Genomic DNA, 72,089 nt, shown 5'->3' with positions numbered 1-72,089 from the left:
GTGTAGATATTCTTGTTCTCAAAAATCTGCTTTAGTGAAACATATGAAGACTCATAATGGAGATGTCAGCCAGTTCTCAAAAATAAAAAAGAAAGCCACATTCTTGGGAAAAATTAGACATCAAAAAGAAAAACAAATGAAAAAGATTAAAAAAGAAATACAGGAAAAAATGAAAAAAAGAGAGAAGGAAAAACGGAAAATAGAGAAAATGGAAAAGGAAACAAAAAAAGAAAGAAAATAGAAAAAGGAGAAAACAAAATCGGAAACAGAAAAGAAGCAAAATGGAAAAAACAAAATATAGAAAAAACAAAAGAGGAGAAAAAAACACGAAGAAAATAAAAAATGCAAAGAAAAGGAAAAACAAACAAAAAACCTCAGCGAGACATAGACAAGGAATCATCTCTCCTAAAAATTTGGTTATTTACGAACATTTTGTTATAAAAATATCTGGATTATTATCGCTACTCAAGATCTCAATCTCATTTTTTTAACTGTTTAATTTTTAGAGGGGGGCTTATTTCGCTAGACAATTATAAGGAAAACTAGAGAATGCCGAGTATTCGTCAAAAGAAATTCATCACATGAAAAATGTCATTCAACTTGATCCTGTACGCAAATAGTTTTAGAACAGCATGGACACCCCAAACATTGTTGCCTTGAGCCAACTGGAGGTAGAATTAATGAATAATTTATTTCCAACTTACCAAGCGAAAGTTTTCACAATTTGATTCATAAACAGTAACTTACTAAATTCACTCAAACAAGACAGATGACGATCAGAGGTTCTGTCACGATTTCATTTATCGTTTTCTCACAACTTGCATCTCTATAGTATCAGACCTGACAGATTAATTAAGTGTAGGTATAGTCTACTTCTTTCAAAATACTTGTTTATTTGTTTGTAAAGCCTACTGAGTAATCTTCCGAAAATGACGTTTGTTGTCGGTACTGATGAAAAAAATGAAATAGAGTAGTGTGGAATTCATTATCCGTGAAGCACAGGTTGCCTAATCACTTCATACCCTCCAAAAACATTTCAACAAAAGCCTTACGGCCATCTGTGGTTCTCTACTGAATTAGTTTCTGCCATTTCGCACAGAAACCATTTTTTCCATTCCTTCCAACGTAATAAATTTACTTAGGCTAAAGCCATAAAAGTCTAATAAAGAGCACGTTAAGGTCAAAGTAGCCGATTCGGTTTTGGCAAATATAAAACAGTCTTGATGAGAACGGTGTGCTAAATCCCAACCATCATCAATGCGCCTGATATAATCTCAAACAAAGCCGAACTGTTTGCCAAGAACTTTGCAGCTAATTCTACTCTATGCAACCAAGGTCGTCAGCTTGCATATTTCCTCCTCTATCAAAAACACGCTATATGATAAAAAATATATTTGCATGATGTTGTTAACCTAATAATAACCTTGATTCCAGTAAAGCAACTGGCCCTGACGGCATTCCAATTATAGTGCTGATAAAGCTTTAACCAGAACTAGCTCCCATACAAAGCTGTTTAAGCATTATCTTAAGGAGAATTGCTTCCCAACATTCTAGAAAACTGCATAAGTATGCCCTGTATTAAAGAATTCATGTGATCGGCCATCTTCCTCTCAGTACAGACAATTGAGTCCCCTGTGCGTCATGAGTAAGTTGCTGAAATCTGTTAGAGAAGTCAACCACCTCAGAAAGAATAACCTCCTTAGTGATATGCAATATGGTTTCCATTCTGCTTGATCTACAGTTCATGTGCTGACAGTTATATCTCATAGGATTAGCGAAGCCTCAATAAAAGCTTTCTTTCTAGGGCAATTGCTCTTCACATATCAAAGACCTTTGATAGAGTATGGTATAAAGGTCTGCTTTACAAGATCTCCAGCTATGGTAAAGCTGGAAATGTCTTAATTATTAAATCATTTCTATCTGATAGGTTTGTAAGTGTATTGATTGATGGACAGAAATCAGAAGTTTACGAAATTAATGCTGCCGTCCCTCAGGAGTCCATCCTGGGTCCAACTCTTCCTGATTTACATCAGTGATCTTCTAAATCAAATCCAAAGATCATTTGTGGACATTTATGCTGACAACACGACCATCTATAACAACACTTAAAAGACCCTTAATGATTAGAACTTCTTGTCTTGGAATCCAATAAGACCAAAGAACCAAAACAAAAGACATAGTAAAACATATGTAATTTCTTTACTAACTCATATACAGGAAGTTTGCTACTTGATTTCTGAGATCTTTTGTACAAAAACTACATTCTACTTTAATAGAGCCATTTAATGCATATTTTAATCGTACTAAAATCAAATGTAAGCTTCAAGAGTGAAGATCTTGATTAAAAAACCTTGCCTTTTTATTGATGTAAAATGTAAAAGAAGCAATGTTTTTTCACACAGTGCAATACCTTACAGCATATCAACTCTTTCTGACAAATATGCTCACCAAACACTGTAAACTTCTGGATCTCACCTCACCTCACGTCACTGATGTTCCCCAGCCAAGATGAGTAAACTGCATCACGCACACTAAAACACTCATTCCTAGACGTTCAGACCCGTACTGACCTACTGATTATGATGATCACCTGAATAACATCGATACATTTTTCTACAGATGGACCAATTTCCTCGCAAACTACTTCTGACCGTAAGGTAGCGCTTACATGAATAACCTGTTCCGTTTTCTATCTCTCTTCTTTCTCTTTCCATTCGAGACATAAAGCTGAGAACACGTGTTTGCCTTCAATTCAAACCTCAAATGTGACTGGCATACAAATTACATCCATGCTTGATAGGGCGTTTATATTTTCTCAAGACAGGTATGAAATTCATATAAACAAACTTTTACATACACAATGAATTTTCAACGCATGCTTCGACGAACTCTTGCATTCAATCACGCATGCATACACACAACGAACGTTTATCTAGATGCATGCTAGTTATAAACACATAAACACTCTGTAACGTTCGTAAACTTTCTGGGTAAATAAATATTCCTTGTACATATGTAAATATACGATCCTGTTTCAGCGTGCTTAATTTCAATGTCTAAAATGAACTCCTATTGTTGATTGCTTTCTTTATTACACTGTCCTAGTAACGACGACCTCCAACTATTCAGCTTATCGAACACGCAGCCTATTCACGTAACCGGTTCCTACACACAACCTACAAAGAGGGGATCCACCTATACAATCGGTATATAAACTGCACATCGAATCCCCCACAGATCTTTACAGATAGCAATTATAAAGGAAATAACCCTCTATTATAAAAAATTTCCTCGAATATAAACATAGATGTTAGAGGAGATAGTCCCCTTATCTTTTTAAACAAACTGACATAAATAAAATGAAAAATTATTTTTTTTTAAATCTGGTGAACCCAATTTTAGCAATATTCAAACGATTTCAGTTGAAAAATTAAAATAATGTGTCAGTTGAAATGTATGGAATCTGATAGAATGTCAAGCATTTAATAATTAACAGCATTTATTAATTAAAAAGATCATTGTTGAGTGTTGCAGAAAAACATTTAATAATTAACAGGCATTTATTAATTAAAAAGATCATTGTTGAGTGTTGCAGAAAAACATTTAATAATTAACAGCATTTATTAATTAAAAAGATCATTGTTGAGTGTTGCAGAAAAAACATTTAATAATTAACATTTATTAATAAAAAAGATCATTGTTGAGTGTTGCAGAAAAACATTTAATAATTAACAGCATTTATTAATTAAAAAGATCATTGTTGAGTGTTGCAGAAAAACATTTAATAATAAACAGAATTTATTAATTAAAAAGATCATTATTGAGTGTTGCAGAAAAAAACATTTAATGATTAACAGGCATTTATTAATGAAAAAGATCATTGTTGAGTGTTGCAGAAAAACATTTAATAATTAACAGCATTTATTAATTAAAAAGATCATTGTTGAGTGTTGCAGAAAAACATTTAATAATTAACAGGCATTTATTAATTAAAAAGATCATTGTTGAGTGTTGCAGAAAGCATTTAATAATTAACAGCATTTATTAATTAAAAAGATCATTGTTGAGTGTTGCAGAAAAACATTTAATAATAAACAGCATTTATTAATTAAAAAATCATTATTGAGTGTTGCAGAAAAACATTTAATAATTAACAGCATTTATTAATTAAAAAGATCATTGTTGAGTGTTACAGAAAAACATTTAATAATTAACAGGCATTTATTAATTAAAAAGATCATTGTTGAGTGTTGCAGAAAAAACATTTAATAATTAACAGGCATTTATTAATTAAAAAGATCATTATTGAGTGTTGCAGAAAAAACATTTAATAATTAACAGGCATTTATTAATTAAAAAGATCATTGTTGAGTGTTGCAGAAAAACATTTAATAATAAACAGGCGTTTATTAATTAAAAAGATCATTGTTGAGTGTTGCAGAAAAACATTTAATAATTAACAGGCATTTATTAATTAAAAAGATCATTATTGAGTGTTGCGAAAAAAACATTTAATAATAAACAGGCATTTATTAATTAAAAAATCATTATTGAGTGTTGCAGAAAAACATTAATTAATTTACAGGCATGTATTAATGAAAAAGATCATTGTTGAATGTTGCAGAAAAACATTTAATAATTAACATTTATTAATTAAAAAGATCATTGTTGAGTGTTACAGAAAAAAATTTAATAATTAACAGGCATTTATTAATGAAAAAGATCATTGTTGAGTGTTGCAGAAAAACATTTAATAATTAACAGGCATTTATCAATAAAAAGATCATTGTTGAGTGTTGCAGAAAAACATTTAATAATTAACAGGCATTTATTAATTAAAAAGATCATTATTGAGTGTTGCAGAAAAACATTTAATAATAACCGCATTTATTAATTAAAAAGGTCATTATTGAGTGTTGCAGAAAAACATTTAATAATTAACAGGCATTTATTAATTAAAAAGATCATTATTGAGTGTTGCAGAAAAACATTTAATAATTAACAGGCATTTACTAATTAAAAAGATCATTGTTGAGTGTTGCAGAAAAACATTTAATAATTAACAGGCATTTATTAATAAAAAAGATCATTGTTGAGTGTTGCAGAAAAACATTTAATAATTAACAGGCATTTATTAATTAAAAAGATCATTGTTGAGTGTTGCAGAAAAACATTTAATAATTAACAGGCATTTATTAATTAAAAAGATCATTATTGAGTGTTGCAGAAAAACATTTAATAATTAACAGGCATTTATTAATAAAAAAGATCATTATTGAGTGTTGCAGAAAAACATTTAATAATTAACAGGCATTTATTAATTAAAAAGATCATTATTGAGTGTTGCAGAAAAAACAGAGACTCCTAAACATTGCTTTGATTGATTACAAAAACGCATGTCAGACGCTTGTGTTTTCTACGATAACTAAAATTGTATTAAATACAAGACAAAACATAACAGTTCATAATAAGATGTCATTAAGCAACACACAGGTGGTCTTGACGTCTGGACGCTTTGGATTTTTTCTCACCTGAATTTGCACTTTGCAAATTCTTTTACTTGTCCGTGCTCTCCTTTGACACGCAGATAATCTGTAACACTTCAACAAATTCACCTAGACCTTTGGTTCCGATGACTCATGACTGGCACACCATAGACGCAAGGTCACATTGAAGCTTATTATAGCTAAGTTTTTCTGGCCACTTATGACACTTGACATTTCTGCCTGCACACGTCCTGCATATCCTGCCAACAGTCAAAGGTACACAAGCGTATCCCTGCTCCTCTAGGAACATTGAGCACTCCAGACGCTCGGTTTAGCCATGTTCATATTTATCTGATTGGACCATGATCGCTCACTCAGGGATTTACTTATCTCATGACCTGCATAGACCGTTTCACATGGTGAGCTGAAACTATTCATGTTATATTTAGGAGTCTTATTAAGAGTGTTTGTTGCGTCAGCTCTAATAATGGATTAGAAGAGATGACGTGTTATATTATAAATTTATGTTGTTATTGTTCTTTGTTACAACTTATTAATAATGAGAGTCTTAGAGAGATGTTGTGAGAGATTGTTCGTTTTATTAAACGATTCATATATATATATTATAAGGTAAAATTAAAGCCAAGAACAATGCGAGATTTTTTTTATATAGAGTAAAATTATTTCAACTCTAAAAAATAAAAAAAATAAAAAATCTCGCATTGTTCTTGGTTTTAATTTTACCTTATAATTATTTTCAACAATGCTTCAAGCAAACGACAACCTACTTATATCCCTCAGTCTCGGCCAGACAGAGTTTGCACTCATGAAGAACACTCTTCCGCTGTCTTCTCTTGTAAAAGGACTAATAAGTCTGAAATATATTGAGATTTATAACAAAAAAATCTCGCATTGTTCTTGGCTTTAATTTTACCTTATAATTATCTTCAACAATGCTTCAAGCAAACGACAACCTACTTATATCCCTCAGTCTCGGCCAGACAGAGTTTGCACTCATGAAGAACACTCTTCCGCTGTCTTCTCTTGAAAAAGGACTAATAAGTCTGAAATATATTGAGATTTATAACACCATTGGATACAACAGAAAAAAATTACTGTTGTTTAGAGTTGAAATAATTTTACTCTATATATAAAAAAAAATCTCGCATTGTTCTTGGCTTTAATTTTACCTCATAATTATCTGAAACAATGCTTCAAGCAAACGACAACCTACTTATATATATATATATATATATATATATATATATATGTTCATACTTAGAAGTGTAATAGAAGCTCTTAGAGTGAGGAAACAGTGTTCAGACAGTCTTAGTATTCACATTGTAGATATGAGAATGTCAAGACATTTTAAACCACATGATATACAAGATATATAATAACAATTTTCACTTTACCTTTTGGTAGAATTACAACACAAAGACGATGTTTATAAAAACACATGATGGGTTTATTTCTTCTCCCGACCGGTTGTGGTTTTCATCATCAAGAATTCAAAGCTTCACATATTAAGTTTCAAAAGTGACCGTCTCGCTTCTAGACGTTCGAATCCCAACTTCAGACTATCGTCTGTCGTCCTCAAACTATCTCTGACTCTCACCCAGTCTCTCCTCGCTTCTCTCTAAAGTTTCTAAGTATATCCAGAACTTCCCATTTTCCATGACGTCATACACATGTTAAAACATGTGTATTCTTTCACGTGTTCTGGAAATGCGTGTCCAAAACTTTTTCTTTGTTTACAAAAGGAATTTTAACCTATATTTCCAGTAACCTATATTTCCAATATGTTAAAAACATGTTTATTAAATTATCTTGTAGTTGCATTCCTCAATTGAATTTTTCATAACAGAATTGACAACGCACATTCTTTTCTTGAAACTATTTTATCTCTAAGCTAAACAATGGTTTGTTTTACATTCCATTTTCTAATTCTCTCTCGTAATCTATTTCTAAACCTAATTTACGAGGTTCGAATTTCGTCTATTCTATTTCATTTTCATTTTAACTAAATCTCTCTATTTTTATATGAATTACATGAAAAGGGGACAGCCCTTATCGTGTAACATTCACCTGACAGACATTTTAACTGTTTCTGTAGCGCAATCCCTTTTAGCAGCCTGGATATAACGTTACAGAGCTCCCACAACTGGCTGTGGCGTACAGTTAGAATCTCATGACTTTAACGATAAAACACAATCGCACAACAAGCTTCTTCTGCTTTTAAAGAGATGACAGAATGTTTCCATTGCAAATTGAAAGACGTACTACATGCTTATCCTGATCAGCAGTGATGAAGTGAATATGTACCTGTTATCCTTATTTGCCATCGCGCAGCTAACAAAGGTTTATGAAGTCTCTTTATCACTGCCAAGGTGTTTAATTATTCTGTGCTTTTATGTTTATTAATCTCTGATTAGGCGTTTCGTGCTGACTCAAATAGAGTAAACAAGAACCAATTCAGCTCTGTATATTGACAGATTGTGAGCTTATTTTAATATGCTCCCACCGATTGACACTAGGGAACAAACAATAAAATCTTCGCTCCTAAAAGACATTTCTTCATGGCCTCACGTGAAATCTCCTCTAACTCCACTTTACACTGGTCCTTATCATTTTCTTTCACACACTAACAAACTTCCCCCTTTGACATAAGTTGTAAAAAAAGAGACAGTAACAATTAATAGGGTGAAAACAGCCTTTCCTGATACAAAAACACAAGAGCCACACATTTCCCCTACATACACACAGCCCCAACACTAACCTGATATGAACACTCCACCTGAAGACAATTACGTCATCACCATACATAGAGGTAGACGGATAGATTGTGTAAGACTCTGTACATGTCAAAAATAACTTTGGTACAATTCCTGCTTTTATCCCCCTCCCAAAATAAAAAAAATTCCCCTGGAAAATATTAACTGTTATGTTCACTATGGTATTTCAATGTTAATTAAACATAAATATACTATTAGTTTATGTAACATGTAGTTGTCAGTGAATCCACCCTCAGGCTGCGACTGCTTCAATGTACAGTTCCAATGGAGAAGCTGGGGAAATTTAAAGTTTCTGCCTCTGCGACAGAACATTCAAGAACATTCTGTTCCTTTTCACGGAAAATGCATTTCTTGTTCCCACCCAAAAGAAAAAAAAAGATTGTGCAAGAAAAAACTTTGGTAAAATTCCTGCCAATATCCTCCCCACCAAATAAACGTTTTCACTGAGAGGTAAGAATTTTTTTTATTAAAAATACAAAGCAAAAAAAAAAAATTCTTCTGAAAATAATAACTTTTTCCGCTGCAAATCAGAATATTTTCTTAAGAAAAAAAGAATATATTATGACCTTCACCTTCACCGAGGTGAACGATTTATATGGACTTCACTGAGGTGCGCGACTTGACACACAAAAATAAACGGCCTCTTAATCACCTGCTAACGCATGCGTCACTGTAACGTCCAATGACAACAACAACCCCAACCTTCTCACTCGACCTGCCTTTATACCACTATCTCAATCCCTTCTCTTTCGCATGCGCCTGTAGATTCCTGACAACCTCGAGTCTTCCGCTTATAAAAACAAAAAAATAAAAGTTTTGTTGTCGCGCATGCCTATACAAGGCACAAACACGAGGGCGTTTGTTGTGTTGGTAAGTGCTACACTCCCCCCTGATCTGATGATCACATAGAGTGCACTCCGGGGGTGGCCTCTTAGTTCGTTGGCTTCTGCGAAGGGTGGTATTTACACTCTCGGATTAAGGTTCTAGTTCTGTGTGAGGTTCTGGTTCTGATCCTGCCTGATCAGACGAACTAAAACTACCACTCTCTTGCTCGGTGACCTCACTCATCAGCAGCTCATCATCTGATGATTCGTCGCTCTCTGTAGTTGTGGGATGTACTTCACTAGCCGGGCGAAGATCGCGCACATGGCGTGGGGTTCCATCAACAAGGACCGACTGCTGGCTGACCACTCCAGATATTCGTCCTCGCTTGAACTTGGTGGTGCACCGGTTTCCAGGGGGTCTAACCCAAACTGGGTCCCCTACCTTGTATTTGTTATGACTCTCCTCGTCGATTGGTTGGACAGTGTCAATGCCCTTTATCCTTACACGGTATTTGTGTATGGCATTGGCCGGTGCTGTTGTTAGTGTCTTCCCATCCTTTGGTGTGACGTTATACCAATACGTGGCCTCCGTAATGGTGCATTGTTTTCTGGCAGCAATTCTCTTGATACTGCGATGGCTCCTCTCAGCAATGCCATTCCCTGATGGCACATGGGCACGTTGCAGTCTTAGTCGGACACCCCACTCATTCAACAACTGCCGAACTTGGTGGCTACAAAAAGCAGCATCGTTGTCCGTCAATATCTCTTCCGGCGCACCTCGCTCAGAAAAGATAGATGACAGTTGGCGGACAACATTCGCTGAGTCCTGCCTGGTCATTTGCTGCTACACCGCAAAACAAGTGGGTCCACAGCTGATAAGGGTTAGAAAGGGCTTACAAATGTAATGGGTAACATCCATCGCTAATCGTTGCCACACATGCTCAACTTCCAATCGCCCATTCTGCCATTGCTCAGGTGCAGGATCGCTAGACTGGCATGCCTCACAGTGCTTGATGATCTGCCTGACATCCGCCCTTGTCACTGCTGGGTCCACACGCCTCGCAAAATACAAAGTTCTTTTGATACCTGGATGTCCACTCTGCACATGAATTCTTTGTATTTGGCATGAGCTAATCGCGCCAACTGCGCAAGATCGAGCAGCGAACTCCACGCCTGTCTTAACAGCTTCATACCATTTGTGAGGCACACAGGTTAGTTAGTCTGCACGATTACAGTGTGATGCCACGAGCGTTACACTCAACGACAAGTCATACTCTGATACAAGACTCTTCAGGGTGTTTAGCCTCCGCCGGATTAACATCTCACTGGCTGCCTTAGTGCGGACTCTCGTTCGTCCCGAAAGAGTGTCGGACACCCAGTGGTAGATGCAGAGAGAATCCATGTACAAGTGTAACTTCTTTGACTGCCATTGCAGTGCCAGATTTAAACCCTTCACAACAGCATCCAGTTCTGCCAGGTTGATGTGTTGAGCATCATTCACGGGTCGCAGCCAGCATGCGTCTTCAATTACATTTCCATGTTGCTCCAATAACACTCCCAATGCCAAAGAACTAGTGTCAACCCACACATTCACAGTGTCCCCATCGACACACTATTCTCCACGGGCAGGGTCCTCCTTGTTAACTCTCTCTAGGGTTTCTGTCGTCATCAGAGTAAGAAGAGCATCATCAGATACATCATCCCAACCTGTAGTTACTAAACTTGCCCTGCGTTTGATGACGCCCATAGCTGCTTGGAGCCAGCCACATGCTGGTAAGTGACCAATAAGTTTCCCACACAAGGAAAAAATAGTCCGCCGCGTAATAACATCAGGGATGTTTGGAATCTCACTGCCACGCCTCCATCGTAAGGTACCGTCTTTCCCACTAACGTCCAATCCTAATACCCGTGCTCCATCCCTCAGACGTTCGGGATCCTTGCACTCCAACCCGAATTAAGCTAACTTTTCTCTGACGTGCGACGCAGATTGTACGTCTTCATTGATGTACACATCGTCAATATAGGCCGATGTTGCGTCCTCAGTGGTCTTTTCCTGGGACAACACTGCATTTACGATGGTCTTCATGATTTGCGGTGCCACATTCAGCCCAAAGCCAAGTCGAGTAAGGCAGTATCTCTGACCCCGGAACCCCACTGTCTGGAACGGCCACAATGTCTCATCCACTCGCACCTGCAAGTAAGCCTTCCGCAAGTCTACTATAGACACATTGGAGCCCCTCTGGCGCCATTCTCTCAGCTTGCTGGCGCACACGTCAGCATTGGCAGTGTACGTCTCAATGTATCTATTGAGTTCACGATAGTCCAGCACCGGACAAACTTTTGATTTATGCTGGACTACCGCTATTAAGGGAATCAGACCCTTGGGTGGTCCCAGCTTGTTGGGGTAGGGGATCAGCCATCCATCCTGGATCCATGCCTCAAGTTCCTTCTCATATTCATTATGAGCCTTGTCGGGTATCGAGTACTCTGCAATGCTATTCTTGAGTTCGGTTGGCGCCCTTCCTTCTGTCCACTTCCACGATGCAGTCCATGCTTTTTGGTGAGGGTCATAGTCCACCTTAAAATCAGGCCGATCAATGTGAACTGCAGCACACTCTGGGGTTTCCAAAAATCGCAGTCCCATCTCTTCCGATAACCACTCCCCCCAGTGCCTTAATAGCATCATATCCCAACAGTACATCGAATCCCAGAAAATCCCCTCGCATCACCAGCACATTAATGTCTGCAGCCACACCAGAGTCTGTGTGGACTTTGACAATTCCGGCTCCACAGCAAGCTTGCGTATTGCCACCTATTGTGGTTACTTTGATGTTCTGCTTTGTCCAGTTTCGACACAACTTGGCACTCATGATGGTGTGTGAGCACCTGGAGTCGAGAAGAGCTGAACAAGGCACTTGGTCCACGTACACAATTATTGTCGGTTGCACCTCAATTAAATCTTGTCCGGGGAACAGGGTGGCGCTGACGTCCTGCCCCCTGCACAATTTTGGGATAAATGTCTATAACTACCACATTGGAAACCGCGCAGGCGACCCCGCCCCTTGTTAATACAATTTCTTGCAAAATGACCTTGCTGGCCGCAGCAAAAACATCTCCCATTGGTCGTGGGTCTCAAACTGGGACTCTTTTCAGCATTAGTCTTGGCTGCCTGCGCCATCATTACAACCGGTTCCCTCAGGTCCTCCTCATCTCTGATAATGGCTCGAGCACGTTCTAACAAATGTTCCATGGGCGTTACAGATACGCTGGTGGAAGCCCTCAATAGTTGCTTAACATAGGTGGGAAGGCCGGCCACAAACGCATACGCCAGTGTTTGCTCTGACACTCCATTGCCAAATAGAACTGCAAGTTTCTTCAGCTCCGCGAAGAAGACGTCCACGGTTTCTCCTGGCATGAGCTTCCTAGAGGCAAATGTTTCGTAGGCCGTGCAGGGATCCATGGCAAATGCCTTGTATAAAGCATTTTTATAGAGGTAACATCAGCCTTCTCCACGGCACTAAGTTGCTGATATACACTTAGGGCGCCTCCAGCCAATCTTAGGGGAATCACGGTATGCACTTTAAATACCTTTTCTCGTCTGGTGTGTGCACGATTAAAGGGACCCTATGGATTATTTTTCATTTCATTTCCTCATTGTCTGATTTAATATTTAAAGCTGCCCTCGAAAAATAGAGGGATTTCCCCAATCCACAACCTGGGGACGCTCTGTATGGCTGGAGGATACAGCACCAGTGTGAGTTCTCATATGTATAACTAAATTTGATTTAACAGAACAAGAATATCAACATACATCACAAGAATGTGGCTTTCCCCTGGTGAGTTCTCATATGTATCACTAATTTTGACTTTTGAGAATAAGAACATCAACACATTTCACAAGAATGTGGCTGTTCCCTAGTGAGTTCTCATATGTTTCAGGAAATTGAATTTATCAGAACAAGAATATCCACATACATCACAAGAATGTGGCTTTTCCCCAGTGTGCGTTCTCATATGTATAACTAAGTTTGATTTTCGAGAAAATAAATGTCCACATACTTCACAAGAATGTGGTTTTTCCCCAGTGTGAGTTGTCATATGTATAAATTAGGTTGATTTTTGAGAACAAGAATATTGATTTTCGAGAACAAGACTGTGGATTTTCCCCAGTGTGAGTTCTTATATGTATCAAGAAACTTGATTTTCGAAAACGAGAATATCAACATACTTAAAAAGAATGTGGCTTTTCCCCAGTGTGCGTTCTCATATGTATACCTAAGTTTGACTTAAAAGAACAAGAATACCCACATATTTCACAAGAATGTGGCTTTTCCCCAGTGTGTGTTTTCATATGTCTCACTAATGTTGACTTTTGAGAACAAGAATATCCACATACTTCACAAGAATGTGGCTTGTCTCCAGTGTGAGTTCTCATATGTATAACTAAGTCCGATTTTCGAGAACAAGAATATCCACATACTACACAAGAATGTGGCTTTTCCCCAGAGTGAGTTCTTATATGTCTCACGAAATTTGATTTAACAGAAAAAGAATATCCACATACATCACAAGAATGTGGCTTTTCCCCAGTGTGAGTTCTCATATGTATCACTAATTTTGACTTTTGAGAACAAGAATATCCACATACATCACAAGAATGTGGCTTTTCTCAAGTGTGAGTTCTCATATGTATAACTAAGTCTGATTTTAGAGAACAAGAATATCCACATACATCACAAGAATGTGGCTTTTCCCCAGTGTGAGTTCTCATATGTATCACTAATTTTGACTTTTGAGAATAAGAATATCCACATACTTCACAAGAATGTGGCTTTTCTCCAGTGTGTGTTCTCATATGTATAACTAAGTTTGATTTTTTAGAACAAGAATATCCACAGACTTCACAAGAATGTGGCTTTTCCCCAGTGTGAGTTCTCATATGTATCACTAATGTTGACTTTTGAGAAAAAGAACATCCACATACTTCACAAGAATGTGGCTTTTCTCCAGTGTGTGTTCTCATATGTATAACGTAGTTTAATTTTTTAGAACAAGAATATCCACAGACTTCACAAGAATGTGGCTTTTCCCCAGTGTGAGTTCTCATATGTATCATTGTATTTGATTTAACAGAACAAGAATATCCACATACATCACAAGAATGTGGCTTTTCGCCAGTGTGTCATATGTCATTAAATGTTATTTATCAGAACAGCAATATCCACACATTTCACAGTAATGTGGCTTTTCACTTTTTGTTTTTAATTTTTTATTTTACTTCAGTCGAAGTTCTCTGAAATCAAGGAGGCCACGACCTGGGGCTTACACTTTAAGTCTGTATATAAGAATTTATCTAGTCTGGTGGAGTACCCAGCTTCGTGCTATTACTTCAGGTAATATCACTTGGAGAAGGTGCACCATTCCTCGTAAAAGCTAATGTGGGTTAGCCACAGTGAGGAGATCTTATTTGGGTAGCGAATACTATGTGATTTTGAATATTTGGACAGGGTTTACTTCTATGGAAAATGTATCCTCATGCCAGGTTGTTCTGACAAACCCCTGTACAGAGAGACCTTAGACAATCAAGGGCAGTGTCTAGTAGACATTAGTGTGAGTTCTCATGCCTCATTAAATTTGACTTCTGAGAATGAGAACATCCACATTCTTCACAAGAATATGGCTTTTCGCCAGTGTGTGTTCTCATATGTGTCACAAGAATATGGCTTTTCTCCATCTTGTATATTCATATTTAAATTCAATTAATCCTGCAACAAGATTATCGCTACCAAGTTATAAACAATGACATTTTATCCTGACTTTTTCAGTTTTAATCTTGAGTTGTTTATGCAAGTTCGATTTTATGCTAAAGAAATTTCAGTTTGTATCACTAACTTTATTTTATAAGAGATATTTCGTAGTGTAAAAGTTAAACTATTTTCTTTTTTAAATTAGCAGATTTTTCTGAAATGTTAAATTCGATATCTTATGATTTATAGAAACATTACACAAAAATTTCACAAATTTAAATATGTGTGATGTTCTAATAACTATTTGCTAAACCAAATAAAATAACTCTTCACACATATATGTCTAACAATATTGTGTGCAGCCGTTTTTGTTGTCTGCCAGGTAAGGAAATAATTGTATATCGAATACTGTTTAAGGTGCAGGATGGCCCCTTAATATTCATGAAAAACATTCAAGCAGGAACATCTGCAAATAAAAAAATTAAATTTTAACTTATATCATTGTTTATTTTAATCGTGCAAACAAAACAAGAAACTAACTTTATAAAACATTTAAAAATCACAGAAATAAACACTAAATTCACATTCATATTGTTTAAATGTTTAAGTTTATTCATAGTATTTTGTATTAGATAAAGAAATGATGCAATTAGTAAAGTAAATACACAATAATATAGTAATAATTTATAGGAACAATAAACATGCAACTACCATAGTTGCTACTGATAATAATAAAAATATATTGTTAACAATAGAAATATATTAAGTTCATAATACAGGAAAATATATGTTTGTATATGAAAAAAGCCATCGAATGTAGTGAATTTGGTACCTTACCTAACATTAGAGAATTGATATTGTTAGTAGTTATTTTAATTTTGATAAAAATATTTTTTTATGTTAAAAATTCAACAAATTGTTTCATCCAATTTTTTAGCGTATTTTTATTATTCACATATTATTTAGTTTCTTTATGAATTTTTATTCTAATTATTTTCACCTTCTAATAGTATAAATTATTAAAATGTATTAATGCTCAAAGCTTTGTATGAATTTTAAAATGGCCTGTAAAATCCAACTATTCAAGTCATGGTATACGAACTAAACTTCTTCTGCATATTAATGTTGTATCAATAACCAGTAGATATTTTATTGTCTTTAAAACCTAAGAAAAAAGTGAACATTTTCTTTTTTCATGAACTGATGAAAAGTCTGATGGTTTGATTAGTTTAGGCAATGAAACACGTGAAAGTATAAATCATTTTCATAGAGTTAAAAAAGCGTTGCAATTCTAAGATATGCTTAATGATTATATACATTATAAACTTATTTTGTTTTAAGGAAAATATGTATGTGTGTGTGCGTGCGTGAAAATCCAACTATTGATGCTTGGGATCTGAGAGAAAGAAATTAAAGATGGCAGCCATGGATTTATAAAGTGTAGTCTTGTGAAATCTCACAAGATCCCATCTTCCACTGCACATGTATGTAAATAGAATGGGGTCATTTTTCTGATAAATTTTCTGTTGGCAGAGACGGTTGGGAGAGCCGTGATGGAAGTTGAGAGAGAAAGTTAACAGTGAGAAATTCTAGCTGGACTTTTGTGGATTGTATTTGGTTTATTTTGTTTTTCTGTTTACCAACCCATTTAACATCACTTTAACTATTGGGTAAAACAAAATTGTTATTTAATAATTATTTAATACACAATTAACATAGTAAGGATATTACGAAACCTGCTTAAACCTTGCTAAAAAATTACATAAGCGTATCCTATACGTTCACAAAGCTAAAATTACCATATGCATTGTGTATTGTTGCCAAATATGGCTTTGTGCAACTAAGACCATATTTATCTTAGACTTCTAAAAAGTCTAGAGTATACGCTCTGCACCAACGTACTTACTCCCGACCAATCGGACAAACATCAAAATCCAACCATTCTCCTTTCTTGATGCTTGTAAGGCTTCTATTGTTTGAGGCCAAAAAAGTTTAAAATTGGGGTTGGAATGTTTTATCTTAAAAGATTTGTTCATTCTTAATTTATCTGAACGTTAAAATTATTTGTAATCATAGACATTTAACTTATAAGCGAGTTTAATGTTTTATATTTAAATATTAGTAAGACAAAATATTTAAATTATTATTAACATATAACATTTATTTTTTTATATCTAAATATTTAAATATTAGTAAGACAAAATATTTAAATTATTATTAACATATAACAAACATTTAACGTAATTATATTATTTTGATTTTTAACTCAACATTTTATAACAATACAACTACCACATATAGATTGATATTTTCTTTGCTTGGGACAATTACATTTTCTATTTCTTCTCGTGTATTTCTCAATTTTTCAATCCTATTCCAAACCAATGAAGAAAAATATCTGTTCATCTCTAATTCAGCTTAACATATTTTTTAAAACTTAATCACATGTAAGATCAACACATTTAATAATACATCTCTAAAAATGGTTTTATATTTAGAAAGTTAATTCTTTTTTCTTCTATTTTTAAGGAATATAGTTTTTATGAGATTTTATAGTGAATTGTTATAGGCAATAAAAACAGACGGAATAGAACTCCACAAGTCTACAGCTTTGAATAGAAAGGTACTGGAATATTATGATGTATTATAACGATGTACCTGAACAGAGAATTGATGAAGAGCAACATTAACAGTAAAACGAGTTAAAATTCTTTGTTTCTGTCTTCTTGTCGATAATTAATGTGCATCAGTTGTAAGCTGTAATTTGTATAGACAGATCGGCAGGAACTGCTGAGTGGTTTGAATTTGTCTTTACAATCATCTTTTTAACGACTTTAAAGGGTTGCCCCTTTTACCGTCGATGATTTTGAGGGTTCGTCCACCTAATGCTTTATCTGCTTTATTTATCAGTTTTGTATGTCGTTTATATTTTATGCATTTTACATGATAAACAACATGATTACAATTTGTTGTGGCAGAGAGAGGGGGACGGTATCGGTTTTAGTTTTCTTACATTTGTTGAGGGAGAATAAAAGCCAAGTGTCGTCAACTATTCTATAATTTCACGTAATAATTTAATAAACAAAAGATACTGAAAAAGTATTTTTACTGGCATTGAAAAACAACACACATTGCAACTGAAACATAATAAGATACTATGGATTATGGGCCATGTCAGCAGAGGCATTCCCTGTGATTTGTGATGTGATATGTCTGTTTACATCACATTTAAGTTTTGCATGTTTTTATAGTCAGGAAACAGGGAACCAGAAGAGACTTACAAATGTTTTCATGAACTTCTTTCATCGTAATGTCACAGTTAAAAGGGACAAACAAACAAAAACTCATATAAATTTACATTTATTTGAATGGAAAGGCACTGGAATATAATGATGTATTATAACGAACATAATGAATTGCTATAGGAAATAAATATAGTTTTTAGAGATTTTATAGTGAATTGTTATAGGCAATAAATATAGTTTTTAGAGATTTTATAGTGAATTGTTATAGGCAATAAAAACAGACGGAATAGAGCTCCACAAGCCTGCAGCTTTGAATAGAAGGTACTGGAATATGATGATGTATTATAACGATGTACCTGAACAGTGAATTAATGAAGAGTAACACTAGATCAACAAGTAAAACAAGTTAAGCTTTGTTTCTGTATCTTGCCGATATTTAATGTGCATTAATTGTCGGCCATGGTTTGTGTAGACAGAGCGGCAAGCACTGCTGACTGTAGTGAATTTGTCCTTACAACCAGCTTGTTAACGACTTTAAAGTGTTTATGCCTTTACTGTCGAATATTTTGAGGGTTGGTACACCTAATGTTTTCATATAATTATCATTATTATTGTGGTTGTTGTACTGAATTTAATATTATTACCGTCAAGTGTTTTGATGGTTGCTTTATCTGCTGCAAACAATTTTGAATGCTGTTTAAATAGTTTATATGTTTAGATGATATTAAGTAATAAAATTAGCAGAGGATAAGTAAGTGCCATATTGAAAGATATGCAAATTCAACCAACCCTGAGTTTCCATATTGTCAATAAATATCATCTTTACTGTTTGTATAGCAAACTTTACCCGAACATTTAATTGTATTATGTGTAAGGAGTGTGTAACAACTCACCTGCCAAATCGATTGGCACTTAAAATGTTTATGTGTTATATCAATATTAATTAATCTTTACATTTTTTTTACAAGGTGATCACCATTTATCAAGGCCCGGAAGCCACTCAGGGATAAGGGTTATTGCATGTTAAGTATGTTAGTGTGGGGATTTAATAAAAGTGTTTACTTTAGGGGGCGGTTCATTAGAATTTGTTTAAGTTGAACTTGAAGACATCCAGGTTGTAGTCAGGTGGGAAGCAGGAAGACGGAACAGAGTTCCACAGGCGTGCAGTTCTAAGAAAGAAGCTTTGTTCATGGAATCTACGTTTCGGTTTTGGCACAGATAAAGAGTGGGGAAATTTTTTTACAGTAGTTTCAGCTAGACAGGTGTTTTTCGTGAAAGATTGGCGAGCATCCATATTGCATTTAATTATCATCTTTACTGTCTGTATAGTAAATTTTACCCGGACATTAAATTGAGGTGATGCGAAAGAGACCTGCTTGTCTTTAAACTTAAATCACACATTTTTTACGCCTTTTTAAAAATTATGTTTTACAGAATAGTAAAAAAAATTGTGCAATTGCAAAGAAGTTATAAACTGATATATTGTTACATATTACGGACCATGCGTCGGTTGCAATAAACTTAACTAGTGTGCAGATTGGTGAGGCTTTGTTGTTATTTTTCAGCTACCACTATCCATTTTTCATGTGGTTTGTGGTGTTCAGGTCAGATGGTATGGCGTCATAAAATTGGTAATGATGCCACAGTTGTTTAGAAAATAGACCAATAATATCTTGGATAAATTGAATTATGTGTAAGGAGTGTGTAGCAACTCACCTGCCAAATCGATTGGCCTTAAAATGTTTAGGCGTTGTATCAATGATAATTCATCTTTATGGAATAATCAGACAGTATATATCGTGCAGTTGTATTTCCCTGTTATGCTGATAGGCAAATAAGTATGGTTGTACTTCCCAGTAAGATGAGCGTTGGGTTAGATAGGCATACTAAACATTTCTGAGCTGGCACTAGCTATTTTGTGTGTGGGTTATAAAATGCAGACTTAAGATGTATGAAGTTATTTAATAAGAACTAGAACACAAGTTGTTCATTGGAGAGATTTTAGAGAATTTTATGAGCTCCACAGAATACGTCCTTACAAAGTGCTGAAACATGTTGCATTTAAAATTGCAAGTTGCTATTTTTTTAAGTTGTTTTTACACAATAATTAATATATTTTTTAAAGTTTAAGAAAAGTTTTACATTATTTATTTTTTGGAGTCAGTGAAAATTTTACGTTTGAAATTTTATATGCTACGTTTTTTCAGCTAGACGAGTGTGTATTGTGAAAGTTTGGCGAGGGGGACTATAGACTGGAGCTAAGACGAGAACTTGAAAATAATGATAAAGCAGAGACAGGCTGTGAGAAAGAGGTTGCAAGGAAGAGAAAATGGCATCACCCACTAGGCTACGAAGTCTACTTTTAATTCTATCAAGGCAGGGAACATTAGCTGGAATAGATACATCAAGATCATTGCCAAGACTGCTACGAATAAGGTGGGCTCTCTCTACCCTGCTAGAAAGTCACTTACACTTGAAAATATCCTATACCTCTACAAAGCTACCATTCGTCCATGTATGGCGTATTGTTATGACATTTGGGCTGGTGCATCTGCTACTAGTCTCTCGCTTCTTGGCAGGGTTCAAAAGAGAGACGTCAACTTGCTAGATCCTGAACAGTCATCTAAGCTTCAGACACTGTCCCATCGACAAAGTATTGCATCCCTCCGCTTGTTCTACAAGTATTTTAATGGTGAATGCTCTGACACACTCCAAGCTCTTGTACCCCCTTAATGAAAATACCCCCAACAAACCAGACAAGCAGAAAAGTCCCATCTTTACACAGAAGAGATCCCTAGATGTCTGAAAGCCTTCTACTCTAATTGTTTCTTTCTTCCTCTTCTAGCGTCCTGCTTCCCCAACTGTACTGACATGCAGAAGTGTAATGTAAACAGACATTTTGCTGCTCAACTCCCTACATAGTATCCCTGGAACTTAGGTCCCTGATATTAGCCCCCTACATCAAGAGACAATGTGCCTTGTTTGGTATAATAAAAAAAAAACTGGTAAAACCAAACAAGAAAACCATGTAAAAAGGTAACTTTATTGGACTGAAGGAGTCAGAGTTGGATAAAAAATCCTGACTGATTGCGACTCCTACTCCTCTTAGAAATCCGACTCCAGCTAAAACCTCCAACATCTTCTGACTCTGACTTCACAACCCTGGATAATTGTGGACAGAAAACTACTTATGCTGGTTTCCATTGTAAATATTTACCAATTATTTTTTCTATATTAAGTTTCTGTTAATTCATGATGGCCAATAAATGTGTGCTCATTTTATGTAAATTTTTTTAAAGAAAATTATCCTTATTCTAAAACCTAAAATGTTGAATAAAATATCAAAATTCAAACAATTCTCGAGGGAAATATTAGGGAAATGTGGACAGAAAAATATTTGTAACAATTCGACAAACTTTGGATCAACTTATTTTGTTTATGGTAAACATTATTTTCTCAGAAATCACGAAAGTAAATAAACACATTTTTTATAAAAATCTAAATATTAGATTGAATAATCTATTATAAGGAAGGGGTGGGTGCTCATCTTATGTTTAATTTATAAAACAAAGTTTTAAATATTTAAATTTTGTGTTTTTCATTCTATTTTTCGCAATATTTTTAATGGCTTTTCAGATGTAATGGCAAACAAAAATATGTCAGCATCTATTATAAGGAAGGGGTGGGTGCTCATCTTATGTTTAATTTATAAAACAAAGTTTTAAATATTTAAATTTTGTGTTTTTCATTCTATTTTTCGCAATATTTTTAATGGCTTTTCAGATGTAATGGCAAACAAAAATATGTCAGCATCTATTATAAGGATGGGGTGGGTGCTCATCTTATGTTTAATTTATAAAACAAAGTTTTAAATATTTAAATTTTGTGTTTTTCATTCTATTTTTCGCAATATTTTTAATGGCTTTTCAGATGTAATTGCAAACAAAAATATGTCAGCATCTATTATAAAGAAGGGGTGGGTGCTCATCTTATGTTTAATTTATAAAACAAAGTTTTAAATATTTAAATTTTGTGTTTTTCATTCTATTTTTCGCAATATTTTTAATGGCTTTTCAGATGTAATGGCAAACAAAAATATGTCAGCATCTATTATAAGGATGGGGTGGGTGCTCATCTTATGTTTAATTTATAAAACAAAGTTTTAAATATTTAAATTTTGTGTTTTTCATTCTATTTTTCGCAATATTCAACTCCCCGTATTTCCTCCTATAACAGACAACACGCTATGCAACATACAAATATCTGTGCATGAGGTCGCCAAGCTAATCAAGACCCATGATACCAGTAAAGCAACTGACCCTGACGGCATTCCAGTTATAGTGCTCAAAAAGCTCCAACCAGAACTTGCCCCCATACTTACAAAACTGTGTAAGCGTTGCCTTAAGAAGAAGTGCTTTCCAACACCCTGGAAAACCTCATCAGTATGCCCTGCATTTAAGAATTCAGGTGAAAAGTAATCTTCCTCTCAGTACAGACCAATAAGTCTCCTGTGTGTCATGAGTAAGTTGCTGGAATCCACATTAAACAAAGAAGTAGTCAACCACCTCAACAGAAACAACCTTCTTAGTGACATGCAATATGGTTTCCACTCTGCAAGATCTACAGCAGATGTGCTAACGGTTATATCTCATAGGATTAGTGAATCTCTTGACAAAGGTTTCCTTCCAAGGGCAATTGCTCTTGACATATCAAAGGCCTTCGATAAGGTATGGCATAAGGGCCTACTTCACAAGATTTCGAGCTACGGTATAACTGGAAATGTTTTCTCAATCATTAAATAATTTCTCTCTGATAGGTTCATAAGAGTAGTGGCTGATGGGCAGAAATAATGCTGGAATCCCCCAGGGGTCCATCCTGGGCCCAACTCTCTTCCTGACCTACATCAATGATCTCCAAAAACACATACTTAAATCATTTGTTGACATCTATGCTGATGACATGATCATCTATGGCAACACATCAAAGGTCGTAAATGAAAAAGTTCTCTCTAATTATTTGATCTTGAACGCGTTGTAAATGGGGGAAGAGGTGGCTGGTCACTTTTAATGCATCAAAAAGCAAGCTACTATCTTTACATCATCAACGTTCTGATCCCCATCTGGCATCAATTAAAATAGATGGCTCTCTTCTTGAGGAGGCTCCATGTTTTGACAAGCTTCTGGGTTTGACCTTTACTCCTGATCTGTAATGGAACACGTACATCAAATATGTTGCCAAGAACGCTGGGAAAATGGTTGGATCCTTCTACCGCTCCAGAAGATATCTCACTACTGATGCAATTCCCTATCTGTATAAAAGCCAAGTACGTCCAAGGATGGAGTACTGCTGCCACATCTGGGCAGAAGCTGCCAAAAGCAGCCTATCCTCCCTTGACAGAGTACAAAATAGACTTCGTGGTTTAGTGGGGGGTGCCCTTTTCTCTTCCCTGCAACCTCCCTGCCACAGAAGAGACGTTGCGAGCCTGTCTTTGTTTTATCGTTATTTCCATGGCAAGTGCTCATCTGAGCTCCAATCTCTCGCCCACTCTCTCACCAATCTTTCATGAGAAACACCCGTCTGGCTGAAACTACTGTCAATAATTTTCCCCACTCTTTATCTGTGCCTAAATCCAAAGGTAGATTCCATGAGCAGAGCTTCTTTCTCAGAAGTGCACGATTGTGGAACTCTATTCTGTTTGCCTGTTTCCCACCTGACTACAACTTGGATGTCTTCAAGTCCAGCATAAACAAATTCCTGACAAACCGCCTTCTTAAGTAAGACACTCTATCAAATCTTCAATACTAATGATTACTACAATTCTATCTCATTGATTACTGTACATGCAATAACCCTTATCCCTGAGTGGCTTCAGGGGCTTGATAAGTGGTGATCCCCATGCCAAAAAAATACCTTTTTTTAGTATTAAAACTACGATGGATTCGATTGTAAATATTTACCAATTATTTTTCCTTTTCTGTTAAGTGCTCATTTGTTGGAAAAATATCATATAACTGAGAGTAGCTAACCTGAAGTTGCGAAAAAATACAATATTTTAACGACTTTCTTCTCAGGTCTTGTAACTACAGTAACATAAAAAAGGGAATGAAGTACTCTTCAGTAAGGAGGAAGTTTTTTTATAATAATTGTCTTACTCTATTAATATGAATAAACACAAGGCTATTGTTCTTCTTGGCTGTAGGAAGAGCATCCTCAACTCTGGCAGCTACACCCAGGTAAGTTATGTATTATTCACTACACATTTTATGTAAACGTAATAAAAGAATCATTTTATGTAAACGAAATAAAAGAATCATTTTATGTAAACGAAATACAAATCATCATTTTATGTAAACGAAATAAAAAGAATCATTTTATGTAAACGAAATAAACAATTATTTTATGTAAACAAAATAAAAGAATCATTTTATGTAAACGTAATAAAAGAATCATTTTATGTAAACGAAATAAACAATTATTTTATGTAAACGAAATAAAAGAATCATTTTATGTAAACGTAATAAAAGAATCATTTTATGTAAACGAAATAAACAATTATTTTATGTAAACGTAATAAAAAAATCATTTTATGTAAACGAAAAAAAAAATCATTTCGTGTAAACGTAATAAAATAATTATTTTATGTAAACGAAATAAAATAATTATTTTATGTAAACGTAATAAAAGGATGATTTTATGTAAACAGAATAAAAATCATTTTATGTAAATGTAATAAAAAATCATTTTATGTAAACGAAATAAAATAATAATTTTATGTAAACGTAATAAAAAATCATTTTATGTAAACGAAATAAAAGAATCATTTTATGTAAACGAAATAAAAGAATCATTTTATGTAAACGAAATAAAAGAATCGTTTTATGTAAACGAAATAAAACAATTATTTTATGTAAACGAAATAAAAGATTATTTTATGTAAACGTAATTAAAGAATCATTTTATGTAAACGAAATAAAAGAATCATTTTATGTAAACGAAATAAAAGAATCATTTTATGTAAACGAAATAAAAGAATCATTTTATGTAAACGAAATAAAACAATTATTTTATGTAAACGTAATAAAAGAATCATTTTATGTAAACGTAATAAAAGAATCATTTTATGTAAACGAAATAAAAGAATCATTTTATGTAAACGAAATAAAACAATTATTTTATGTAAACGTAATAAAAAATCATTTTATGTAAACGTAATAAAAGAATCATTTTATGTAAACGAAATAAAAGAATCATTTTATGTAAACGAAATAAAAGAATCATTTTATGTAAACGAAATAAAAGAATCATTTTATGTAAATGAAATAAAAGAATCATTTTATGTAAACGAAATAAAAGAATCATTTAATGTAAACGTAATAAAAAATCATTTTATGTAAACGAAATAAAAGAATCATTTTATGTAAACGTAATAAAAGAATCATTTTATGTAAACGAAATAAAAGAATCATTTTATGTAAACGTAATAAAAGAATCATTTTATGTAAACGAAATAAAAGAATCATTTTATGTAAACGAAATAAAAGAATCATTTTATGTAAACGAAATAAAAGAATCATTTTATGTAAACGAAATAAAAGAATCATTTTATGTAAATGAAATAAAAGAATCATTTTATGTAAACGAAATAAAAGAATCATTTAATGTAAACGTAATAAAAAATCATTTTATGTAAACGAAATAAAAGAATCATTTTATGTAAACGTAATAAAAAATCATTTTATGTAAACGAAATAAAAGAATCATTTTATGTAAACGTAATAAAAGAATCATTTTATGTAAACGTAATAAAAAGAATCATTTTATGTAAACGAAATAAAAGAATCATTTTATGTAAACGAAATAAAAGAATCATTTTATGTAAACGAAATAAAAGAATCATTTTATGTAAACGTAATAAAAGAATCATTTTATGTAAACGAAATAAAAGAATCATTTTATGTAAACGTAATAAAAATCATTTTATGTAAACGAAATAAAAAAATCATTTTATGTAAACGAAATAAAATAATAATTTTATGTAAACGTAATAAAAAATTATTTAAGGTAAACAAAATAAAAGAATCATTATTCCATTATTCCGAAACCTGAAACATTGAATAAAATACAAAAATTCCAATGGAATTCTCTAACGACATAACAGGAAAATTAGGACAGAAAACTATTTCTAAGCACACACACACCCATATATATATATATATATATATATATATATATATATATATATATATATATATATATATATATATATATATATTAAATAGTGTGGAAACTTTCTTCACTGAAAGTTAGAGGTTAACAAGGATTTTGCAACAATGGTTTGTTGCGACCTGTGACTAGGTAAAAATTGTAGAACCTTGTCGGTCTGGTAATAAGGGTAACGATTCAATTTCCTTCAACTCCAATCCCAAACTGAAATCACAACCAAAATTCAGTTCACTCCATCCTTCTTATAATCCAGTTAGCCAATCAAATAAGTTAAACGTAACAACTACCAATATAAAAAGAGTCATCACCCATACAAAAGGTTTCTGCTGCCACTCTTCCTGAGAGTCGCAGGTAAGTGCTTCACGTTTTCTCAATACACTCCCACACAACAGAAAACAAAATCAATTGTTATTTTGTAAAGCCTTTTTAATATATATATTCCTCATTCTTGATCACCAGAGCAGTGTTGACAAACCCAATCCTTTTCATGTGGTGGAGCTGCACTGATCATAACGCATCTAAAATGGAACCAGTTATCACATTGATTACAACAGATCATGGCCGATCCGTCTTCAGGCTTATTACATCTGGGACAAATCCAAACCTGCTCACTCTCCTGTACTAAAGTGGGTTCCTCAAAACTGGTTTCTGACCAAGGAATTCCTTATATGGACTCCCAGTCATCATAACAAGGTTCCGGACCATCCTCTTGCGGTTCATATTCTGCATGAAGTTCTAGCGGAAACAGATGCTTAAGAGAATATGTTTTCACACTCCCATCACCCCGACGTATCTGTGCCGATCGTACCATACCACCATCTCCTGGAAACAATTCTTCTACTCTCCCCAATGGCCAAAAGGGTCTAGACTTGTTCGGGGGTTTTACCGTCACAATATCTCCAGGCCGTACTTTATTAGATATAGTTGGATAACGATCTTGTTTACGTTCTCGAAGAGAGAGAGTAAGTAATCCTCGTGCCATATCCGTTTAAACTCCTTGAGCAGCTCATCACGATTCTTCAAAGATTCCAACAATATCTGTCTGGACGGCCAGTTCTCCTTCATTAATTGGTTGAATCTCCAATCTAAGAAGTCCAGGGTTTTGATCTGGATGAAGGAAGTGATTGGGCGTAATTACCTCCAGTTCTGAGTTGTTCGAACTCACAGAGGTTAGCGGTCTATTGTTCACTGCCCGTTGGATATCTGAAACGGCTGTCTACAGCTCAGATCGACTATAAATGGACCTTCCAACAGTTTTATAGAGGCATTCCTTTAATGTTTTAATCAGGCGTTCGCAAACTCCTCCATACCAAGCCGAATGAAGAGGGATCTTAACATACTTTATATTATACTGGCCAAATTTATCATCAAATTCGGAAGAAGTAAGGGCCTGATTTAGTAAACTAACTCCAGCAAGAAATGACTTTGCATTGTCACTATATATGTGAGAAGGCAAGCCCCACATGTTTGAAAACCTGATGAAGGCCAGTATAAATGTGTGCACTGTGATGTCCTTGACCAGTTCTAAATGTACCGCTTTGATTTCCAAGCACGTAAATATGAGAATGTAAAACTTAGATTGAAGATTTTGGTTTTGAACCCACAGGTGTCCCGTATAATCAATCCCTATAAGTAGAAATGGCCTTACCAGATTTACTCTATGTTTAGGCAGGTCTGACATCTTAGGATACGAAAAATGTATCGAGTTGATTTTCTGACAAATAAAGCAGTCCTTCAATATTCCCTTCACAGCCTGTCTGCCTTGAAGTATCCAAAATCCTGAAATCCTGATCCTACTAAGTGTAGCTGGCACACCTAAGTGTTTAGCCCTCTCATGCTGATCCTTCACAATTAGATTAGTCAAGGGATGATTCTTCCCGGTCAATACAGGGTTTAAAACCTCATATTGTAGAGTAAAAATATTTTGGATCCTGCCTATGGAGCGGACGACACCAAACTTGTCCAGATATAGGTTTAACTGACTCACAAGGTTCGGAATGGGTTTATCATGAGGTGCATGTAAGAATTTCAATTCAAGAGGAAACGCCTGTTGTTGAATTGTCTTGAACAAGTAGTTAGCAGCAGCCTATTTATAGTCCAGTTCCTTGCCTCTTGCTTTGGATATAAATTCGAAGACTCTGGAAATCACACGTAGAAGTTTGTTAAAATACGAAAATCTGTCAAAGGAGATGATAGGTTTAGACCAGTTCTCGTTACAGGTGTACAACAGGTTCGTACGAACTATTTGCTGGTTGGTTGCACTAAGACAATCCAAAGTACTATCAGGCCAACAGACAGTTTCACCAGACAACCAGTTTGGTCCAGCACTCCAAAAGGAGAAATTTTCCTTAAATTTAGCTATTGTTATTATTCTCTAGTCATTAGGTCCGCGGGGTTCTGATTAGAAGGCCCATATTTATACCTGATAGTAAGGTTGTAAGTTGCAAGTATCACTTCTTCCATCTGTGTCACATCCTTGAAGCGATTCTTCGTAAAAATGTTCTTATGACTCGTCTGCTTGGACATCAGCCAAGTGAGTACAATTTGGGCATCTACAGCGAAATACAAACTTCCAAATTTCGTTCCTTGGTAGGCTCTCAAAATATTACTTTGTTCGTTACAACTCTACTTTCAACTGAATCGTTGTTTGTTTCGTTCACCACACTCTTTTCTTCTACCTCTTCTTTTACACACGTCCGTTCGCTTTAGTGACTAAATATCGTCTCTTCCCGCTTTCCTTTCCTCGTTATTTATGGAATCAGGGTACGAGATTCTCCGAGATGCCCCGAGACTTTTTTCCACTTAAACGCATGCGGGCGCCATCTTGATTCTCAATTTGTGCTCTGCAGGCACAAATGTGCAGCCTCTTAAACGCTCCTGGAGAGACGCCATCCTTTGGCATGAGATTATACCAGTACACAGCTTCTGCAATGGTGCACTGCTTCCTGGCTGCAATTGTTTTGATGCTGCGATGGCTTCTCTCAGCTATATTATTGTCAGAAGGCACATAAGCGCATCTAAGCCGCAGTCCCACACCCCATTCTTGTAAGAACTGCCTCATCTGATGGCTGCTAAAGGCTGGGTCGTTGTCCGTCAGCACTTCATCGGGCGCACCTCTTTCACAGAACACGGATGACAGCTGGCGAATAATGTTGCAAGAGTCCTGGCGCCCGAGGAGTCATCAGACTGCGAAACGTGTAGGCCCACAATCGATGAGGATAAGGAAGTGGTTGCCACCGTAGTGTGTGATGTCCATGGCCACTCTCTGCCACTTACCACTCGCTCCCAACTCCCCTTTCTTCCATCGTGCTGGAGCTGGGTCGATGGATTGGCAGGTCTTGCAACTTTTCACCACTCTTCGGATATCTTCTTTTCCTACTCTTGGATCAATCATCTTGACAAAGTACAGTGTCTGCTTGATGCCAGAATGTCCACACTGTCGATAAATGTCCATGATGCGCGCTGCATCCACATTACACACAACTGCTGCACATGTGTTTTGCAGATTATCAGCATCTCTCCGAGCACCAGCCAGAAGCCATCGTTGAGGGACTCTTGTCAAAGCATCTGCTCTGTTGAGCGCAGACCTGATCAACACTACATCCACTTTCAGGTGATACTCTGTGATGGTGTCGACCAAGGTGGCAAGCCATCTTCAAATAAACATCTCACTCGATGCTCGTGTCGTCAGCGGTGCTCTTCCACTTAATGCATCGGTTATCCACTGATGAGTGCATGCCGAGTCACTCATGATATGTAGAACCTTGGCGTGCCATTGAAGCGCCAAGTTAACGCCCTTCAATGTGGCATCAAGTTCGGCCAGGTTTATGTGCCTCGACTCATTCTCTGGCCGAAGCCAACAGGCATCTTCAATAATGGCATCATTAACTGCAAGGGCAACTCCAAGGGCCAGTGAACAAGCATCCACCCAGACCGTGAACTCATTCCTGCTGACGCACCACTTTCCCTGAACGGGGTCATCACTGGTCACTCTGGACACAGTCTCTGTCAACATGCTCCTTAGGGTGACATCGTGTACTGCATCGTCCCATCCCAACGACACGGCTGTTGCTCGTCTCTTTATGGCTGCCACGGCCACCCTGAGCCAACCGCACACAGGGAAATGGCCTACCATCTTTCCACAAAGCGAAAACACTGTTCATCGAGTGATGTTTGATGGGACCTTGGGAACGTGACTTCCTCTTCTCCAGCAAAGTCCCTCCTTGCTATTGCGCACGTGCAGGCCGAGAACTTTTGCTCCGTCGCACAGACACTCTGGTTCCTTACATGTCAGTCCAAAGCTTTCAAAGTGCATTCTAACCAATTGCGCTGGCATGAGGTTCTCATTGACGAATATATCATCGATGCATGAGGATGTTGCCTGTTGCACTGCCTCATCTTGCTGCCGGATAGCATGCATGATTGCTGTCATAATGCCTGGGGCTACATTTAGACCGAACCCTAGCCTGGTTAGACAATATCGGGTTCCTCTAATTTCCACAGTCTGAAATGGCCACAATTTCTTTTCAATGCGTGTTTGCAGATAGGTTCTGCGTAGGTCCAGAGTTGCCCATTCGATCCCTGCTGTCGGCATTCCCTTAATTTGAGTGCACACACATCAGCCCTTGCCGTATATGGTTGGACATGCTCATTGAGCTCACGGTAGTCTAGGATGGGGCGGACCTTTTGTTTGGTCTCTTGTGCGACTGCCATCAAGGGAATCAGCCCTCGCAGGGGGCCAAGCTCATCCTCTGGGTATGGAAGAAGCCAGCCATTGTCGATCCACGTTTGCAGTTCCCTTAGCCACATGGGTGGGGGATATTCCGATAACCGGTTTCACAAGGATATTGGTGGCTGATCGTTTGACCACTTCCAAGATGCCGTCCATGCATTGGTGTTTCTATCATACTCTGCATGAAAGTCAGGCTCGTCGAGAGTTATGGCAGCACAAACATGTTCCTCACATCGGGAGAACTGTACCTTGCCGGTGCTGTCCACAGTAATTCCACCCAGTTGTGTAATCAAGTCCATACCCAGGAGTAGGTCGTACCCAAGAAGCTCTCCCTCCATCACCAGGGCTCGCACAGCTACTGCAGGCCCGTCGTTGATGCTTGTGCGGATAATGCTCACCCCACAAGAGGCTAGTGAACCTCCGCCTACAGTTAGTACCGGAATTCTCTCTGCTTTCCAAGTGGCACAGCATATCTTGCGTACGAGAGTCTGGGTGCATCCAGTGTCCACAAGCACGAGGTGCTCACTTCTATTAATGTGTATGCTTACAATGGGTAGCGCCCTGCTCAATGACGATCTGGGGAGAAGACTGGTGCTGTAGCTTCTTCCCCTTGCCCATTTCCCAGACAGGTGCGGGCCAGGTGTCCGCGTTTTTTGCACTTGTAGCACTGCGGCCCGTCAAGTTTCCGAGTTGGTTGACGTGACGAAAGACAATCACGGGCCAAATGGTTGGGTCCTCCACACTTATAGCAGGGTGTAGCTGCGCCCAGGTCCTGCAATCCAACCTGTGATGGTTGTACAGCTGCCACTTGGTCTATAGTGTTAGGGCTTTTCTTTAGTATTGCTCGTGCCTGCGCCAATACTTCCGATATGTCCATCTCGTCCACTTGGGATGAGGCACAGAGCAGATCTTCCACACTCTTAGGTAATCCTGCAACAAAGGCGCACACCAAGCCTTTGTCTGACATCCCTCCAAAAAGGACCGATAGCTTTTTTAGCTCAGCCAGATACACATCCACCGTTTCCCCGGGATGTAATTTTCAGGCCATGAATTCCTTCCATGCAGTAATTGGATCTAATGCAAATGCTGTAAATAGGGTGCGCTTGATACAGGCAAAATCTGTTTTTTCCTCATCAGCCAACTGCTGGTATACTGCATATGCCCCCCCAGTGAAGAGCACTGGGACCACGCATTCTATACGCTTCACCCCACTGAGCTGACATATTAATTCTGCTTTTTCCGCCCATTCCTGCACTGAGTGATCAGTGCTACTGCCATCAAACAGGGGAATTAGCTTGGGGTCAAATCCTGACATCATGCCGAAATAGCTTGTGTTCGTTACAACTCTACTTTCAACTGAGTCGTTGTTTGTTTCGTTGACCACACTCTTTTCTTCTACCTCTTCTTTTATACACATCCGTTCGCTTTAGTGACTAAAAATCGTCCCCTCCCGCTTTCCTTTCCTCGTTATTTATGGAATCAGGGTACGAGATTCTCAGAGATTCCCCGAGACTTTTTTCCACATAAACGCATACGGGCGCCATCTTGATTCTCAATTTGTGCTCTGCAGGCACAAACGCACAGCCACTTTAACGGTAAGTCACTTCTTTCTCCACAATTATTAAGACATTTAATTTCCAAAAAGACTGCTAATAGTTCCAGCGTTGGCACGGTTTTAGCTTTTAATGGTGCCACCTTTGCCTTAGCAAAAATTAGAGAAGATATACCTCCCTGAACTACATATACAGAAAACCCATATGCCTTTTTTGAGGCATCTGTGAATATGTATAAATCCGCAACAGTATCGCTATTAAGTACCTGTCTTCTAAACGATAACGAATGAAGCGCCGACAAATCACTAGCTAGTAATCTCCACCTGTCCTGCATTTCCTTTGGAATGGGATCATCCCAATCAATATTAGCCTTCCACATTTCTCTCACCAATATGCGACTTTGAATGATGACTGGGAGACATAAAGATAATGGGTGAAACACACTGGATGCAGCTGATAGTATTTTACGTTTTGTTGCTAAGTTGGGGTCACAAGTTCGCTGGACTAGGCTGATGGAGTCCGACTCTGGGTCATATCTGTAACCCAGAACCTTTTCCCAAGGAGAACTTTTAGTTGTCAAAGTCTCATTCTTCCTCATCAATTCCTGTAGCTTTGGGCAATTGGTGTTACATGATCGCAGATCAAATCCTCCTTTCTTCAATCTTTCCTTTATTTCATGATATAGTTTTCTCAACACACCTTCCGAATTATTTGTACTGACCAGATTGTCAACATAATAATTTGAATTCAACAGTTTGGTGCATTCATCAACTGGAAATCTAGACGCATTATACTTCAATATGGAGTTCAATATAAAAGGGCTTGCGTTAAAGCCGAAGATAATGGTTGTATAAGTTACCCCTGGGTATGCAGCCTTGTTTAAGCATACTCCACCCTTGACCTTCAATGAACAGTTGAAGACTGGTCGCATTTTAGTAGTTGCTATGCTATCGGTTTTAAAGACCGGTCGATGAGGGATCCAAACATGTTTATGGAACTGTTTAGGTGAACAAGGAAAGTGTTCTATTATGCCTTCTGCCTCTTGTTCGGCAAAAACCTCTAAATATTCCTCATAGAGGCCCTTCATTTCCAGAGTGTGTACCACCCTATCTAACACCTTGAGGACTACTTGGTGATTAGAGCGCACATGAGCTAATTTATCAGTGTGCCACGGTAACTGCACCCAGTACCGTCCCTCCTTAAACTCTATATTTCTCATAAACTCCTCTACCTTCTGGGCATCATAGTCTGATAGCCCTAAAGACTCCACACTGTAAATCCACTCCAGACCTCTTTCTACAGTACTGTCCTCAAAAGTTTCTTTATAAGGGTCCGAATAAGAAGAACACACGTCAAGAACACTATTAGCGATTGAGGTCGGACACTTAACAGTTCTCATGACTTCTCCATAAGCTGGAACCTTGTGTTGGATCATAATAATTTGATGAGGAAACATGAAATTCCTGGGATTCCAAAAAGGAATCACTCCTCGTTGGGAAAGCCAAGCTTTCCCATTCATACATTTTATCATTTATAAGGGTTCCATAAATTGTAACCTTTCCAAAGTTATATTGGCATTTCTTCCTAAATCTGTATCCAGGGTGTAATCCAATTTCGTAAGGTTCTCAACCACAATCGCCAAATGCTCCACTGTATGAATGATGTCTAATTCCTTGTCAATAAGGATAGGTAGCTGCCGCTTTACCCCTTGTGTCAACTCTACTGTTGTGGTAAGTCGCTGAAAATTGCAGGTTTTCCTTCCTAGGAACATCACAATCTCAAGGTTTACCTCTGAGACGGATCTTGGGTCACAAGCCAGATCCTGCAAAATTCTTACACTTAAAGTACGAATTTTGACTGCCCGTGTCTATCAAACATCACAGCTTTGTCCTCTCTTTGTAGTACGATGGTAGTAATCGGCAAAATACACTGCTTCTCACCCAAACCAGTATTGATACATTCATTTGTTGATGTATATGGCATAGGACACATGATTGTGGTATGGTCCTGGGCTGAACATCGCTCACAATTGCCCTTAGGGCTTCTTTTACAGGGACACGAATCACTGAAATGATTGTTACCTGTGCACCTATAACATAGTCCGAGTTCTTGACAATGACGCCATCTTTGAGGAAATGTATGGTATTCTTCACAAACCTGAGTGGAATGACCATCCCTCAAACAAAGGTTGCAGGTGGTATGCCTCTCCTGGATATGGAAGTTCTCCAATGTTGGCGTTGTTGTCTCCATTTTTCTGTCTGAATGAATGTATCTACGAGAGCTACCATAATCCAAATCTCTCTGGTTTGCTTCAGGGAGTGTAGCCTTCCAGGACTTTAAGATCCTGATGCCCGTATCTAAAATAGAAGTTAAAGATGGATGCGGTGCCCCTACAGACCTCACTAATTCTTCCTTAAGACGGTTGGGCAGTCTTTGGAACAGTATATGAGCCGCTAATGCCCCTCTGCCTGAATTTTTAAACTTGTTTTCATTGTTTTATTTATGTATTTTTCTGAATTCTCCTGTCTTATTCGTCCCTCCATGCTACAAAGTAAACGATAAAAACAAACAAAATGCCGGAAATTAACCGATAAAAAAAAATGCCGGAAATTATTCTCTATTAGAGTAGATAAACTTAGGACTTTATAAAAAAAAAAGTTAGAAGTTTTTCAACAATAAAAAAAATGTAAATTAAATATTTTACACATCTGAATGTAACGACTTTTATTCTATAAATAGATAGGCACTCGTCCAAGTTATCCGGAAATAGAAATCTTCTCACGCTCTATAAAGACACAGCGACATGCCAGCTACCAGTTGGCAAAAAGACGGCGGACGGAACATTATGGCAAACACGTTAACTATCTTTTTAAAACTCATCCTAAATGTTTTTTTTATGTTACCTTTTTTTAACTTGTTTTTCTTGTTTAATTTATGTATTTGTCTGTATTCTCCTGTCTTATTCGTCACCCTCATGCTACAAAGTAAACTATAAAAACAAACAAAATGCCGGAAACTAACTATTAGAGTAGATAAACTTAGGACTTTATTGAAGTAGTATACTTAATATATACTATTACTGAAAGCTTGCCTATATAAAAATGCTTGCTTCCTGGCTAGCCAATCAAACCATCTAATATAGTTAGCCTTATTGTAAAGTACATTCGAAATATAATACAGTGCCATTAGCAAAGAAACAGTTACCCATGAAAACGAATCTCCTAAAGTAAAACCTTGAATAATTATCTAAACTCGAATGTAAATTAATATTAAGCCGCCTTTTCAAATTGATAAAAGTTAATTATTGGATATTAATTAATTATAAGGTGAAACTCCAATGATTCAAACTCGATAGATAACGACAAACTTCCACCCATTAATATGGGAGGGGAGATTATCATCAAAAGTGTCCTGAATTGTTAACTTAGCACCGGACTTACTACTTAGATATAAATAAGTCACTTGTACCAATTCCCCTCCTTCCCCCTTTTTTATTTTTAAATGGAGAGTAGATAATACAGTGGATGTGTAATCAGCACCTCCAGTAACTCTCGTTTCTCCTTTTTTGTCCCTCAGTCCTCATTCAATGAGTGATTTTTCTGACAAAGGGTGAAGAAAAAGCTGCTTAAAGGTCGGTAGTACTTGGTGACCAGTAGACTGAGATGTCGGAAATTTTTCTGTCTCTATCTGTCCTTGTGGCCATGTTACTAGTAAGGGTGCTGGAGGTAAACGTTTTGTCTGGGTTGACGTTATCTGCCTGATAGTCAGGGACCCGAACCTTGGATTAACCACTAAGGAGGCTGTCCTATCAGCAGGCACAAAGTACTGGGACTGCTGTATTGCCATTTGGTGAGTGGATCTGGACCATGCAGTAGTCTCTGGTTGGGCCTCACGATGCCATACTAGTAGGTAATTGTTACGGCTTTACCTTTTCATGTGCTACAAAAACAAAATTTCTGTCTTTTTCTCTCTTACTTTCCCTCTCTGTACCGCTCTAACCAAGTATGCCAACCTATACCACAAATTCCAAAACCTCAACATGAAATATCTCCAGAATAAAAACTCGATTAAACCTAGAACCCCATCTTCCAACGTAGACCCCTACTACCAGGTCTCCTTCTCCAACATCAGGGGTCTACATTCCAACCTTCCAGAGGTTGAAACCCAATTACAGGAGACAAAACCGAATATATTATTTCTAAGTGAAACTGGAATAGGGCCGACCACTTCCCTAGATGAGTTCATAATTAGCGGATACTCTAACTTAGCAGCCTAATCTGACCCCCCAAGATCGCCATGGGCATGGAATATGTGCCTACATTAAGGACGGCTTCCCGTGTGGAAGGGATATCTCTAGAGAAGATCCTAATTTACCCTATATGTGCTTCAGGGTTGTACTTGCTAACACCACTGCATTTATATTTGCCCTCTATCGGCCCCACAACAGCAGAGTTACTATCCTTAAGAGCATATCTGAGAAAATAAACCACATACTGTCTGCACATCCCTTGGCTAACATCCACATCTGTGATGACTTCAACGTCCATAACGTGGAATGGCTGACCCATTCAAATAAGACAGAAGATGAGGGGAGGTTTTGTCATGATTTTGCCATTGCTTATGACCTCACTCAGATTGTTCGCGAACCCACCCACGTGCCTGATACACCAAGTTAATATGCAAGCCTCCTAGATCTTTTTCTCTCAACTTCCCCTGAGCTATGTTAATGTTCCGTTCATTCTCCTCTAGGATCCTCTGACCACTCCGTCGTAACAGTTAAAATCAAAACGAAATGTAGGAAGTCCCCAGACATACCCCTCCTCCGTACTGTATACCGATACTCTATGGCTGACTAGGATAGCTTCCATACATTCATATCTGATTTACCTCTGCACTCCATGTTTAAAAAGGAAGTGTCCTCTATGGTATCAGATCTGACCGAATGGTTAATTGTAGACATAGACCGATTCATACCATCTAAAAAATTCCAACAAAAAACTAACAGCCAGCCATGGTTCTCCCCAGAATGTGCTGCTGCTATTGCGCACAGATATTACTTTTTCCATAGCTACCAACGTAATAGATGCACTGAGACTAAAGCTGCTTTCAGGACTGCCAGCAACCACTGTAAAAGAGTAATAAAAAATGCAAGAGAGCTATATGCCCAGTCTGTTAAATCCAAGGTAGCTGATCAGATTTTGGCAAATAACAAATACGATCCTGAACAGAAGTGTGCGTTCTATCCCAACCATTATCAATGAACCAGAGGTCATCTCGTCAGCGTCAGACAAGGCCAAACTATTTGCAAAGAACTTAGCAGCTAATTCTACCCTATGCGATGAAGGCCATCAACTCCCCATATTTCCTCCTATAACACAGAACAAGCTAGGTAATATACAAAAATCCGTGCATGAGGTCGCCAAGCTAATCAAGAACCTAGATTCCAGTAAAGCAACTGGCCCTGATGGCATCCCAATTATAGTGTTAAAAAAGCTTCAACCAGAACTTGCTCCCATACATACGAAAGTATTTAAGCGCTGCCTTAAGGAGAAGTGCTTTCCGACTCCCTGGAAGACCTCATCAGTTTGCCCTGTATTTAAGAATTCAGGTGATAAGTCATCTCCCTCTCAGTACAGACCAATAAGTCTTCTGTGTGTTATGAGTAAGTTGCTGGAATCCATATTAAATAGAGAAATAGTCAACCACCTCAGCAGGAATAACCTTCTTAGTGACACACAATATGGTTTCTGCTCTGCACGATCTATCGCAGATGTGCTGACGGTTATATCTCACAGGATTAGTGAATCTCTTGACAAAGGCTTCCTATCTAGGGCAATTGCTCTTGAGAAATCAAAGGCCTTCGACAAGGTATGGCATAAGAGTCTACTTCGCAAGATTTCCAGCTACAGTATAACTGGAAATGTTTTCTCAATCATTAAATCATTTCTCTCCGATAGGCTCATAAGAGTAGTGGTAGATAGACAAAAATCGGAAGCTTGCAATATAAATGCTGGAGTCCCTCAGGGGTCAATCCTGGGCCCAACTCTCTTCCTGATCTACATCAATGACCTCCCTAAACACATACTTAAATCATTCGTTGACATCTATGCTGATGAGACAACCATCTACAGCAATACATCAAAGGCTGTAAATGACAAAGTTTTCTCTGATTCTCTCTCCTCTGATCTCGAGCGCGTGGTTCAGTGGGGGAAGATGTGGCTGGTTACCTTTAATGCATCCAAAACCAAACTCCTATCCTTACATCATCAACGCTCTGATCCCCATCTGGCATCAATTGTGATGGATGGCTCTCGTCTGGGTGAGGCCCCGTGTTTTGACAAGCTTCTGGGATTGACCTTTACTCCTGTCTGAAATGGAACACGTACATCAAGGCTGTTACCAAGGTCGCTGGAAAGATGGTGGGACCCTTCTACCGCTCCAGAAGATATCTCACTATTGATGCAATTCTCTATTTATATAAAAGCCAAGTACGTCCAAGGATGGAATACTGTTGCCATATCTGGGCAGGAGCTGCTAAAAACAGCCTATCCTGCCTTGACAGAGTACAAAATAGACTTTGTGGCTTAGTGGGGATGCCCTTTTCTCTTCCCTGCAACCTCTCCCCCACAGAAGAGATGTTGCGAGCCTATCCTTGTTTTATCGTTATTTCCATGGCAGGTGCTCGTCTGAACTCAAATCTCTGGTCCCCCCCTCGCCAATCTTTCACGAAAAACACCTGCCTAGCTGAATCCACTGTGAAAAATTTCCCCCACTCTATATCTGTGCCTAAATCAAAACGTGGATTCCATGAACAAAGTTTCTTTCTTAGAACTGCACGCCTGTGAAACTCTGTTCCGTCTGCCTGCTTCCCACCGGACTACAACTTGGATGTCTTCAAGTCCAACGTTAACAAATTCCTAATAAACCGTCCCCTTAAGTAAGCACTTCATCAAATCTCCACACTAACGTAATGTACTTGTAATAACCCTTATCCCTGAGTGGCTTCCGGGCCTTGATAAGTGGTGATCACTGTGTAAAAAAAAAAAAATTTCTTTCCATAAATCCATATCCCAACATAGAGACCAACTCCGACAACTCATATTTAACCTGAGACAAGTAGTTCTTAAAATATTCAATATCATACCTGCCTCGTGTAGACAGTTTGAATAGGCTGGAGAATATCTCCTCTCTAATGCCCTCTTCATCCCAATAATTATCCTTAAGAATTTTTATCACGACATCATAATTATTGGATGTCTCCTCAGGATGATGGATTAGCCAAACGGACGTCCCGTAACACAAGTCTTGAGGTAGATTAATTTTTCTCTACTTGATTTTAATTCCGAAGTGCAATACTCAAACCTAGTGAGAAAATCTCTCAATGCAAATTTGTTCTCTAAGTCCAGGCCATCAAAACTAGGGCATTTGACCTTAGGCCTAAACATAGAGGTGTCAACTTGAGATGGCTGCATTATATTTGGGAGCATAAAGGGAGGAGGAGAATCATCCTTGTGAACCTCTCCAGTTAAGGTTTGTAAATCTCTTTCCACTTCTTTGAATTCGATAAGGTCATAAGCATGCGGTGTCACCCTATCTCTAGGAAAGAATTTAACCACGTTTTCCTGAACTTGGTCCACTTTAGAAAGCCACTCGTTTATGTTGTCTGTGGTGTTCTTCAAGGCACATGAATCCACTGCGACTCTTGTCTTTAATTCTCCTAATGTGTATCCGATAATGTGTTTATATCTTTCCTCCGTATCCAAAAGGGCCTCAAGAAGGTGATCCGTTTTTTCTTGCATTCCTAAGGAATCCTCATGGGAAGACATTTGTTCCGCGGTCATAATAAAAAATAACAGAAAAAAGAGGAAGAAAAAAATGCACAAGGTCTGCAGATCAGTGTTGCAACGTGTGGAAACTTTCTCCAGGTAGAGGTTAACAAGGATTTTGCAACAATGGTTTGTTGCGACCTGTGACTAGGTAAAAATTGTAGAACCTTGTCGGTCTGGTAATAAGGGTAACGATTCAATTTCCTTCAACTCCAATCCCAAACTGAAATCACAACCAAAATTCAGTTCACTCCATCCTTCTTATAATCCAGTTAGCCAATCAAATAAGTTAAACGTAACAACTACCAATATAAAAAGACTCATCGCCCACACAAAAGATTTCTGCTGCCATTCTTCCTGAGAGTCGCAGGTAAGTGCGTCAAGTTTTCTCAATAATATGCAGTGCAAGTGCACTTACTGATCCGTGCTATTTTTTAAATCGGATTTCCTAGTTTAATTAAAGTTTTATGATGTGTTTTTTTAATTCAATTGTAAGGTTAAAGTATAGAATAGGTACAAAAAAACCTCCCCTCCCCATGTTAAGAATGGCTTTTTTAAATAATAACGTTATTATTTCAGTACAGCTCACTCTCTGCATGAGTACCCACATTGAAATTGACGAAATCGATATTTTTATTGGATTCCAATAAAATTAAACCTTTTTTATGTTTAATATAATTTTAAGAATCAATATTTTTGAGGGAGATTGCAAAAAACGTGTTTCAGATTATTTTAAAAGTTATTGAATGGGATTTTTTTTTAAAGCATAAAAAATAACTTACTTTTCATATTGTAAACTTATTTTAATATTTAAATTTTACTTAAACACATTTTGGTCAATGTCAAGTTTCTTTCCAACTCCTTTAAAAAACTTTAATATGACGACCTGAATAGGTTTTCGGTGATGCTGAAAACGAATATCACATTTAAATTTGAGTCAGATAAGTAGTTTTCATGATATAAAGAAATTACTTATTCAATAAGTGGGGGACCACTTTCCTATATAAAAGTTACGTAAAATGAGCACCCACTTTCTGGTCATTTAGTAATTTCTTCACATCATAAAGCAATTTTAAATTGCGATATTCGCTTTCAGCACCCCCCCCAAAACCGGCGATATTTTTTTACTAAGAAATTCGTTCATTTTTTTCATTTTCAATTTTGTTTTATATGACGAAATTATTAGGTGACCAGAAAGTGGGTGTTTTTTTACGTTAAATTTACATAAGAAAGTGATTATTACCCACTTTTTGAAAAAAGTACTTTCTTTATATCATGAAAACTACTTATTTACCCCAAATTTAAATGTGATATTCGTTTTCAGCATCATTGAACACCTAGAAAAGTCGTCATTTTAAAGTTTTTTGAGGAGTTGGAAAGAAACTTGACCCACATGGTCACATTTCATATATATTTTATTCACGAAACCAATATTTTTATTGGATTGCAATAAAAAAAAATAAACTTATTTTAATATTTAAGATTATTTTTAATTTGTTGAATAATATTATCGTAAAGTGAAAAAAAACAAAAAAAAACTTACCTTCCTTTCCAGGAATTTAATACGAAAAACAAATCGTTTTTCTTTTGTGTCCAACGCAGAAAATTTGTTCGTTTGTTAGGATTTCTTAATATAATCTTTAGTAAATTGATACAAATTTTGTTTTGTGTGTCCAATTCATTAAGCAATTAAATATATGAAAATATAAAAGAATCAAAATAAAAAGATAAAAAACACGATTTAAACGTGAAATTATTAAAAGAAGAAGAAAAAGTCAACTGCTTCAGAACAAAGAACTTATGTTCATCGTAAAACGGTGTAATCATTATTTTGTTCCTCGTGTAAAAGATTGAACATTTCATTATGATTTGAATTAGTCGAACTACTGTTTACATCCAAGATGAGAACAGTAATCCAAATAATCCAAATATAAAAAAAAAATGCAAAACTGAATATTTCACATAAACAATTCAAAAAGGAAGGAATTGAACAAATAGCGAAGTCAATCAAATAACAAAAACTAGATTTTAACCAACAAAAAAACAAAACAATAATCACATGATTACATTATGAAAATTGCGACTTATTTTTATCAGATTCGATTCCGTTAACCTTACGATGATCTTAACTTATAATTCCAGATCTGATGTTTTCCATGCAATCAGCGTCAAAGGATTAACGATGAAAGTGTAGTAACTGTTTCTAGTTTGTTTGCGCATTTCAGCCACGTGTCGCGTTATCATCATTCTTGCTTAACTTGTCATGTTTTGAGCCCTCCCATGTATTTCCTCCTCCTTTGATCGAGAAGTAACGCGATGTTGTAAAATCTCCCGACTCGCAGATGTGAACATGAGAAAAAAAAATATAACAGAACACAAATCGATATTTAACAACAGCTGAATCTCATGATTTGCATAATATCGTAATTTTGCCATCAAAGGGACAAAATTCCCAAACAGTTCTGATAAACGCAGTGTAATTTGCTTGCACCCTTCTTGATTTGCCAAGGAAAGGTTACGACAATGATTGCCAGTCTCGTCCGATCCATGCTTGACGGGAATTCACGAGAAGTCGGGTCAAATTATGCAAGAGTACCTAAGAAATATTGTGATAATTAAATTGGTTGACTTACCGAGGGTGCTTGTTGGCTCGGTGGGAAGGGAAAGACACTCATGGCTGTGAACGGGTTAACGGCCCGGCCTGGTGTTTGTTAATGAAGAAAATAGGATGTCTATTCCTTATAGCTTAAATAGACATTCCAGTCTCGTTTCAATCTCGCTGAATGAGAGATTGAGACTATAAAAAGAGTCACTTTTGTAGGGTTGTTGTAGTTTGTTCTTGTCGTTGTTAGAGATCTATCAGACCGGTACGACAACTGTTAACAGCGCGTTATATTTACAAGAATACGTTTGCTTGTAAGCAACGAGGTAATTTTTCGTTGTAAAAATAAAGTAAAAATACTAAAACAGTTTTTTTTTTTCATACATAAACCAAAAACAGGTACTACATTTTCATTATTAATGTATTTTAATAGTTTTTGATTTTATGAAGAATTTAGCTATTTAACTTTTAATATGAAAACATGGCTGGCATGAGTATAACTGCAGTTTATTTGCTGAGTGTATGTCTAGCAGGCAAGCTAATTAGCAATTAAGTTTGAAATACTAAGGTTAGGTCATCATAATTGAATCGGTTTTGATAACAATAAGTTTAAAATTTCATAATGTAATCATGTAGTTATAGTTTCTTTTTTTTTATAACAATAAGTTTCAAATTTCATAATGTAATCATGTAGTTATAGTTTGCTTTTTTAAATCCAAATCTATTTTTGTCATTTGTGCAATTCCTTCCTTTTATTTGAGTTGTTTATGTGAAATATTCAGTTTCGCATTTTCATATGATTTGGATTATTTAGATTATTCGAATTACTGTTCTCGTCTTGGATGTAAACAGTAGTTCGATTAATGCAAATAATAATGAAATGTTTAATCTTTAAAAAATGAACCTTATTTTTATATCTTCATAGAAATAAGAAGAGAACGTTAAATAATAAAAAAAATCCAACTAATGAACGGACATTTTTACTCAAGGAACGAAATAATAATTTCACCGGATGACGATGACCTTGAATTGATTGTTCTTTAGAAGTTGATTTTTTCTTTAAATGATTTTACGTTTAAATCATATTTTTCATCTTTTAATTTTGATTCTTTTATATTTCCATATATTTTCTTTCTTAATGAATTGAATATACAAAACAAAAGTTGTATCAATTTACTAAAGAACTCCTAACAAGCAGAACAAATTTTCTGTTTTCAATACAAAAGAAATACGAATTTATCCCGATGTTTTTTTTCGTATTAAATTCCTAGAAAGAAAGGTAAGTTTGTATCTTTTTGTTTTGTTTTTTTTTTACACTAAAAAATCCAATCTTTAACTTTTAATATAATCTTAAACATTAAAATTAAAACTTGTGTGATTTCCGAGAAAATAATAATTAAATTCGAAATCTGATGAATTATTAAAAACGGATTTAAAAAAATACTTCTTTGATTTCATTGTTTTAAGATTTAAAAAAAAAATATATGTATATATTTATTTATACACTTACCTATTATATCGCCGGATAATTCCGTTTGAATCATTATGTTAGGTACGGGCAAAATGAATGCCGATGCTCAAAATGTATAAACATTTTGACCGCTCGCTTTACTTAAAAAATCACCAAAAATCAGGAAATAAACCAATTTTAATGAAATTTTCAGTATTTATCAAATAATGATCGAGGAATATAATGAATGAATTATTTTTATTTAAATCTTAGTGGAAATTTATTATTTTGTTTAAACAAAAAAACCTTCACTAAATTATAGTTTTCAGTAGTAAATCAATAACGCAAGAATTTTTTTTTATATAAATAATTATTGTTTGTATTGTTTTTTTTAATATAAATAAAGCATCGTAATTTGTAAAAATAAGCAATAAAACAATAAAAAATAAAATAATTTTTACAGGAACATTACGAAAAAAGCCCTCAAGTCTGTATTAATAAATTCAATATCAATCGAACGAAAATGAATTTCTCGAACTACCGATATTACCATTGAATTAAGCATTGTTCATTTAATATCTTCACACACACTAAAAAAAAAATATAATAGCAAAAATATTTCTACTTTCTTTAAATTACAGATTTCGCATAATTTTTATATGCAAGATTTTAATAATTTCCTTACTCGCAAGAATGTGAAACTTTCGGCGTCACATCGTTTTTATATAATCACATAATTTTGTTTCATATAATATTGAACAATATTGAAACTTATGATAAAAATTGATACCAACGTTCAGAATTGTAATGTTGGGATGACCGTCTGGAGGAAAAAAAGAAGAAGAAATCTGACCCCCCCCCACACACACCTCCTTTTACTATCATGACTTCATTTTGAAACAGCGTTTGGATTAGCTGAAATTTAGGCCTTCCGTATAATCATGTTTACAACCTGTTATCGGTTGCGTTTTGCCGAATGAACTTATTACTTGATTTTTGAGGGCTACTTAAGCTCTGTTTTGTATAAACAAGGTGTTTTTTTTTTATTTAATTCAATAACTTAGGACTTTACTTTACTAATTATCTTTGAAATAGAAACAGAAAACTAATATTAATCTTTTAAACGATTTTTACAATGAATTTCTTTAACTTCAAAATTTAGCTGAATTAGTTAGCTCGCCGTGAAAACATTTTCATTACTTTTTTTCACGTGTACAAATATTTTTTTTCCTTTAGAAAATTAACTTTAGTTTCTAATCTTTCAAATACAATTTACAAGTAGTCGGAAACCTACAAAAAATTATGATAAATCGGCTTTCAAAACTACCCCCCTATTTTTGCCCGCTCATTTTTGCCTGTTATCAACATTATGTTTTATCCAATATTTAAGATTTTACAACATTGATCAAATTCTTTTGTAAAATTTACATAGAATGAGCACATATTTATTGGTCATCACCAATTAGCAGTAATTTTATGTAAAAAAAAATATTTAAGATTTTACAACATTGATCAAATTCTTTTGTAAAGTTTACATAGAATGAGCACATATTTATTGGTCATCACCAATTAGCAGTAATTTTATGTAAAAAAAATTTTTAAGATTTTACAACATTGATCAAATTCTTTTGTAAAGTTTACATAGAATGAGCACATATTGGTCATCACCAATTAGCAGTAATTTTATGTAAAAAAATATTTAAGATTTTACAAAATTGATCAAATTCTTTTGTAAAGTCTACATAGAATGAGCACATATTTATTTGTCATCACCAATTAGCAGTAATTTTATGTAAAAAAATATTTAAGATTTTACAACATTGATCAAATTCTTTTGTAAAGTTTACATAGAATGAGCACATATTTATTGGTCATCACCAATTAGCAGTAATTTTATGTAAAAAAAATATTTAAGATTTTACAACATTCATCAAATTCTTTTGTAAAGTTTACATAGAATGAGCACATATTTATTGGTCATCGCAAATTAGCAGTAATTTTATGTAAAAGAAATATTTAAGATTTTACAACATTCATCAAATTCTTTTGTAAAGTTTACATAGAATGAGCACATATTTATTGGTCATCGCAAATTAGCAGTAATTTTATGTAAAAAAATATTTAAGATTTTACAACATTGATCAAATTCTTTTGTAAAGTTTACATAGAATGAGCACATATTTATTGGTCATCACCAATTAGCAGTAATTTTATGTAAAAAAATATTTAAGATTTTACAACATTGATCAAATTCTTTTGTAAAGTTTACATAGAATGAGCACATATTTATTGGTCATCACCAATTAGCAGTAATTTTATGTAAAAAAATATTTTAGATTTTACAACATTGATCAAATTCTTTTATAAAGTTTACATAGAATGAGCACATATTTATTGGTCATCACCAATTAGCAGTAATCTTATGTAAAAAAATATTCAGGATTTTGCAACATTGATCAAATTCTTTTGTAAAGTTTACATAGAATGAGCACATATTTATTGGTCATCACCAATTAGCCGTAATTTCATGTAAAAAAATATTTAAGATTTTACAACATTGATCAAATTCTTTTGTAAAGTTTACATAGAATGAGCACATATTTATTGGTCATCACCAATTAGCAGTAATTTTATGTAAAAAAAATATTTAAGATTTTTCAACATTGATCAAATTCTTTTGTAAAGTTTACATAGAATGAGCACATATTTATTGGTCATCACCAATTAGCAGTAATTTTATGTAAAAAAAATATTTAAGATTTTACAACATTGATCAAATTCTTTTGTAAAGTTAACATAGAATGAGCACATATTTATTGGTCATCACCAATTAGCAGTAATTTTAGGTAAACAAAATATTTAAGATTTTACAACATTTATCAAATTCTTTTGTAAAGTCTACATAGAATGAGCACATATTTATTGGTCATCACCAATTAGCAGTAATTTTATGTAAAAAAATATTTAAGATTTTACAACATTGATCAAATTCCTTTGTAAAGTTTACATAGAATGAGCACATATTTATTAGTCATCACCAATTAGCAGTAATTTTATGTAAAAAAAATATTTAAGATTTTACAACATTGATCAAATTCTTTTGTAAAGTTTACATAGAATGAGCACATATTTATTGGTCATCACCAATTAGCAGTAATTTTATGTAAAAAAAATATTTAAGATTTTACAACATTGATCAAATTCTTTTGTAAAGTTTACATAGAATGAGCACATATTTATTGGTCATCACCAATTAGCAGTAATTTTATGTAAAAAAATATTTAAGATTTTACAACATTGATCAAATTCTTTTCTAAAGTTTACATAGAATGAGCACATATTTATTGGTCATCACCAATTAGCCGTAATTTTATGTAAAAAAAATATTTAAGATTTTACAACATTTATCAATTTCTTTTGTAAAGTTTACATAGAATGAGCACATATTTATTTGTCATCACCAATTAGCAGTAATTTTATGTAAAATAAATATTTAAGATTTTACAACATTGATCAATTTCTTTTGTAAAGTTTACATAGAATGAGCACATATTTATTTGTCATCACCAATTAGCAGTAATTTTATGTAAAAAAATATTTAAGATTTTACAACATTGATCAAATTCTTTTGTAAAGTTTACATAGAATGAGCACATATTTATTGGTCATCACCAATTAGCAGTAATTGTATGTAAAAAAAATATTTAAGATTTTACAACATTGATCAAATTCTTTTGTAAAGTTTACATAGAATGAGCACATATTTATTTGTCATCACCAATTAGCAGTAATTTTATGTAAAAAAATATTTAAGATTTTACAACATTGATCAAATTCTTTTGTAAAGTTTACATAGAATGAGCACATATTTATTGGTCATCACCAATTAGCAGTAATTTTATGTAAAAAAAATATTTAAGATTTTACAACATTGATCAAATTCTTTTGTAAAGTTTACATAGAATGAGCACATATTTATTTGTCATCACCAATTAGCAGTAATTTTATGTAAAAAATATTTAAGATTTTACAACATTGATCAATTTCTTTTGTAAAGTTTACATAGAATGAGCACATATTTATTGGTCATCACCAATTAGCAGTAATTTTATGTAAAAAAATATTTAAGATTTTACAACATTGATCAATTTATTTTGTAAAGTTTACATAGAATGAGCACATATTTATTGGTCATCACCAATTAGCAGTAATTTTATGTAAAAAAAATATTTGTGAGCCTTTACAGTGTGACCCAATGGAATTTACCCCTCTACCAAATGCAAAGAAAAAATGACTTCATTTTGGCTATTACCTCTTAAAATATTTACTAATGGATTAAAAAATTAATAATACATTTTTTTATATTTTTTAATATGAATCACTATTCTATATAATTCAACATAATTTTTTTTTAAATTCAATTTCACCTAGAGATCGGAGGTCTTTATCTAAATTTTCTGCCATTTCCTTAGATATGTGCTTATTTGTTTTCCCCTCGTGCCTGTTATAGTGGTGTCATCAGCAAATATACCCATATAAGAAACGATTCTATCAGGGAGGTCAATTACGAATATCAGGAATAATACAAGTCCTAGGATAGACTCCTAAGTTACTCCCGCATGTATATCATAATGTTTAGATGTATGACCATCGAGGACAACTTGGAGTTTTCTCTTACTTAAAAAGGATTTAATTACATTATGTATTCTTCCAGTGATACCACATGATCTGATTTTCCTTAGAATACCGTTGTGCCAAACCCTTTCAAAAGCCTTACATATATCCAGGGCTACTGCTTTTCCCTTCCCTGAGATTACAGTCAGGATATCTGCTGTGAAACAGGCCTGCCTAAATCCATATTAATTGTTGGTCAGAAGTTTAGCAGCTGTAAGTGATGGACTACTGTCTTACAATTACTTCGAGCTTCTATAAACTTCTGTCTGTTTAAACTAGACTTTTGTCGGTTTAATCTGTGGTACGCATATTGTCTTTGAGCAATGGCAGCTGCACAAGTAGATATGAACCATTGGAGAGAGTGGCGCTTGCCATAGAATTTCCGTGGGGGAACATGTGATTCAATTGCAGTTTTGAACTATTCAGTGTCTCATTTGCACTGTTTAGCAGGAAGAAAAAAGACATTTCCTCATGAGGCATCAATAATGAGATCCCTAATGGCTTCCTAGTCAGCCTTTTTCGAAATAACTCATGGTTTTTAACAGTGGCTCTTCAGTTTTGCATCAAGAATTTAGGGTTATTTCTATAATTATCACAACGTGATCAGCATTCCAGAGTGGGTTTTGGGGATTTTGTTACACAATCATCGGGACCTGTGGTCAGAAATAGATCTTAAAGTGAGGCTTGTAGATCTTGCTGCTTTTTGAAACATGTCGGAAATGTAACCGTTTGTGATAGGGAATGAGATATAGAGAAGCTGGTCTGGGAAACGTGTCAGAAATTTAACCGTCTGAGATAGGGAATGGGATATGGAGAAGCTTTGTGTTGTGCTACCAGCTGCGTCTGTGAAAAGAAAGAATCTAAGCCAGTTCCAGTAGTGGACATTGAAGTCACTAACTACATGAACTTGTGCGCTATTATCAAGGGAAAATGCTGTATCTATGTTGTCAGAGACTTTGTATATTAGGGTACAGTCCTGGGTGGAGGGAGAGCAGTAGAGAAAATACAAGTAGCTAATATTGCATGTTAAGTCTAAAACACATACAAGTATGGTAATCTGATTCTAGTTTCGTTTCTCCTGTCAGGAGGAGTGTGTTTTGAATATAGACTCCAAGCCCGTGCATATGTCTGTCTGAGTCCTATGGCAAGACAAGTGGTTGTGCAGAATACCAAGTAGACCCTCAGTTGACTCCTCATCTACTAGGATTGTAGCATCAGTAAAACCTAGCAAAGATGAGTGCAGGGTTTCTTTCCATGCACTACATGGCACTACAATCATCCTGATATTATACAACTGTTGATGGAGCACCCTCTCTAAACGCTACCACAGTTGTAAACAGCAGCCAGAAACTGTCAATCCGATACCCTCAACCTATCAGAAAAAAACTCAGCCCAACTACACTGGCATATATGACACTCAAGCATCCTCACAAGGTCTAGATGAGGGGGATGGCATGTGCTAGAAGTGGGGAAAATAGTGTTCATTCGCTTAGTCAATAGACGTTACACAATAAAACATTGTAAACAGAAACAAATATGAATAAATATATGAAAGGAAATAACATAGTTTAATAGACGTTACACAATAAAATAATTGTAAACAGAAACAGATATAAAAAAATATATGAAAGGAAATAACATAGTTTAATAGACGTTACACAATGAAATAATTATAAACAGAAACAGATATAAAAAATATATGAAAGGAAATAACATAGGTTAATAGACGTTACACAATAAAATAATTATAAACAGAAACAGATATAAAAAAATATATGAAAGGAAATAACCTAGTTTAATAGACGTTACACAATAAAACAAATTGTAAACAGGAACAGATATGAATGAATATATGAAAGGAAATAACATAGTTTAATAGACGTTACACAATAAAATATATTGTAAACAGAAACAGATATGAATGAATATATGAAAGGAAATAACATAGTTTAATAGACGTTACACAATAAAACAAATTGTAAACAGGAACATATATGAATGAATATATGAAAGGAAATAACATAGTTTAATAGACGTTACACAATAAAACATATTGTAAACAGAAACATATATGAATGAATATATGAAAGGAAATAACATAGTTTAATAGACGTTACACAATAAAACATATTGTAAACAGAAACAGATATGAATGAATATATGAAAGGAAATAATATAGTTTAATAGATGTTACACAATAAAACATATTGTAAACAGGAGCAGATATGAATGAATATATGAAAGGAAATAACATAGTTTAATAGACGTTACACAATAAAACATATTGTAAGAAAAACAGATATGAATGAATACATAAAAGGAAATAACATAGTTTAATAGACGTTACACAATAAAACATATTGTAAACAGAAACATAGGTCTAACATAAATTTGTAAAACTCCAAACATGAAATAATTACTCAAAAAATATCTCAATTTTATAATTGTCTTAAACTTGTTTAAAAGATTTTTACTGGTCTTTAAAAATAACTTTTAACATATCTTTAAAACTTAAATACAATATCCTTAACATTGGTGTCATAAATTTAATTCAAGCATATTTCAACATTTTCTTAAGACAATATATGTTAAAGGCATACAATTTTTAGTGGCATAACATCAATTTAATGGCTGAAGAAAGCGTTCTTTAAAATAGCAAAGATGATAATGACAATATGGGTCATGAGTGTTTGTTGAATATTGAGAGTGTGGATGAAACCGTCTTGCAGTATCAATGCAACATCTCTGGCAACACCTGTTTACAAAGCACACACAAAATAGTAGCACATACAAAATTGTTAGGTAGGTTTATCGAATCCAATGCACACTACAAAGTGTATTATTATGTGAAGTGGAATAGTCTTTATACAACGAGTGTTAATGCAAACAAAAAACTGAGTTGTCGAAACTGTTTCTATCAGATTAAGGTTGATGAGTCAGACATGTATTCAATCGAATAATATTAATAATAATAAACAAACATAATATAAATATTTGAATGCAATATAAACATATGTTTCTCTTTCACGGCGATTTAAATCATAAAAAACGCAATATTTTCAACAAAACTATATTTTCAGAAATACATGTAATGATTTGCCTTATATATTGTGAGTTCAATCCAATTATATTTACAACAATAAACAGATGATATATTAAAGTTATAAGAATAATCCAATAATGTTAATAACAATAAACAGACAAATACTAATATGAACATATAAAATTCATAAGCAAAGCCCAATAATATAAATAATATTAAATTAATCAGTTCAGGGTGAGTTCAAGCACATAATATTAACAGTAAACAGACATTATAGTAATATTTAAATGTAAATACTAAAAACATTGAATTTCATTTGATTTTGCAGATGTTCCTGATTGGACGCTATTATTCAATTCAAGAAAAGTATGTGGCTTGAAAAAGACAATATTTTGTACAATTCCGGAAACTATAGAAAAACTAAGAATTTTGTAGAAATGCTAAATCGTTTGACGTAGCAATTTTCAAAGATCGCTTAGTTGTAATAGATAAAACTGTGGGTAAATTTGTTCGCATCTGCTCGGCCACTTTATCTTCAGCTTGAACAAATGAGAAAATTGAAATAAAAAAGATATAACCAAATGTGTGTAGAATATGTATGAAAAATCATTTATTAAGACATATGATGAGGCACACAGTGGGAAATGTATCAGATTTAGTTAAACATATAATTCACACTTGAGAAATTCCAGATTCTTGTGAAGTGGGACGATATTCTTATTTTAATCAATAAACGTTAATGACAAAAATTAAAATCTCCATGATGGAAAATCAACATTGTTGTAAACTGTGTGATTATTCTTGTTCTAGAAAATCAACGTTAATGAAACATATGAGAACTCACACTGGGGAAAAGCCACATACTTGTGAAGTGTGTGGATATGCTTGTTCTCACAAATCAAAGTTAATAATACATGTAAGGACTCACACAGGTGAAAAGCCATATTCTTGTGAAATATGTGGATATTCAAGTGCTCAAAAATCAGTATTAGTCACACATATGAGAACTCACACAGGTGAAAAGCCATATTCTTGTGAAATATGTGGTTATTCAAGTGCTCAAAAATCAGTATTAGTCACACATATGAGAACTCACACAGGTGAAAAGCCATATTCTTGTGAAATATGTAGGTATTCAAGTGCTAAAAAATCAGTATTAATCAGACATATGAGAACTCACGCAGGTGAAAAGCCATATTCTTGTGAAATATGTGGATATTCAAGTGTTCTAAAATCAGGATTAGTCACACATATGAGAATTCACACTGGTGAAAAGCCACATACTTGTAAAGTATGCAAATATTCTTTTTCTAACAAATCTCTTTTAGTAAGACATATGAAAACTCACTCTGGTGAAAGGTCACATACTTGTGAAGTGTGTGGATATTCTTGTTTAAAAAAATCAAGGTTAGTAATACATGTAAGAACTCACACTGGGGAAAAGCCACATTCCTGTGAAGTGTGTAAATATTCTTGTTCTGACAAAACATCTTTAATGAGACATATGAGAACTCACACAGGTGAAAATCTATATTCTTGTGAAATATGTGGATATAGAAGTTATCAAAAATCAGACTTAGTCTTACATATGAGAACTCAAACTGGGGAAAAGCCATATTCTTGTGAAATATGTGGATATTCTTGTTCGCAAAAAGCAAGGTTAGCCACACATATGAGAACTCACACCGGTGAAAAGCCACATTCTTGTGAAGTATGTAATTTTTCTTGTTCTGACAAATCAAATTTTATTAGACACATGAGAACTCACTCAGAAAACACAGAAGAAAAAGTTTAAGAAAAATGAAAAAAAGGGGAAAAACACAACAATTGCTGGTTCTGCCACACAGAAGTAGAGAGTGTGAATCACCTAACATAAAACTTGAGTATTCAATGTAGTTTTGCGTCTTAAAAACATGTACCAGAAAGAACAGTGTGAAATAATAATACATCATCCACTATTACTACGAAATTCCTACATGTCCAGAAAACAGGGATATTAAGCCGAACATATTGATGTGAGAGAAGAGGGAGCAAATAGAAACTCAAGTCGAAAAAGCGTCCCTAATGATATTGACCTTAACAAGTACATAGCAAGCATACCAAGTGAAGCAAGTGCAAGTGAAATACAAACGATTGCACTGAAAGGGACGGCTAGCATCCTGAAAAGATCTCTTGGTTGGACACACTAAAATAGGGGTAAATGTCAGACATCTGGTTGGATGTCCCATCCCCTAGAAGAAAAAGTTTAAGAAAAATGAAAAAAAAGAGAAAAACCACATACTTGTTAAGTGTGTGGATATTCTTGTTCTGACAAATAACGTTACTTAATCATATGAGAACTCACACTGGGGAAAAAGCCACACAATTGTGACATGTGTCGATTTTCTTTTTCTCGAAAAAATCAATTTTAGTGAAACATAAGAACTCACTGGGGAAAAGACACCTTGTTGTCAAGTGTGTAATTATTCTAGTTCTGGCTTTTATACAGATAGAGTGATAAATATTAAGTGTCATCTTTTCTCATCAAAAATGTTTTCATCTATTTTTACAAAACATAACAAAATCATTAAAAATTGTAAAAATAAAGATTAATATTCAACACTGGATTTTAATTTTATTTCGACCATTACCGCTTTTTAAAATATTTAATTAATCTTTTCTAATTTCATCTGAAGAAATTTTTCCTTGTTATATAATATATTTATAACAATTTTTGTTGCAAATTTATATATTTTTTCAGTGGAGAATAAGTTTTCAAATGTTTTCTGCCTGATGACCTTATTTTGCGTGTGTGTGCAACCGTGCATTGCTTTGTGTCTGATTGTTCGAGATACACACAAAACACGTTGAGCGCTTTAACAATTCACTATAATAACCCGCCACGATTGCTGGAACTAAAAGGAAAAAAGTTGATAATGCAGCTGTGAGTCGATGGTGAAAGCTATCTACCATCCCGTTAGCAGAAGGATGATAGGCGATGGTTGCTATGTGATTAATTTTGAAAGATTGGCAAAGGTCTTGGAAAGATTGTGATGTAAACTGGGAACATCTGTCAGTGATACCAGTGGTAAGTACACCAAAATTAGAGGTCTATTTCTCTACAAATGCGCGGGCTACGACGTCTGTTGAAATGTCATACAAAGAAATTACTACTGACCAACATGTAAAACAGTCTACCATGGTGACTATTTAGCGATGACCATCAGAAGATCGCAGTGGTCCAACAATGTCCAGGTGATCATGGGAGAAACGTACGTCAGGTACATAGAAGCTGTCTGGGGTAGAGTTTATATGACGATGAACTTTTGTAGTTTTGCATCAGTGGCTTGTTGTCGGTGAAAATTGTTAACCGTCTCCTTTCCAACATAAAACAAAAATACTTTACTGCTAAATACATGGCGATTTGTTCTGGACCGAAAATGCTCTATTTTCGATGAATAGTGCCCAGCTTAACAGAAAAGAAAGACAGCGGTCCTGTTTGACCATTTACCACCTGGTTGAGTACGGCACCAACAGCTACATCAGAAGCATCCGTAGAAAAAAAGAGCTTACCTGTCGGGTCGGGATCAAGGTAAAATGTCTTTGTGAAATTCACCACATCATTTTTTTGGATGCGTGGAAAGATGTGAGATTTCATCTGAGAGTCAATCTCTGAGTTTGGACAGGTGATGTGAACAGTTGGCTATGAACTGGCGGTAGTAGTTCACAACTGGAATATAATAACAAAGTTGAAACGATGAAGTGGGTACGGGAAAATTCTGGATTGCTTGCACTTTTGAAGAACTGCCACTGAATTTGCAACATTGATTTTTAATCAAAAGGATTGTAAACATTGGGAGACTCTGTGTTCTACTTGTGTGGAGCTTGCGATCAGGATGTCGCCGATGCATGTATAGACTAAGGGTAGTTCATGAAGGACTTCATATGTGAATCTTTAAAAGGTAGATGTATGAAAACTTTTTTGTGAAAAGAAAATGTTAAACTATTTTTTAGATATGTGATTGTTTTTTATTTATGATTCTTTTTGTGATTGTACTTTTTTATATTGTGAGTGTTTTTTTTTTATATTTGTGATTGCTTGCATAATGTTATTCGTGTTTTTCTGTGCGCACGTGGGCTAAAAAATTCAACAAGCAAAAGACAGGTAAAAGATTACAACACGTGGTTAGGGTGTTGAATCTTGGTGTATTTATTTATTTGTCAGAGAGGAATACAAAGTTATTTGGTGTGAAAATGCTTCCCTTTTGTTTAGTTTGATACTCTGTATAAGGAATGAAAAAGTGTTTATGGCAAAGTTTTGTAAATTGAGGTCGAATTGTTGCGAGGCCACATGAAGCATATTCACAACATTGTAATAAGGAAAACCATTATACCAGATTATATATATATATATATATATATATATATATATATATATATATATATATATATAATATATGAGCAAACAGTTAAGGAAATATGTTAAAAAACACTTTGAAATGAGTTAAAAACATATTTAATCTGAAATCCGCGGAGTTTCGAAGAAATACTCTCCTTCTCATCAGAGGGTGGGAATTAGCAAAATGCAGGATCGGATTTTGCATGCAGAAGTATTTGATGAAACAACAAATAAGTCAAAGATCTTACTTGAAAACGAAATAAGTTAAGCAGAGGGAATATGGTAAAGAAAAAGGTGATTACACATTAATGGATAGTCTGGTGGAAGATAAAAAATCCAGTGACGGTTAAATCCAAATGTAAAACTTCAAGGAAAAAAAATATTAATAAAAGAAAAATAAGATGTGCTTTTTGTGGAGAAATGCGTGACTTACCTGGATAGACCACGTGCGGGTCGGTCACCAAAAATAAATAAAAAGAAAGAAAAGAAATGGTCAAGACTCTTATTTATAGAGTAGTGATCACGTGAGTTAGAAGAATATGCAAATAGAGGTGAACGATTTTGCGATATAAAAAGCCTGTGTTGTTAAGAGGAGGAGTAGACTGTTGGCAGAAGTCAGTGCTGTCAGACGTGCTTTAGAGTTTTGTTATTATATGCTGTGTTCGATTGTTGGGAGAGAGAAAAGAGAAGAGGAGGAACCAAGAAGACATTCTGCAGATACTTGACTTTGTGTTGGTTTTAAGCTATTTCGGCGCTTGGTGTGCGGTTACTAACAATGGACAGATTCGACATTCGCTTAATACCCGAGTTCGACGGATCTACCACTGGACCGGCTGTCGTTGAATGGATTGAAAAGGCAGAGAAAATCTGTAAACTGTGCAAAATTAAAGAACCAGCCACAGTTATCCCTTTGAGGCTAACCGGAGGGGCCTATGCAGTCTACCAACAACTCGGGGATGAACCAGACTGGGATGAAATCAAGCAGAGCCTGTATACAGCGTTTGGTACAGATCCATTTGTTGCGTGGCAACAGTTCACGAGCCGGACACTTCAACCCAAGGAAACAGTCGACGTGTACCTAGCCGACCTGCGAAAATTATCTGTACCGTTTGGTGGGGTCAACGATAAAATATTAAGCTGTGCTTTTTTGGTAGGCCTACCTGAGGAGGTCAGTAAACTGTTGCGGGCATCATCAAGAATCGATGAATTGTCAACTGATGAGTTATTGGCCCGAGCTCGAAACATCTGTAAGGAACAGGAACCAATTGCAGCAGCAGCTCGTTTTCGACATGGAGGCAATGTGGACTCTCTTCCAGATAGTAATAAGCATGCCACCCCAGTGTGCTATAAATGTGGGGAGGCCAATCATTTTGCTAAAGAGTGCCGGAGTGTTAGGAGAGGTGTTTATCCACAATCAAAGAGACCAGTGCAATGCTATCGCTGCAATAAGTTTGGGCACATATCTCGCAACTGTTCGGGAAACGAAGTTGGGGGCAAGGTACTATCGCTACCCTTGCCCCCTGCCAACCAATAAACACAGGATTGCCTGTCATTAGCGTTAAACTTGATGATGTGCAGTGTTCAGCACTTATAGACACGGGGTGTTCCCGGTCTATAGTTAGTGCCCATTGCTGTCCGGTGTGGCGGAGGAACCCAGTCGGCGTTATGACCATCAATGGCTTATCACGGGTATGTTGTGGTGAAGGGACAGTCACAATCAGCACTGAGAAGGGTGACACAGCTAAAGTTGACGTTCTGGTGATGCAGGAGAAACCCCTTGGCTACGACATGTTGCTTGGAATTGATGCAATACAAGCACTAGGAGGCGTTACAATCACAGCAGCTAGAGGTATCAGGCTTGGAGAAGGGAAAGACGTCTGTGCAGCCATGTCGATTGAAGAAAAGGACTTCTGTGCTACATTTGATGACAACGAAAGGGTGTGGACTGCAAAGTGGAAATGGGCAATGGGCCAGGAACCAGATCGGCTGTGCAACACGATTCCAGAGTATGCAGTTTCTACCAAGAATAGGGCCGCATATGAAGAAGAACTTCAGATGTGGATTGACAACGGTTGGTTAATACCATACCCACAGGAACGTCTGGGACCACCCAAGGGATTAATTCCGCTCATGGCTGTTGAACAACCTACCAAAGAAAAAATTCGTCCCGTAATGGATTACCGAGAGTTGAATCGGCATGTTGATGCGTTTACCGGAAACGCAGATGTGTGCGCTGCTAAACTGAGAGAGTGGCGTCAAAAAGGGAGCAATGTAGCACTTCTGGATCTAAAGAGGGCCTACCTGCAGATACGTGTCCTTGAGTCATTATGGCCGTTTCAGACAGTACTACTCAAGGGAAAACTATATTGTTTGACACGTTTGGGTTTTGGCCTAAACGTAGCACCCTTGATTATGACAACCATTATTAAAACTGTTTTGATGCAGGATGAGACCACAGCAAAAGCTGCTTCAGCCTACATAGATGACATCTATGTTAATGAGGACATAATGTCTGCGGATGCAGTTCGAATAAAACTGAAAGCGTTTGGGTTAATAAGCAAAGACCCTAAGCGCCTAAAGGATGGAGTGCCCGTGCTAGGCCTCGAGGTCTGGGAGGAGGGCAATACGTTGCGATGGAAACGAGGGAGCCCACTTCCAAAGTTACCTAATGTATTAACAAGACGTACTGTGTTTTCTATCTGTGGTAAATTGGTAGGACATCTACCTGTCTGTGGATGGCTCCGATCGGCAACAGGAGTGGTGAAAAGACGAGTGACTACAGTAACAAAAGGATGGGACGATGTTGCGGATGATGATTCTCTCCAACAAATGATGGCTGAAATGTTGTCCAGAGTGCATAGGAATGACCCTGCCCGGGGTGAGTGGCAAGTGTCTGGAAACGAACTAAATGCATGGGTTGACGCAAGTTCGTTGGCTACAGGTGTCGTGTTGGAGCAACTAGGTGTTGTTGTGGAAGATGCATGCTGGCTTCGTCCGAAAAATGATGCCCAACATATAAATTTGGCAGAACTTGATGCCACGTTAAAAGGTCTTAATCTCGCATTGCAATGGCAGACTAATGTTGTGCATCTCCACACTGACTCATTGTGTGTTTACCATTGGTTAACCGACACCTTGACTGGAAAGGCTCGAGTTAAGACTAGAGCTGCAAGTGAAATGCTAGTACGAAGGAGACTAGCAATAATTAAGCGTCTAGTTGACGAATACAGCTTGCAGGTAGACATTACGTTAGTCTCGTCGATGCAGAATTTGGCTGATAGCTTGACTCGAGTACCAAAGAGGTGGATCGATGCAATTAGGCAGGGATCCGATCTTCAACAACAAACATGCGCGACTGTAACGGATCAATTAACACCTGACCAGATCCGTATGATACACCAGCAGATTGGACATCCTGGAATTCAGAGGACTGCATATTTTGTCCGAAGAGTATGCCCTGCAACTACAAAAGCATCAGTGAAAGCAGCCATACGTTCGTGTGAAGAGTGTCAGAGAATTGATCCGGCACCATCCCAATGGCAAAAAGGGAAGCTCGAGGTGGAGGGCAACTGGCAGCGAGTAGGGATGGACATAACACATTATGGGGGCAAACATTTTTTGACCATGACGGATTGTGGCCCGACGCGTTTCACAATATGGCGCCTGTTGACACGACAGGATGCAACCAGCATTATACAACAGTTGAGAGCCGTCTTTTTTGAACGTGGTGCCCCGATTGAAATTCTGACTGATAATGCCGCCACATTTCGATGTCAAGAATTTCAGAAATTCGTGCACGAATGGGGGATTAAAATGCATTATCGGTGTGCATATTATCCCGAGGGTAATGGTATAGCAGAACGGTGTCACCGCACCATCAAAAGAATTGCAGCCAGGACGCAGTGCTCTATTCCAGAAGCTGTGTACTGGTATAATATAACACCCAAGGACAATGCAACACCAGCAACTGCACCAGCCAATGGGATTTACCAATATGAACAGCGTGTGAAAGGAGTTGATGCCATACCATCAGTGGTGAGTGTTGTCAATACACCATATCAGGTGGGAGACCTTGTTTGGATAAAACCCCCAAATGCTGGGTGCACTACGAAATTTTTCCGGGGAAAAATAGACGAAATCATAAGTCCTCAGACCATGTTGATTGGTGGCATACCACGTCACGTAAAAGATATCCGCCCTTGTTATACCTCTTCTGATTCTGAGGACGATGAGGAGGATCACACACCGTTCAGAGATGACCCTGATCACTTACTGCCCCTCCAGGTGAGCATAGAAACACCACCAACAGAACCAGATGAGGGAATGATGGGACATACTGATGACAATAGTGAGGAGAGCGATGGACACAAGGAAGTAATGCCTCATCGAAATACTCGACAGAGACGAATACTGCCCACCCCCCGTGATTGCGAAACCCCGCGAGAAGGGATGATGGAGCATACCGAGGAGATGACGCCTCCGATTCTTCGGAGAAGTACCCGACAAAGACGGATACTGCCCCCCTGCCCTGATTATGAGACACCGCCTATGGAACCACGAGACGGGATAATGGAACAGACTGGTAGCAATGATGGTGGTAATGAAGAAAACAGCAATGAGGAAGTGCTTCTTCGAAGGAGTACCCGCCAACGACGATTGCCCGCATGTCCTGTTTGTGATCATGAGATCAGGGGGGAGTGTGGAGAAATGCGTGACTTACCTGGATAGACCACGTGCGGGTCGGTCACCAAAAATAAATAAAAAGAAAGAAAAGAAATGGTCAAGACTCTTATTTATAGAGTAGTGATCACGTGAGTTAGAAGAATATGCAAATAGAGGTGAACGATTTTGCGATATAAAAAGCCTGTGTTGTTAAGAGGAGGAGTAGACTGTTGGCAGAAGTCAGTGCTGTCAGACGTGCTTTAGAGTTTTGTTATTATATGCTGTGTTCGATTGTTGGGAGAGAGAAAAGAGAAGAGGAGGAACCAAGAAGACATTCTGCAGATACTTGACTTTGTGTTGGTTTTACTTTTCACTCTACTTCCGAGACATAACTATAAATAAAAAAAATCTGGGAAGAGAAAGGAGAAAAAAATGATAAAGTTAAATATAAAATAAAATAAAGGGAAACAAAAGTCAAACTGACCCAGACAGGAAATGTTAAAGGCGGGAAAATATATATAGGGCAAAATAATATAGGTCAACTGAAATGTACAGGTCACTTATAAAAAAAAGGTGTCAGCAAGAATTGTTAAACGACATTAAAAGGAAAATAAAAATAAATAAATAAATATACAATAAATAAATAGAAAATAAATAAATAAATAAAAAATCAAATATAATAAAAAATAAAATATAATATATAATATAAAATAAAGTAAAATAAGAATAAAATGAAAAATAAAAATTATTTAAGGGGAGAAGATGGCCGTATCTGCAATTTCAGGAAAAAAAATAAATAAGTAAATTCATATAGTAAAATTTAAGTAAATATACATACAAGATATGAAAGTGTGGGTATAATGCTATATTAGATAGATAGGAAAGTTTAAAGAATAAAACAGAAAATGCAGATAAAACATAAATAAATAAATAAAACAGAAAATGCAGATAAAAAACTGGCCATGCAAAGAAGAGATAAAGAATTAAAATAAAGGAATATATATATATATATATATATATATATATATATATATATATATATATATATATATATATATAGATAGATAGATAGATATATATGAACAATGTTTAATAAATCATGTTAAAAGACATCTTGAAAAAGATCATTTTGGACCATTTGGAATTTACCCATTTCATGTGAAATCTTTTTATCATTGATGAATACAATAATCCGTGACTGATGAAATTACGAGAGGTTTGCACGCCAGACCTGTGACTGCTAAATAATTTGGGTAGTGCCAACGCGTCATTGCTGTGATTGATATAATATTTTCGCTAATAATGACGTCACAATGATGCAATACACATAATCTATAAATAGAAATGACGTAATAGTCAAACTGATTATATAACAAACATGCCGCCGGTGCGAGGCCAGAAAAAGGCTAAGCGGTCGGAGTGGACAGTACCTTACCACAGATTCTTAGGTTCAGGAACTGACCTAGAGTACAAAAAATACCTACCTCCACTTAATAAGTTAGACTGGGCAGCAAAAAGACACGACTTTAACTACAGCAAAGGTAGGACAAAGGAAGCGGATGAACAATTCTACTCGGATTCTGCTGGAACAGGTGTGCTGGGAACTTTATCACGAGGGGCACTCCGAGCCAAGCATTACCTTGGACTCGACGACTACTTCGATCCCCCACCTAAACGAATTAAGCTTGATCCTACTGTCGTTACTAGCTGCCAAGTAGGTATGGAAGTCGATCAGGACGCAAGTACGCAGGGGGCAGAAAGCGGATGTGGCGCATGGGGAGGCAACGAGCAGAGAGGAGATCTGCCAACCATCACGGATAACAATGTAAGAAGGGTCGTACTACAAAGAAGTTTCAAAAACCAGGTAAAAACAACGAACATGAACGAGTGCAGTGCGTTATTCCAGGTATACGACACCGATCCTAAAGAGGGTATACATGGGGCGGCGAGATTCGCCTGGTCACAACCAGTAGCAAAGGATTACATGGTGCCGTACTTCCTAACGACATGGGTTACTCCGCCAAAGTGGGAGGCAATCATGAGTAACGCGACAGCATACAGGGTGGTGAGTCAAGGATTCAAAATCTCGAAATTTACCTGCGGTGAATGGTTAACGAAAAACAACGAGGAGGTATTCGTACCTAACCCAGAACCCTACTTCGACATATACGTGGATAGGGGATCGTACATAGGATACGGTAACTTGGAAGGGTTGTCAAAGGTACCAAACAAAGGTTTCTCGGAGATTCAACCAATGGTAGGTGCGGAACTACCACATTACACATACAATTACATGGCACCGATAGAGTTAATAAACGCAATACCTAACACAGGTAACTTCCTGACCTTCACGATGGAAGGAGCTACGACCAGCGGCTCGACACAGAGAGAGGAGCAAGCCAAATTTAACGAACTGATCAACTCTGAGGTGATCAACGGCAAACAAGTTCGGCCGTACACGTGGATATACAGGTGGGAGACACCGACAGAATTTGCACTTACACTTGGGACAACAGAAACGAAACCTTACAAGGACGTGATCAGCCTGAAAGCAGAGAACCAGTTACACAACTACTTTAGCAGAGTGCTCGACCAACGTGCGTACATAATCGTTTATCACATAGCGGGACCCAGCACGCTGAAGCACTGCTCAGATATTGATCACTTTCATATGATCACTTGGCATCCACACCACCCAACATGCGAACATTCGTACGTGCAGATGAAAAAACTGCAAGCAGAAAGAAGAATCAACCCATACCAAATGTCCTGCCAAAAGGTGTATAACCCTTACGGGTTATGTAGCTATCTTGCAGTCGACCCGGATAAACGAACAGTGATCGCAGCAGCAGGCCACCTGGAAACAGCTGGGCAACTAGCCTTCTACAAACAGATAAGCAACAAACCACTGCAGAAGGTGGAGGAGACTACTATTGACTCGAGCATCACCGGCAAGTCTACACTGCGAGGTCAAAAGTACAAATTCATATTAGACATCATGCGCCGGTACAACAACACAGACATGGCAAAGGTCATGCTATTCTGCAAACAATCAACAAACAAAAAACTTCGGGAGACGTGGAACCATATCTTCACGAATACGCAAAATATCCAGCCGATCATGCAGGCCGTGGCGAGCGACCTACAGATCCAAACGAAGATCACTCCAATATTCGAACAAATACGCCAGAAGAAAGACTTATTTACCTTGGATAGCAACAGATACTGGTCGATATAAAAATCGCTAAATATCTATGACGCGTGGGCAGAATTCCACAATTTCGATCCGGTGGAGTTCGGCAGAAACCTGTTTGAGGTGTGTCATATGATACGCGCGAAAAAGAACGGATTTCACATCACAGGCCCCAGCAACTCCGGTAAATCATATGTCCTGCGCTCCGTCCGAAACAGACTAATGAACTGCGGAAGGATGCGTTGTCAGACTTCTGACAACTTACCTTCGGTTCGTGTGTTGACAAGACGATCATATACATGGACGAAATGTGGTTCACACCACAGAATGTGGAGGAGGGCAAGTGCATATTGGAGGGAACAACAACAGCCGTCAACGTGAAGCACCAGGCAGAACGCTACCTAGAACGTATGCCCAGCTTATACACTTCAAATGACGACCCATGGCAACACGTTCCACAGGAAAGACCGGCCATGAACAACAGAATGTTCATCTACGAGACGAAAAGGGCCATGCCACAACTGAAGGGATGGGGCGTATGGGAACTTAATCTCACAATGTGGCTTACCGTCTGGCGCCAACACGTGATGGACTACACAAACCAGAGTTACCGATTTCAGGAGGAGGAAGAGGTCCAGGAACTAGCAACGTCAACAGGATTTACGGTGCAAGCAGTCGAAAGTCTATCGCCGAACAAACAGGCGAGCTACTGCAAGGCGCGAAAACAACTATTCAAGGACCTTACAGCGACACAGACCGATGACAGCAATACAATCCCGGACGACTCCGACGTTGAAGACTGGATGGCAAACGAATGTGAAATTGATCCGACATTGCCGACCCAATACTGTCGAACACACTGGTGCAGGGCGCACCTCTTCCCACGTAGAACACCACAGCAGAGTCCAAGCGGTCCAGCATTAATCGAGGACGACAAGGAAAGCGACACGCCGTTATCCGGAATAATTACCATAAGCGACTCCGAAACGGAGGAGCCAAACGACGACGAAGACTTCGTCAGGCCTGTAAAAAAAAACAAAAACATAAATTACTACATCGAAATCCAAAAACGACAAATACACGGTAAAGGGCAGACAACCCAACTCTTCCTCGAGTGTGAGGAGACGCTCAGCGACTCCGACTAAAAACTTTCTCGTCGATGTCACTGAATCAATGATTTGCATGTACTTGTATATTTCTTTCACACCACTGACAATGATTTTATAATTAAATAAACTATATATATAAACTAAACTCAAATCGTTATATTATTATTGAATCTTGGAATGATATGGTATTAATAGCATGGTTCAATATTTCTTAGCATGTTTGATATTCTATTTCAGATCGACCATCAGACCTGCGATCGTTAAAGTTTTATAACTGGTTGTCAGCGAATCAGCGTCAGTGACAAGAGAAAAGTTTAAAACTAGGTCAACAAACTGGGTCACGGTCACAGGTAAGTAGGTCACACCGAAATATATATATAATCAATGGCGATGATATTAGGCCGTGGCACTTACCGCATCAGGGCTCGGACCCATGCAATGAAATTCTATTCTATTTAAAATATACCAGTGAAAAAATAACAGATGACGTGACCCCCATCATAAACGTTAATGATGGGGGTCACGTCATCTGTTTTTTTTCGCTGGTATATATGATACTCTCCTTCTCATCAGAGGGTAGGAATTAGCAAAATGCAGGATCGGAATTTGCATGCAGAAGTATTTGATGAAACAACAAATAAGTCTTACTTGAAAACAAAATAAGTTAAGCAGAGGGAATATGATAATGAAAAAGGTGATTACACATTAATGGATAGTCTGGTGGAAGATAAAAAAATCCAGTGACGGTAAAATCCAAATGTAAAACTTCAAGAAAGTTAAAAGAATTTCCATTTGTACAAGTAAAATCAAAAGGAACCCCGTAATTGGAAGAAGATGGTCCATAATAATCCAAACGCAGAAATCCATGGAATAATTCACAAAAAAGTGTGTACAAGGAAAAAATAATATTAATAAAAGAAAAATAAGATGTGCTTTTCACTCTACTTCCGAGACATAACTATAAATAAAAAAAATCTGGGAAGAGAAAGGAGAGAAAATAAATGATAAAGTTAAATATAAAATATAAAATAAAGGGAAACAAAAGTCAAATTGACCCAGACAGGAAATGTTAAAGGCGCGAAAATATATATAGGGCAAAATAATATAAGTCAACTGAAATGTACAGGTCACTTATAAAAAAAAAGGTGTCAGCAAGAATTGTTAAACGACATTAAAAGGAAAATATAAATAAATAAATAAATATATAATAAATAAATAGAAAATAAATATAAAATGAAATATAATAAAAAATAAAATATAATATATAATATATAATATAAAATAAAGCAAACTAAGAATAAAATTTAAAAAATGAAAATAAAAATTATTTATGGGGAGAAGATGGCCGGTATCTGCAATTTCAGGAAAAAAATAAATAAATAAAAAAATAAGTAAATTCATATAGTAAAATTTAAGTAAATATACATACAAGATATGAAAGTGTGGGTATATTTCTATATTAGATAGATAGGAAAGTTTAAACAATAAAACAGAAAATGCAGATAAAAAAAAAATAAATAAATAAAACAGAAAATGCAGATAAAAAACCGGCCATGCAAAGAAGAGATAGCGAATTAAAATAAAGGATTATATATATATATATATATATATATATATATATATATATATATATATATATATATATATATATATATATATATATATATGAACAATGTTTAATAAAACATGTTAAAAGACATCTTGAAAAAGATCATTTTGGACCATTTGGAATTTACCCATTGGATTGGAAATTTTTAATTCGACCGTGTTTGGATTTTACCATTCTTGGATTTTTTACCCTTCACCGGACTATCCATTCATGTGAAATCTTTTTATCATTTTTCGTTTACCTCCTATTCCCCTTACCTCACCCGTTTTTTTTAAACCAAGTAAGATCTGTGACTTACTTGTAGTTTCATTAAATACTTTTATATGCAAAATCCAATCCAGCATTTTGCTAATTCCTGCCCTCTGATTAGAAGAAGAGTATTTCTTCGAAACTCCGCGGATTAAGGACTATCCACTTATCTTGTGCTGCCTTTTTTAAAATTAAATATGTTTTTAACTCTTTTTCTGTAACGATGTTATCGTTTCGTTTCGTTACAATCCTAGTTTTGTAACAACGTTATCATTTCGTTGCATGACAATCCTTGTTTTGTAACAACCACGCATGCGCACTGGAAATAAAGGCCTCCGTGTTTTTTTATTTAAAACTAACAACACGCGTCTTTTCGTTTCTCTCTATTAACCAACCACACAACACGAACTAACACAGCGTGACATTTTCAAGATGTCTTTTAACATGTTTTATAAATCATTTGTTCATATTATAAGCTCTATTTCCTTTTCGGTTTTATTGAGCTTTTACATCTGGTTGAGATTACTTTACTTGTAAATATTAACTCTTTAATATTTATAATATATTTTAAGTTTACCATTTTGATTACCTTGGTAAACTTATTGTAATTTTATATATATATATATATATATATATATATATATATATATATATATATATATATATATATATATATATATATATATATTAAATAAACAAATAGGGTGCAATTAAATTACACGGCGATCTGAATGTTGTTAAATATCGATTTGTGTTCTGTTATGTTTTTTTCATATTGACATCTGCTCGTCGGGACATTTTACAACATTTCGTTACTTCTCTATCAAAGGAGGAGATAATACATGGGAGACCGCAAAACATGACAAGTAAAGCCAGAATGGTGACAATGCAACACCTGGTTGAAATGCACAAACAAACTAGAAACAGGTACTACACTTCCATCGTTAGTCGTTTTATGCTGATTGCATGTAAAACATCAGGTTTAAGTCTGGAATTATAAGGCTGTTTTTAGAAGCAGTACTCCATCTTTTGACGTACTTGGCTTTTATACAGATAGAGAATTGCATCAGTAGTGAGTGGAGTGAGATATCTTCTGGAGCGGTAGAAATTAAATAAACAAATAAGGCGCAAGCAAATTACACGGCGACCTGAATGTGGTTTAATATCGATTTTTTTCTCATATTCACATCTGCGAGTCGGAACATTTTACAACATTGCATTAGCTCTCTATCAAAGGAGGAGGTAATATATAGGCTGGCGCAAATCATGACAAGTAACACCAGAATGGTGATAACGCGACAAAACGTTGAAATGCGTAAACAAACTAGAAACAGTTACTACACTTCCATCGTTAGTCGTTGATTGCATGTAAAACATCAGGTTTAAGTCTGGAATTATAAGTTAAGGTCATCGTAAAGTTAACAGAATCGAATCTGATAAAAATAAGTCGCAATTTTCATAATGTAATCATGTGATTATTGTTTTGTTTCTTGTTGGTTCAAATCTAGTTTTTGTTATTTGATTGACTTCGCTATTTGTTCAATTCCTTCCTTTTTGAATTGTTTATGTGAAATATTCAGTTTTGCATTTTTTTATATTTGGATTATTTGGATTACTGTTCTCATCTTGGATGTAAACAGTAGTTCGACTAATTCAAATCATAATGAAAAGTTCAATCTTTTATACGAGGAACAAAATAATGATTACACCGTTTTACGATGAACATAAGTTCTTTGTTCTGAAGCAGTTGATTCTTTCTTCTTTTAATAATTTCACGTTTAAATCGTGTTTTTTGTCTTTTAATTTTGATTCTTTTATATTTTCATATATTTAATTGCTTAATGAATTGGACACACAAAACAAAATTTGTATCAATTTACTAAAGATTATATTAAGAAATCCTAACAAACAAATTTTCTGCGTTGGACACAAAAGAAAAACGATTTTTTCTTTCGTATAAAATTTCTGGAATGGAAGGTAAGTTTATTTTTTTCACTTTGCAACAATATTATTCAACAACTTTATCTTAAATATTAAAATAAGTTTATTTTTTTTAAATATTAAAATAAGTTTATTTTTTTTATTGCAATCCAATAAAAATATTGGTTTCGTGAAATATGAAATGTGACCCTGGGTCAATGTTAAGTTTCTTTCCAACTCCTCAAAAAACTTTAAAATGACGACTTGTTTAGGTTTTCAATGATGCTGAAAACGAATATCACATTTAAATTTGTGGCAGGTAAGTAGTTTTCATGATATGAAGAAAGTACTTTTTAAAAAGTGTTGGATTGGCTCACTCACTCACTATATAAATTTCACGTAAGAAAAGCACCCGCCTCGCCTAATAATTTCGTCATATAAAATAAATTTGAAACCTAAAAAAATGAACGAATCTCTTAGTAAAAAACAACGCCGGTTTTTGGGGGTGCTGGAAACGAATATCACAAATAAAAATTGCTTTATGATATGAAGAAATTACTAAGTGACCAGAAAGTGGGTGCTCATTTTACGTTTCTTTTATAGAGGAAAGTGATCCGCCGCTTATTAAAAAGTAATTTCTTCATATCATGAAAACTACTTATCTGCCACAAATTTAAATGTGATATTCGTTTTCAGCATCACCGAAAACCTATTCAAGTTGTCATTTTAAAGTCTTTTGAGGAGTTGGAAAGAAACTTGTTGGATTACCGAAATGTATTTATTTAAATATTAAAATAAGTTTACAGTATGAAAGGTAAGTTATTTTTTTACGCTTAAAAAAATCCCATTCAATAACTTTTAAAATAATCTTAAACGTTTTTTTTTGCAATTTCCTTAAAAATAGTGATTCTTAAAATAAAAAAAGGTTAAATTTTATTGCAATCCAATAAAAAATATTGATTTCGTGTATAAAAATGCGTTTATTTAAGTAAAATTTATGTGATTTCTGCGAAAATCCTAATGTTTACCATAAACACAATAATTTGATTCGAAGTTGGTTGAATTGTTAAACAACTCAAAAAAAAACTGTTTTTTCGGTATTTTATATATATATATATATATATATATATATATATATATATATATATATATATATATATATATATATATATATAAATTTGTGTGTGTGTGTGTGCGTGCTTAGAAATAGTTTTCGGTCGTAATTTACTTATTACGTCGCTAGAGAATTCCGTTTGAATTTTGATATTTTATTCAATGTTTTAGTTTTTGAATAATTGAATAAGGATTCTTTGGGTTTGTTTTACTGTACACATAGATTCGAAAAAGTTGTCACAATACAAATATAGAACAAATAAATGTTGTCAAAGACAAGATAAGTTTCTTTTCTACATAACTGGATATGTTTTCAGTGTTTTTATTTAATGTAACATGTTTATTCAGCTCAAAAAAACATATTGTGTTTACCGATGTGATGTATTGGAAAATTCAAAATGGTGCCCGACTCGCTCTTTGTACTGTTAAAACCCGCCGAATATATGTCAGCCTATGTCACGGTAACATATATTGAGCGAGTTTCTAACAGTATTTTATCCGGTTTTTTATTGTTAACTCCTTTTCTCAAACTTACCGTGTCAAAGAGAGAGTCGGCCGGCATTTTAAATTTTCCAATGCATCGTATGTTTTTTTAAGCTGCATAAACATGTTATATTAAATGTAAACACTAAAAACATATCCAGTCAGGTGAAAAAGTAACTTATCTGTCCTTTGATAACATTTATTTGTACAGTAAAACAAACCAAAAAATGTTTAAGGTTTTTTTAATAATGGAATAAGTATTTTTTTATTACGTTTACATAAAATGATTTTTTATTACGTTTACATAAATTGATTCTTTTATTACGTTTACATGAAATGATTTTTTTATTTCGTTTACATAAAATGATTCTTTTAACTACGTTTACATAAAATGATTCTTTTATTTCGGTTACATAAAATGATTTTTTTATTACGTTTACATAAAATGATTTTTATTTCGTTTACATAAAATGATTTTTTTATTTCGTTTACATAAAATGATTTTTTTATTTCGGTTACATAAAATTATTATTTTATTATGTTTACATAAAATGATTCTTTTATTACGTTTACATAAAATGATTCTTTTATTTCGTTTACATAAAATGATTCTTTTATTTCGTTTACATAAAATAATTCTTTTATTTCGTTTACATAAAATGATTCTTTTATTTCGTTTACATAAAATGATTATTTTATTTCGTTTACATAAAATTATTATTTTATTATGTTTACATAAAATGATTTTTTTATTACGTTTACATAAAATTATTCTTTTATTTCGTTTACATAAAATGATTCTTTTATTACGTTTACATAAAATGATTTTTTTTATTTCGTTTACATAAAATGATTTTTTTAATTCGTTTACATAAAATTATTATATTATTTCGTTTACATAAAATGATTCTTTTATTACGTTTACATAAAATGATTCTTTTATTTCGTTTACATAAAATGATTCTTTTATTACGTTTACATAAAATGATTCTTTTATTTCGTTTACATGAAATGATTTTTTATTTCGTTTACATAAAATGATTTTTTTATTTCGTTTATATAAAATGATTCTTTTATTTCGTTTACATAAAATGATTTTTTTATTTCGTTTACATAAAATGATTTTTTTTTATTTCGTTTACATAAAATGAGTTTTTTTATTTCGTTTACATA

The 72,089-nt window shown here is 35.3% G+C and overlaps 1 protein-coding gene and 2 long non-coding RNA genes across 3 annotated transcripts in view; 2 read left to right on the top strand and 1 right to left on the bottom strand.

The window, feature by feature from the left end:
* The window catches only part of LOC145271368 (uncharacterized), a 14,991-nt gene extending 14,595 nt beyond the window's left edge, over nucleotides 1-396 (top strand). The window contains exon 2 of the long non-coding RNA XR_013865841.1: nucleotides 1-396. This exon is cut by the window's left edge and continues 1,010 nt beyond it. This is a non-coding gene — a long non-coding RNA (uncharacterized LOC145271368).
* Nucleotides 397-27,329: 26,933 nt separating this feature from the next.
* Nucleotides 27,330-34,040, bottom strand: LOC145270260 (uncharacterized). Its single transcript, XM_080125904.1, has 2 exons — nucleotides 32,929-34,040; nucleotides 27,330-27,405 (listed from the first exon to the last, which is right to left on the bottom strand). Exons 1-2 carry the CDS (start codon nucleotides 34,038-34,040, stop codon nucleotides 27,330-27,332), a joined length of 1,188 nt encoding a protein of 395 aa, XP_079982030.1.
* Nucleotides 34,041-44,062: 10,022 nt separating this feature from the next.
* On the top strand, nucleotides 44,063-56,187 carry LOC145271364 (uncharacterized). The gene is made up of 2 exons (XR_013865840.1): nucleotides 44,063-44,312; nucleotides 52,529-56,187. It is a non-coding gene; the product is annotated as an uncharacterized LOC145271364 (long non-coding RNA).
* The last annotated feature ends 15,902 nt before the right edge of the window (nucleotides 56,188-72,089 follow it).

The sequence above is a fragment of the Euprymna scolopes genome, chromosome 46 (genome assembly GCF_053919585.1).
Source record: "Euprymna scolopes isolate OS-2025 chromosome 46, ASM5391958v1, whole genome shotgun sequence".
Classification (NCBI taxonomy): domain Eukaryota; kingdom Metazoa; phylum Mollusca; class Cephalopoda; order Sepiida; family Sepiolidae; genus Euprymna; species Euprymna scolopes.
The sequence above is the reverse complement of the archived record's forward strand: the minus strand, read 5'-3'. Positions and strand labels throughout refer to the sequence as shown.

Excerpts from the sequence above, each read along its gene's own strand:
- LOC145270260 (XM_080125904.1), bottom strand. The coding sequence starts at position 34,040 with ATGATCCAACACAAGGTTCCAGCTTATGGAGAAGTCATGAGAACTGTT. Across the intron at positions 27,406-32,928 it reads CCAAAGGAAATGCAGGACAG|ATTGGAGATTCAACCAATTA; the intron begins GTGGAGATTACT and ends TGGACTTCTTAG.